Consider the following 56918-nt stretch of genomic DNA (forward strand, 5'->3'; position numbering starts at 1 on the left):
CGATGGTAGCTGAGGCAGTGATCGATTTGGTTCTGACGATTTCAACCCACTTGGAAAGCGAATCGATGCTGAGCAAAAAGTACTCTCCTTCAATGGGCCCAGCGTAATCGATGTGAACCCGTTGCCATGGATGCGTTGATTTGGGCCACGACAATGGTGCTGATTTGGGCGGACTCTTGGCTGCGGCTGCGCAACTACTGCAACCCTTGACGTGCGCAGTGATGTCCGAATCGATCGACGGCCAGTACACGTAACTGCGCGCAATCGCCTTCATGCGCTGGATTCCCGGATGACCCCGGTGAAGATGGTGCAAACAACGCGCTCGGAAACTGCTCGGAATCACAAGGCGTTCAGCAAACATCACGCACCCTTGAACCGTTGATAACGAGTCGCTACGGTCGAAGAACCGCTGAACATCACGGTCCGGAATGGCTGATTTTGATTGTGGCCAGCCTTGCTGAATGTAGCGATAGACCTTGCTGAGAACAGGGTCGGAACGGGTGGTATGCTGAATCGCCCTGAAATTGAGAGGAAGTGCGTCAACTGCATCTAATGCTACAGATCTTACATCGTTCTCGGTGATGATGCTGGCTACGACGAAGTCTTCTTCCGGCTTGACGTGCTGATTGATTAGCCGGGACAGAATGTCGGCGTTCCCGAACTTTTCGGTATTCACGTAGACGATGTCGAAATCGTAGAGCAGCAGTTGAAGAGCCCAACGCCCAACTTTCTTCGAACCGAAGATTCGAAGCAACGGTGCGTGGTCTGTTTGCAAGGTGAAATGGCGACCAAACACCATCTTGTGGAACTTGGTCACGGCGAAGATGATGGCGAGTCCCTCACGATCTGGCTGACTGTAGGCTTGCTCGGCGGACGTCAGTGCCCTGGATGCGTGCTGCACTACCTTGAGCGACCCATCCGGAAACTTGTGGCTGATGGTCGCTCCGACGCCTACCGATGAAGCATCCGCGGAAACCACTATTCCAAGCTGCGGATTGTAATGCGTCAAAAGCAAGTCTGACTGGAGGATCTGCTTGAAGATGGTGAAGGACTTCTCGTACTCCGCTGTCCAGGCGAACTTCTTATCTGCTTTGAGAAGCTCATCGAGTGGATAGCGAAGCTTGCGCATACTCGGAACGAACTTTCCGTAGTAATTTATCGCTCCCAGGAAAGAGCGGACTTCTGATACGTTGGTAGGAGCGGGCATGTTGCAGATGGCTTCAACTTTAGCTGGATCAGGACGCAGACCTTGCTCGTCGATGAGATGTCCGACGTACTTGATCTGCTGCTGGCCGAACGAGCACTTTTCGGCCTTGATGGTGAATCCGAATTCCTGAATACGACGAAGAACTGCTTCGAGATTGCGCTGATGATCTTCTTCGTTTACGCCACCGACTAGAACGTCATCGAGATACCCCGACGTACATTCAAGCCCAGCGAGCATCGTGTCTACGAGCTGCTGGAATGCTCCAGGTGCCGCCTTTACTCCTGGTGGGAGCCGATTGTATCGATAGAGACCTCTGTGCGTGTTGATGGTGAGCATCTCCCGGCAGCTTTCGTCTACTTCCACCTGCAAGAACGCATCTGACAGGTCGATCTGGCTGAACACCTTGCAGTTCGCTAGCTTAGCGAAAATGTCCTCCGGCAGCGGAAGCGGGTACTGATGTGGTTGAAGGGCGTCATTGAGGCCAGTGGAGTAGTCTCCACAGATGCGAACTGCGCCGCTTGCCTTGCGAACGACGACAATGGGAGCTGCCCACTCTGAGAAGTCGACTGGAGTGATGATGTTCGCCTTCTCAAGCCGATCCAATTCGGCGTCGACGATACTGCACATTGCATACGCTACCGGTCGCTTTGGCCGGAAAACTGGTGTTTTTCCTTCCTTCAGCGTGAACTTCACTTTCGCCTTCGTACACAGTCCCGGTGCGTCGTTGAAAACCTCCGGAAAAAGCTGCTTTGAGGGAGTTGATGGACGTGGAAGAACTGCGAACTGGTTGCAGAAATGGTCCATTGGCACCGACCCGAGATTGAACGCGTCGATGAGGTCTAGTCCAAGCAAGTTGAGCTGTTGCTTGACTACGAAGAATCGACCTATACGCTTCTCCCCATTGAGGCTTACTTCGCAGCTACACTGGAACTTCAGCTTCAGCGGTTTGCCAGACGCTGTTGCGGCTTGCACTGTTGCAGGACTTGATGCAGGTTGCCCGATTTTCTGCCATGTCTGCTCGGAAATGATGCTGATATCCGACGCAGTATCGAGCTGCAGACTGATTTGCCTGCCGTTGATGTCCGCTTTGACAAACCTTCGTCGCTTCCGGATGTTCTTCACCTGCACGCTTCTCGTCGTTGCTTGCTTCGCTGATCTGCTGTACCGCTTGCTTGGAGATTTTATCTTCCTCGCACTGGAGCAATACCCGTCCTTGTGACCCGTTTCACCACAGTCCCTGCACCGATTCTTCTGGAATGGACAATCCTTCGAATAGTGCATGGCACCGCAGTTCCAACACGGAGTTGCTGGACTGGCACCCTTCTGACTGCTGGATCTTGACTCTGGCGATCCTCTTCCGGAACGGAAACTTTTCTTGCTGTGCTGCTTCTTCACTGCTTGCACTGCTGCCGACGAAGACGCTGTCTCTATCATCGCCGTGTCGTGCTTGATGTTGAGAAGCCGCTGACATTCGTCCGAAATTTGCTCCAGCGTTACGTCGTCCCGCTCTTCAATACGACTGAGCAACCTCGTTCTGATCTCCGCATCGCTTTCCGCCTTCAGCCCACAGACGAACATGAGGCACTTGAACTGATCCTCCGACAGTTTCCCTAGCTCGAACTCGACACACAACTTGTTCACCCGACAGGCGAACGTCTTGTAGTCCTCGGTGGCCTGCTTCTTGACTTGCAAGCACCGATACCGTCTGCTGATCACAGACTCTGGCATGCCGAACAAGCTTTTGAGCTTACTCACCGTGTCATCGAACTTGATTTCGTTGGGACTCTTCGGAAGGATGTAACTGGTGTACCTCTCGTGTTCCGACGGGCCTAACTTCCGCAGCAGCAGTCTCACCTTGGCTTCATCGTCGAGTCGAACGGCGTCTTTGGCAAACAGATCCTCGTAACGGACGTACCATCCACCAAAGGTAACGTTTTGGTCCGGTTCGCACCGGAATTCTCGGATGTTACTCGCCAGTGAATCGAGAATTTGCTCCGGATTTGTCGGAACGTTGATGTTGATCGCCGACAATGCCGACCGGAACATGTCCACCTGCTGATTGAGGAGCGCTTGCTGCTGCTGAAATTGCAGATTTATTTGCTGTTGCATCTGCTGGAAGAAGTGCAGCATCATCGGATCGACCGACGAATAATTTTGCTGCGACTGCTGTTGCTGTGCCTGTGGTACGTGGGAGGCAGCTTGTGCACCACTGGGCTGAAGAAGTGGAGGATTCATGTTTGGGATCGACGGTGGCTGCTGCTGATGAAAATTCACTCCCGGTTGGTGATTCGGAGCTGCTGGATTCTGTTGCAGTCCATTTACCGGTGGCACTGATCCTGGCCGGTCACTCCCGGGTGGCGAAAACATTTCGTCTCCCGAAATTCTCCTCCTCTTCCGTAAACGAAACACTTTCACTCACTCGCGCGAAAATGTTCTCAAATTTCACTTTTCCTCGTCGCCACTGTTACGTACGCGCCGGCGGGGTGGTCGTGTGCATGTTAACACATAAATTAGACGCGAACGTACACGATAAACATACTAAAACTTTATTAAAAGAAACGAACTAAAAGTACATGTAATCGCGGGAAGCGCGCGGACTATACAATGGCTGAACAGTTGTTGTTTACTATTCGCGCATCTACGGGTAGCAGTCTGGCTGCTACCAGTGAGCATAGTAGTGATAGTGGTGGTAGCGATCGGTTGATCGCTATGTTGGTCCAGTGGTTCCCAACACAAATTATAGCATGTTTGAGGAGAGAACGCTTTGAATACAAGCAAAAAACAACAATTCTTAGAGTTTGAACCGTAAAGTTACGTATGCTGTTTTTTTCAAGAAATATTAAGAAATTTCTTGACCAAATGGATCAACAAATTTGCTACAGAATTTTATTTCAAATTACATTTTTTCTCAACCGCGAACTGCGATAAAAAAAAGATTTTCCTTATCATTATAGACAAGTAATTTTGCATATTATCAAGATAGGCGATTATTTCTTCTTTTCAGCGGAAAATTTTGCCTAGAAGACAATAATTGATCCTAAAATCTCGAAGCTTGTTATAAAATTGGTAATCATAAACAATAACTTAACCGTTTGGTTTTCTAATTAACAATAGGGCTACAAATGGATCAAGTGAAATCAGCCAATAGTAAAACGTGAATTTCATCATCGAGAACAAAGATGACAAAAAAAGATTTGGCAGTAGACATGAGACGTTTTAAAACTACGTCTTGCTATTTACATTCTAAGCAACGATTATCCAGAAATTTTGAAAATATATATTCAACATGCAGTTTAATTATCCCATCATCTTTTTTTTTCAATTTTTTTAAGGGGGGCCAAGACCACGTTTCGGAGGGGACGGGTTTGGCATGTAGAACCTATAATTTCCCAAGGAAGCTTGAAAAAGTTTCGTGAACTATGTAGAAAGTCTCTCTGGTAGGTATAGAACTAATTGACTCTAAGAATATCCAATATTGAAACATTGAAGCAAATGTCAAACAGTACTTGGTGGCAAAACGTAGTTAGCCAGGATTTTTTAATGGATTACAATCATCTATAGATATATTTTAGGGTATGATATTACAATTTTTCAAATCTTTGTTTTATTCATGTTTTTTAGATGTGTATTAAACCACCATCAATTTTAGACAAAAATCGTTGCTATTTTTTTGTCATGATAAATGCTCTGTACATTTAGATTGAGTTAAGTTTTTTCAATTGCTTTTTATTTAATAACCCCTCTACCGGCGACTGCGATAACTTTTTTGTTTTTCGATATTTTTGCAACATTTTTTTACATGGTCTCAAAAAACTCTTCTTGTTTTGGAATATGTGTCGATATTGATCATTGGTCACCTGGATCCGAAGATGTACCAAAATTCCTTGGGGGACCGACACGTTTTCATAACCCACGTGAATATCTCAGGCTACAGAATTTTTATCTTATTCGGATATTTACTCCTCGAAATGATACATTAATGTGAGTTTGTTGTGAAAAAATGAAACAATTTGGTGCAGCCGTTTTTGAGTAGAGAGCATTCATGTTTCTGGTACCACGCTGCACAAATAAAGATTTTGAAAATCCTAAAAAACCTCAAATCGTAACTTTCAGATTTCTCCAAGAATACTGAACCGATTTGTATGATTTGTTTAGAGTAAGCTCCTTGTTACATGGCACTGTATAGTACACATTTTATTTTGTTGATAAATTGACCAAAAACAAAATGGCCACCAAAGACATTTTACCGTTTCGATTCATATTACGGACAGCATCGTCTTCCGAACATTCTACTTTGTATGGGAAATATTTCACACGAAATGTTTCAATTTTTGTAGCTCAAAAGTTCTCATTTTCAAGGCTTGTTATTATAAGCTTTTTCCATGCCCAACTGCCTTAGACGTCTCTTTAATGAGTTAACGATTTCAATTAATGACTTGTCTTTTCTAGTAATAATTTTCATGAGCTGTCCAGAATTCGAATCAAAGTGTCCGGTATATGAGGCAAAAGTGAAGTCCCCCAAGGAACATCGAAATATCTTTAAAACTAGCTCACCAATGATTAATATCGACACGGATTCTCATACTAGAAGATTTTTTAAGATCTTGTTAAAAAATGGTGCAAAAATATTGAGAAACAAAAAAGTTATCACGATTTGAATATTTTTTTAGCGGTAAAAAATAAAGCAGAGGGCAGAGGGGATAAGCATGTAAACTCATTTCGCCTGTGAAACATTTGAACTGCTTCCGCAAATACAATTATTCAATATCATAATCTTCATAATAAATAAAATTGATTTTGACAAGTCAAGATAATAATGTTCCCTAAAACCTTGATATAAGCAATAAATATAATTTAAGGAATGATACATGTAAAGAAATTTAAACGAGCTTTTTAGTAAAACCTAATTAGGATCATTGTTACCTTCATACTTCTTCTTTTTCTTGGCACGTCCTCACTGGGACAGAGCCTGCTTCTCAGCTAAGTGTTCTTTTGAACACTTCCATAGTTATTAACTGAGAGTTTTCTTTGCCTAAGTTGCCATTATCGCATTCGTATATCGTGTGGCAGGTACGATGATACTCTATGCCCAGGGAAATCAAGAAAATTTCCATTACGAAAAGATCCTGGACCGACCGGGAATCGAACCCAGACGCCTTCAGCATGGCTTTGCTTTGTAGCCGCGGACTTATCTACCATAATTCGTATATCGCAGTTAAATACAGTAGGGTAGAAGCACCGGTTTTGGCCATACGCCAGTTGTAGCCACAGTGGATTATACACCGTTTTACATAGCCAATCACCATGAAACCTTTTGTGTTCAGTAGATCACATTCATATGATAGAGCTACATTCTTTACTCGTCCAAATTGATTCAAAACATAAGAAAAACAATTCATGTTCCTTATAATTTTAAGTTCCATACACCTAATTTGGCCAGGGCACTCCTAATTTGGCCACCCTCATGAGAAATCAATGCAATTGGCCAATTTAGGAACCGAAGTTAAATCACTAGCCGAAATTGGTTCCGTTGGCCTATAATAACCAACGGGATTTTGAAAGCGAAAAAATGGGTTTAGCTCAGTTTTGACATTTTACACACATAATATGGATTGAGGGTTTGTTGCGGCGTGCAACTGGGACTTTGCTCGGGTGAGCGGGGATGGAACGATCGGTTGATCTTCCGTCCACCTGTTGCCGGGAGCAACAGGGCACAAGACCGATAGCTCGACTGCAGGGGGATCTTGCAACTCTAGCCTTAAAAAAGGCTGATTGGCTTACACTGGTGGAGGGAAAGGCGGTTTGGAACTTTTACTTAACTACTGTATTGTCTCTAGTTCTTAATGGTATAAAGGTTGAATGAAAACTGAATGGAATCTTGCGCATGCAAGTTTCTTAAATAGGCTGTAGGTAAACAACAACTTTACATGCGCAGCGGTGTGGGGACGATGGTGGAAATTTCCACTGCATGCTATGTATTACTGAGCGAACGATGCTCGGGCGGGTGTCTTCACGCAATACATAGCTGGGATAGATGGTTGGTCGGCTTGACTGCGTACAGGTACATATTCGATCATGTCGCTCGGAAGGATGGTAAGGGGAAGCAAAACTAACGACGTACTGCGTGTGTGTGAGTTATTTGGGGTGGTTGTTAGTTTGGTATTGGAGGCCGATATACTCGCGGCGGCTCGAGATTAGTAGGGACAGGGGTGTGAGGGACACACATACAAACGGAAACTTCGCGTTGGCGGCGAACATACTCCCCGGTTAAAAGATGTAAAGGGATGGGTTCAATGGAGGACTTGGTATGACTACAAAATTCACGGTGATGGGGAACTCAGGGACTCGACTCATAAGAACTGTCAGGGTGGAAAGATAACATTTCAAAGGCTTCCATTTCTTAAAAACTTATAGACTCTGGCCGAAAAGGGAAAGGGATGGTGAATTCAAGACTGGCTTATTACGACAAACATGCTCGGAAAGGGGGAACTCAGCAAGTCAACTCTAGGATTGGTAGGATGGAAACATTAACTTACTACGGCTTAACAGATAATCTCAAAGGGATGGAAGGAACTACGGACTGATTTGCGGAGGGAACTGCTTGACTCACAGGATATCAGAAAACGGAATCACACGGCACCGCTAAAACGTCAAATAGTGAACCCGTGCATCGGTCCATTATGGATCAATGCACGAGTTCACTAATTTGACGTTTGAGCGTTGCCGAATTCACTCGTTTCCATGGTCACATAAATAACACGGTCCATGGATCAATGCACGAGTTCACTAATTTGACGTTTAAGCGGTGCCGAATTCACCGGTTGCTATGGTCCCATAAATAACACGGCACCGCTAAAACGTCAAATAGTGAACCCGTGCATCCATGGACCGATGCACGAGTTCATTAATTTGACGTTTGAGCGGTGCCGAATTCACTGGTTTCCATGGTCACATAAATAACACGGCTCCGCTCAAACGTCAAATAATGAACTCGTGCATCGGTCTATAAACACAGAATGAACGCACGTGTTATTTACGTGACCATGTGACCAAATTAGTGAACTCGAACATCGGTCCATGGATAACAATGGATTATGATCCACGATGCTATATGAAAAAGGCGAAGGAAAAAAACACGTATGTTTTCACGTAGCAATGTTGTGTGGATTATTATGAGTGCAATGTTAACGATCAGAGGTGGTAGCGACTGAATGCCTTCAAATTAAAAACTTTAGATACCTTATGCTTGAAAAAAAAAACCTAACAGGAACATAAAAGAGACCAAGCGGTAACAAAAAAGAGACCATACAACAATCAAGACAACAAAAATAAGCCAAATAAAAGGGTGTGTTCGTGTCCGTTGGATTGATTGTAAATTACAAGTATTACTGCTTGTTTTACTATACGCTATTTTATGATTTTTGTCAGGAATTCCATCAGCAACTAATTCTCGCGGAACATTACTAAAGGACCTATCTAACATTGAGAGGCTCTCTTTGTTTACTTTCTCTTTCATTAATAACTGAGTCACATTAACCTCTTCTGTTGCGTTTTTTGTATGAAACGCTAGTCAAGGAAATTGACTTTCGATCTATAGTGAAAAACTTCCCAAAATCATTAGTATTCCACTGTTATAATCGAAAGAGAACGAGAGAGGAGAGAATCTCTCATTTGTACATAGGTCCTTTAGTAATGTTCCGCGAGAATTCATGTTTCTTTTCGAAGAAATGCCTCCATAACATTAGTTTAAGATGTTTTCAAGAGTTCAACCTGGATTTTTAAAAGATACGACTAAAAATTACCCCAGGAGACTCCGTCATGAATTTCTCAAGGAAATCCTTCGAAGATTCTCTTACAATTTTCTCAAGAATATCCTGGAGTTCATCCAGTAATTGTACAATCTCATTTCGCTGGAATTTCGTCCACGATTTTTTAATGATTTACTCCAAAATTGTCAATCAGTTTTCCAAGATTTCGATCAAGAATTTCTCCGGAAGTGCCTTTAAAAAACACTCCATAGACTACTTTTATGATTTCTTTGGAAATTTCAGTGGATATATATATATTTTTTTAATTTCTTTAAGAAGTTTCCCAGCGATGTTGTCAAGGACATTTTAAGAAAGTATTTTAAGGATTCCTAGAGAAAATAATATTAATCTCTAGTAAAAAATGTGTTGTAATTCTTGATGAACTCTTGCAAGGATTTCTGAAAAACTCCCAAACTTCTAAGGAAGTTTTGGTGGTTTTTCTAGATAAACTCCTAAAATAATTATTGAATAAATAATCAACTGAATCCCTGGATAAAATCCTGTGGGAATTTTTGGAGGCATTCCTTGAAAAACATTGAACAGAATTACTGAAGAAAATTATATAGAAATGGTCAGAATAATTGCTGTTGTATTTAGTGGTATGAAACCTCAAAATGATGTTTTGAAAAATCCATGGAGATTATTCATTTCGTTAGAAATACTTTTTACAGATATGTATTAACATATAGACCGAGTATCTAAAAAAGGCTTGCTACCCTGCAACAATGAACATTATAAAAAAAGGTTCAAATTTTGGCTATGTTCCGAATATGACTAACTTTGTAGTCCTATGATTAAGGCAAAAAACTAACCATACATCATCAAATGTAACAACATAAGTCACATTTATTCAAATAACTTGACAAGGTTGATTCTGCACTTATTGTTTGACCCATAAGACGGGATTTTCTACAAATTGTATTACCCCAGTAATCAAATAGCAATTTAATTATCCGTATAATAGCCCTATAAGACCAGAACGGTCAATCAGCTTGATAAAAGGCTAATTCAAGCCAAACTTTTCAATCCGACGTATCTGCAAAAATAAACAAATCGAGATTTGCTTTGCATGGGCTTGACAAACGCATAATCTACCTATTGTGTCTATAAAAGTATTCCTACATCCATTTTTTGATTTTTAGAAATAAATTAAAATTATGCCCTATGTGCACTTTACTCAGTGTTTTTAATTTGGCTACATACACCCTTCGTTTGCAAAGCGACTCAACTGTCAACATTTTTCATGCTAGCACATACACCGTACATATGCTCATAGTAAAGCGACCTATATGTAGAATCAAAACATAAAATTTCGAACACCAGATACGTCATACTGCTTCCAAATCACTAAACATGTTGGAAATCGAGAGAATTGGATTTCCACAGTTGAGCGAGCTGACGGGTCGGCAAACTGATGTGGAACATCATCAGTATTCGGTTTAAGACAATATTTCTCACCAAATTTCGCACAAGAACTGTTCTCCTCCTGCTTTTGTTATTTACGGCTCCGTCCGGTGCTCCTCTTAGTCGAGTTGAAATTGGAAACATTCGGAAACTAATATTCGTTGTCGTTGAAAGTTGAAACTGACGAATTGACTAAGTTTAATAAGTTTTATGGGAATTTGCAAACCGGTGTATGTGCAACTTCAAAACAATACTGGTGTATATGACGTGACGGATGTGCAAAACGAACTGTCAAACCGACGCATCAAGCAAGGTGTATGTATCAATCAAGGTATGGTATCGACGAATCATCCATGGTGTATGTGAGCAGCACAAAGCAAAAGGGTTTATTCTCTAATTTTACCTGTTTTTCAACTAAATTCAAAACAAATCGGATTTGTTTAATAGTGGTTAGAAACAGTGTTCTTTTTTTCAACTTATAGTAGACATCGCAATAGAAAAAATGCAAAACATTTTAAACAGGATTTTAAATGCTTTACAATATTTTGCATCGCATTTTTCTCGAAACCATCCGAGTGTTAGATACGCCGATTTGAAAAATCATGCTTGAATTGACTTGATACAAAAAGAAAAGACTTGACCCAAAAGAATTAGAAACAAAAATTTGACAACACTTCTGGATGTCCTTCGTAATACCGCACCACTACAAACCTGCACACAAACACATCCATCTCCAAAAGCTTGCGCGCACTCTCACACATACACATGTGAACGCCCACTAGAAACCCCACACGCTGCGATGCGACACACAGCAGGCTGAGATCCCGCGCGAGAAAAATGCGACACAAAGAGGAAGAAAAGTGAGGTTATTTAAATTTTCGTTTCACGTCTGACGAAAGCCACTTCTAAATTTTCATTTTTCACATCACATTTCTGACCGAAAGCACGATATTTCATTTGCATGGGATAATTTTGCACCTAATCTAGGGGATTATTACCGATTCGAATAAATCACACGCGAAATTCACGTAAAAACTCGACTGCGAAATCCGCTGATCAAAATGATGCAAACCTGCGCTTGCCGAACAAACTCACGATTGATTGATAAAAACTTGCTTGCTTCTCTTCTTGCTCAGCAGCCGCTTAGTATTTTAGTTTCGGTTTGATGGTGTGCGTGATAACAAGGGCATGAAAATTGCTGGGCCTTTTCCAGAACGCCCAACGAAAAAAGTGAATAGGGTCCTGAAATTTGAATAAATTTGAATAAAAATTTGAATAAATTCTCGAAGACTTATTCATACACACTCAAGTCAAAAAAGTTAACAAACTTACTTTATCAATCCTACGTGTTTCGCAGACGAAATTCTACACGTTCCGCTCTAAACCAACTCGATTTTTCACTTTTAGAACGTTTAATTTCCGGATTTACAAAACGACGAAAGTAAGATTCTCCACTTTCGGAACCTAACCGCTACTTTCGCCGCTCCGTTGTATGGGAGACATAGTGATTTAACTACGAATCAAAACAAAACACTACTTGAATCGATTTTACACTGGTACAAAAACGTCGTAAGAGCATCTTTAACGGGAGCGACTATTCGGGTGAGTAAAATGATCACCCCCTGAGTTGTCATTTTAGTTTAGTCACTCATTCTCACACCGGTGGCTACCATATTTAGTAACTCGTTTCCGTACCGGTCATTGCCTTTTTGGGTTAACATATGAGTTCTTGCATACTCTGAGATAACGCCCTAAAAGCCATTGGTAACCACGTGCGTAGCTCGTTGTTTCTGAGCAAATGAAAGAAATAGCACTCAAACCAACATCACGGGCAGGTAGATATTAATCCTTTCTTCCCCATAGCGTTGTTGAATAACATGAAAAATCCATTCAAATGCTCAGAAACAAACGAGCTACACACTATGGTTTATCAATGGCTTTTAGGGCGAGATCAGAAGTTATGCGAGATGTTGTTGAAAATAATGGTGATCCATTTCATGGTTGGGAAATTTGGCAACTCTGCCTGGGAGATCAATGTATTAATACTCTGGTGCGAAAATTCATTTTAGAATTCCATCAGAAATTTTTTGAGATCTTTACTGAAATCCGACTGGAATGCTAATTGATTGGGAATCCTTGCCAATTCTAGTGGCATCACATGTAAATCGTGCAAAGAAATAATGCAAAATTTGGACAGTAATTATTTGTGAATCGCGACTGGAATCCTTGGGATACCGACTGGAATCCTTTAGGAATACCCGACTGGAATCCTTAGGATTCCCACTGGAATACCTTGGGATCTCACCTGGCAAATCCTTGGAGGATTCCCACTGGGAATCCTGGGATTCCCACTGGAATCCTTTGGGATTCCCATGGAAATCCTGGATTCCACTGGAATCCTTGGGATTCCCACTGGAATCCTTGGGATTCCCACTGGAATCCTTGGGATTCCCACTGGAATCCTTGGGATTCCCACTGGAATCCTTGGGATTCCCACTGGAATCCTTGGGATTCCCACTGGAATCCTTGGGATTCCCGACCTTGGATCCACTGGATCCTTGGGATTCCACTGGAATCCTTGGGATTCCCACTGGAATCCTTGGATTCCCACTGGAATCCTTGGGATTCCGACTGGAATCCTTGGGATTCCCGACTGGAATCCTTGGGATTCCGACTGGAATCCTTGGGATTCCGACTGGAATCCTTGGGATTCGACTGGAATCCTTGGGATTCCGACTGCAAATCCTTGGGATTCCGACTGAAATCCCTTGGGATTCCGACTGAAAAATCCTTGGGATTCCGACTGAAAATCCTTGGGATTCCGACTGAAAATCCTTGGGATTCCGACTGAAATCCTTGGGATTCCGACTGGAATCCTTGGGATTCCGACTGGAATCCTTGGGATTCCGACTGGAATCCTTGGGATTCCGACTGGAATCCTTGGGATTCCGACTGGAATCCTTGGGATTCCGACTGGAATCCTGGATCGGGATCCTGTCCGACTGAATCCTTGGGATTCCGACTGGAATCCTTGGATTCCGACTGGAATCCTTGGGATTCCGACTGGAATCCTTGGGATTCCGACTGGAATCCTTGGGATTCCGACTGGAATCCTTGGGATTCCGACTGGAATCCTTGGGATTCCGACTGGAATCCTTGGGATTCCGACTGGAATCCTTGGGATTCCGACTGGAATCCTTGGGATTCCGACTGGAATCCTTGGGATTCCGACTGGAATCCTTGGGATTCCGACTGGAATCCTTGGGATTCCGACTGGAATCCTTGGGATTCCGACTGGAATCCTTGGGATTCCGACTGGAATCCTTGGGATTCCGACTGGAATCCTTGGGATTCCGACTGGAATCCTTGGGATTCCGACTGGAATCCTTGGGATTCCGACTGGAATCCTTGGGATTCCGACTGGAATCCTTGGGATTCCGACTGGAATCCTTGGGATTCCGACTGGAATCCTTGGGATTCCGACTGGAATCCTTGGGATTCCGACTGGAATCCTTGGGATTCCGACTGGAATCCTTGGGATTCCGACTGGAATCCTTGGGATTCCGACTGGAATCCTTGGGATTCCGACTGGAATCCTTGGGATTCCGACTGGAATCCTTGGGATTCCGACTGGAATCCTTGGGATTCCGACTGGAATCCTTGGGATTCCGACTGGAATCCTTGGGATTCCGACTGGAATCCTTGGGATTCCGACTGGAATCCTTGGGATTCCGACTGGAATCCTTGGGATTCCGACTGGAATCCTTGGGATTCCGACTGGAATCCTTGGGATTCCGACTGGAATCCTTGGGATTCCGACTGGAATCCTTGGATTCCGACTGGAATCCTTGGGATTCCGACTGGAATCCTTGGGATTCCGACTGGAATCCTTGGGATTCCGACTGGAATCCTTGGGATTCCGACTGGAATCCTTGGGATTCCGACTGGAATCCTTGGATTCCGACTGGAATCCTTGGGACTGGAATCCATGGATCCCAATGATTCCAGTGGGAATCCCAAGGATTCCAGTGGGAATCCCAAGGATTCCAGTGGGAATCCCAATTATTCCAGTGGGAATCCCAAGGATTCCAGTGGGAATCCCAAGGATTCCAGTGGGAATCCCAAGGATTCCAGTGGGAATCCAGTGGGAATCCCGAGGATTCCAGTGGGAATCCCGAGGATTCCAGTGGGAATCCCGAGGATTCCAGTGGGAATCCCGAGGATTCCAGTGGGAATCCCGAGGATTCCAGTGGGAATCCCGAGGATTCCAGTGGGAATCCCGAGGATTCCAGTGGGAATCCCGAGGATTCCAGTGGGAATCCCGAGGATTCCAGTGGGAATCCCGAGGATTCCAGTGGGAATCCCGAGGATTCCAGTGGGAATCCCGAGGATTCCAGTGGGAATCCCGAGGATTCCAGTGGGAATCCCGAGGATTCCAGTGGGAATCCCGAGGATTCCAGTGGGAATCCCGAGGATTCCAGTGGGAATCCCGAGGATTCCAGTGGGAATCCCGAGGATTCCAGTGGGAATCCCGAGGATTCCAGTGGGAATCCCAAGGATTCCAGTCGGAATCCCAAAATCCTAGAATTCTCCGAAATCGATAAATTCTTACGAGAAATCGAATATTTCATGAACTTCTATCGGATTTCCAATAATTGCATCAGATTCCTAGTATTATATCAAAATCTTGATGTTTTACCTGAATTCCAAAAATTTTGTAATATCTACTTCATGCGCATCAGATTTCCAAAACTCCCACCAGAATTTCGTATCTCACACCGTATGCTTGAATTTAAATCGAATAGCAGCGCAACTATCGCGCTGCTAAATTTGCTCACCCGATGCTTTCCGAAAGCAGCGCTGTCTTTTTGCTACCCCGGTTAGCAGCGCCCGGTACGGATCAGCGTAATGATACTGCGCTATGTAATTTAGTTTAGTCGCGCACCGTTACGGTTGCTCTAAGTAACTGAAACGGCTTATCATTTTGTCATACATTTTTTGTGGGAAATGATAGGAGCTACCTACACTGTAAGGTCAAAGTACCCTTTAAAGGGTAAAAAAGTACCCTCTTTGAGAGAAACTAGTTTAACTCATAAAAAGAGTAAAGGGCCTTTACTCTTTAAAGAGTAAACGGCTTGTGCGTCAGATTAACGAGTGAATTTTACCCACTATCCGGAACATATATTTTGAGAAACAGAGTAATATTTACTCTTTATGCATATATGAAAATTTAATTTGATTCTAATGTTTATTTTCGGTAAATTATCAACTATAACAACTCCTTAATAAAACCACAACTTTTTATTCAATGAAGTATTTACATTTTACAATAGTTACTATGTGATTTATTAGTTAATACTGAATTATTTTGCGGCTGGCATGGCAAACGGGGATGCTGCTTCCTAATATGCGGGACATTGTAGAGAATAAGTAAGGACTTCAGATCACTAAATTAACGGAACGAATTACAGTTCAGATTGTTAATACGTTTTATTCTTCACTCATCCAGAATCACTCCGATAACAACCTCCTACTACATTTCTCTCCAACTCACTGACTGTCCATTTTCTAGCCTACCACGATGCAAGGTTTTATCTTTCATCTCCTCCTGATACTCTACAGACATGCAACGGGATGGATTTGGTCGCAAAAGCATCCTGTCAAATATATTTATTTTGCTTGATAAGATCACGACAGGAATAAAAACTGTACATACCTTGGAACTATCTGAATTTTGATTTGCTAGCTTCGTCATTCTTGAGTCTTCATAAATCTTAAAGTTTAACAGTCACTGCTCTGATAAAGAAATAGTGTATTGCAAGTTGCAAGATATTTTTCACCCAGTATGGAGTAAACTACCGGAATATATAAAAGGATACAAAATACCCTTTATTTGGGAAAAAATAAGTACCCACTATTTGACGTTTCCATATATCAGCAAATAATGGGTATTTTTTCCCCATTAAAGAGTAATTCCGAGTTTACAGTGAGTGTTTTAACGCGAGCTGATTACATGCAAAATTTAGGTGATATACACAGTAACAAAATGTTAAAAAGTTGATTCATTTTAAACTAGTTTTAGAAGAAACCCAAGTTACACCAAGCATTATAACATTACACTTATTCTACTGCATATCAACAATACTGATGCGACATTGCTTTTATTCGACAAACTGTCAAGCAAAAGAGCATTAATGCTACATTACAAATGTATCAATGCACTAATACTACTTTATGAATTGCTTGGTTGCTTTATAAACATTCTGGCATTAGTTCGACTATATCAGGGCCTTTTTCCACTTTTAAACTACTTTAATAATAGGCTTACGGCAATGCGGCTGCTGTATTTAAGCAATGATATAATGCTCCATGGTTCTTGGGAAGGTTGTGATTCTTCTTAATTAACTTCCTCAAAACCGTATGAAAGTTACTTACGTTGATTTGAAAAAGTAATCGAGAAATACTCAAATTTTAGGACCATCATGCTTTTAGGACTATATTATAGCGTGCGCTGGAATAAGGGCGTAAATCGCATGATCGATTTCTCTTCATCTATAGGAGGGTGGGTGTACCGCTGTCAACTAATGGCTTTTAGGGTGTTAAGCTAAGTATGCTGTTTCGGTAAAGATAAATAAAGAAATTACTTGACTGAATGAACAGAGAGCCACGTTTGAAGTGACATTTCTTCTCAACAGCGTACTGCGATCAGAAAAATGTGATTTTCTGGACCATTTCTTGGAAGAAATTTTCCACGCATCCACGCATTCTACACAATATCGCATATACCTTCCATTATCCTTGTGAATGACTCTTTCACTATCGCATCCCTTAATTTTGAGTCCGACGGTACAAGTCGGGTAGGCATTTTGGTGCAGCAAAGTTCGCTCACTCTTTTGGCCCCCATGGGGTACCTTTCTCGGACTTCCCCACGCTTGCTTGGTATCCGTACAGGACAAGTATTCCACTTGGTCAGATCTATGAATAGTATTCAAACACAAGTTATTTATTATAGAATGTTTATTATGCTAACAGACTTACCGATTGAGATGAAGCAAACAGGCCACGATATGTTTGCAACGACCTGTTCCTGCTTTACATGAACAGCACAGGATCCATCCGGAAGCAGTATTTGTAATTTTCAAATTGATTTCGTGTGGTGTGTGGCCTGGGTGCGATAATAGGGTCCTAAAATGTTTAATGAAATCTTGTTTTTATCTAAGAACACGAAAGAGCATGTTACTTCAACTACTTTAGTATTTTTTTCCGCTCAAATAACGGTTATATCACATTTAAACTTCAATTGGGTCCTAAAATGTTTAATGAAATCTTGTTTTTATTTAATGACACAAAAGATCATGTTACTGCAACTATTTTAGCAATTTTTCCCGTTCAAATAACGGCTACATCATATTTAAACATTAATTTAAAAATTTGGTCCATAAATGAACCTTGACACTTATGATCATGTTTGACGTTCGTCTAATCGACAAAAACACCACAGGGCTTTTAGTTTTAACACTGGGATTGCTCCTATCTGACATTTTAGAAGGGACACGGAAAGCAAAATACACCCAAAATTTGAGTTTAAGCCAAAGAGTGTGACAAAATCTAAAAAAATGTTTTTTGGACTTAAACAAAAGAAAAACATTAAAAAATTGAGTAAACATGTGTTATTAGCCTAAACTTAAGCGTTTGGCATTAAAATTGGGGCAGGCCTTTAGGACCCTATTAAAAAATTGGGTCCATAAATGAACCTTGACACTTTTGATTATGTTTGACGTTCGCTTAGTCGACAAAAACACCACAGGGCTTTTAGTTTTAACGCTGGGGTGTTGAACGGGACAATGACTACCTCATCTATCAATAACCTTTGATTCCCTCTCTCAATTACCCTACCTTTCATGCTCAATATCCTTTGATCCTTTGTTGACGTTTATCAGTTAGTTACCAAACAGTGAGCGATACAGAACGTTTGTACTTTTCAATACCGGTCAATAAAACGTAAATATAGTTTGTATCCGCGTGTTTGTTTTCTCCGTCGGTGTTCCGAATTCCCGTTGGCCATTCCGCTGTATGTTCACCTCGACTCTGCCGTCATGGGGTTGTTCCTATCTGACATTTCGGAAGGGACACGGAAAACAAAATATACCCAAAATTTGAGTTTAAGCCAAGGGGTGTGACAAAATCTAAAATAGACATAAACAAAATGTTTTTTGGACTAAAACGAAAAACATTAAAAAAATGAGTAAACATGTGCTTTTGGCCTAAACTTAAGCGTATGGCACTAAAATTGTGACAGGGCTTTAGGACCCTATTGGGTTACGTAGCCTTTAATACAAACTTCTTGGTCAGTTCTGTTGGTGTACCCGCATAATTATAATTATGAACCATACTTGTACTGTTTCTCATATTGTCCACAACAATTTGAACCCATATCTGAACAATATCGTGAACCATGAGTAATAACAATAAAGCAACAATCACAGAAACGGTTTTGACAGTTTGGCGAACGGTAAATGAGAAAATAACAATGTGGGAAATAGGCGGTTAAGTTATGTAACCATTTAAAAACGACGATTTTCTCGAACAAAATTTGTCGTTCACAGTTCGCCAAATGGTAGATATATTATCCATTTTTTGACAAATTAATTGTTAGGCAAACAGTTTAGAAACAGTAAAACCATAAAATCGTAATTAAAATAAATAATGTTTGAGTAATTATTGATTTACGGTACAATATAGTGAATTAACAGTATGATGTACTGTTCTGTTATATTTCTAACATAATGTGATATTTGGTGGATAATTTCAATCAAAAACAATGAATCGAGAAAATGCGTGCAAGAAAAACTCAATCCGTCTCATTGTCTAATTTAGTTAAACAGATAGCAATGATTCTTGAAAGTAAATTATTGAGGCGGTAATCATTTCAATCAGAATGAATCTGTATTACACGTATTTCATGTTTCACTGTTTATGATGAAAAAAACAAACACAATCATTATTAGTATCACTATAATCATATTGATTAACATTATTATGCAAAATTCTTTTTATTTTTTTAAGATAGTCTTTAGGCTACCACACAATTGCTCAAAGTTTAATAATAAATTTTCGCGTTTATCCATGAAATTAATAGGTTTCACTTCGGTATTTTTTGTTCTGAGTAAGCAACATATAATCACTTCACTGAGACCAATTCCGCAGCTGCAATTCTAGAAGACGTGTTCCTTCGACTCCAACGGTGCATCAAGATCCATTACGTGGGCTGAATCGGATTCTAAACATCCTTATTCCGGACTTGTAGAATGGTGTGTAACATCCCTTTTGCCGGTAAATCCGTTGCCTTTTTCGCTCGATTTGATCGCCGCAGCTTCACGATTCTTATGGGAAAAGGCAATTAGTAACATGTTTGTTTTTTAAAAAGTCTGATTACATACCTGCTGTTTTTAATACCCAGTTTTTTCACCCAGTTATTCCGCAAATAAATATATTTTCACAAAACTGGAACAAAAAGCAACTCGCAGCGATGATTTTTCATTTTTTCTTTTCGCTGGTAAACAGTGCAAAGACAAGCATGCTGTCTGCGGTACACCCACAAAAATTTCCACAATAGTTGAATAAATTTCTTTCAGAAATTAATATTTATTCTCTTCTTTTCACAAATCTCAACAGAAAGTGGGGGCAACTCAAATTTTGAGTTACGGATCATTTTATTGGACGAGTTGTGTGCAAGGATTAAGATTTTTGAACATTTGTGTGAAATTTAAATAGTGGCATTTTCGTGTTAATTTTTGAGCGTGTAATAAAATCGCTCATCAACAATGACAATTTGTCAAACTGTTGAATAAAGGTTGTGTACAGTAATTTGCACATGTGCAAGTGTGTTGCGCGTATATTATAACAAACAATTTGGCGAAAGGGTGTTTTATATTACTACTATATCCGCTAGTTTGACACCTATATTGTTGAACTGTATCGATACACTGTAATAAATTGTCATTATTTGGTATGGATTAACCAAAATGTTATTTATGGTCTATAGGTTTAGGGGTTTTATTGTTCAACATAAACACAACTGTTTCGGATGCATTTACCATTTCAGTTAAAAGATTCTTATTGTTTGGAGAATTAGGCAAACTGTATATTTCTATGCGGGTATCCAATGCAAACTACATGTTTAGCATCATACACAGCAGATCCATCTCTGATAGGCCAGTAGAAGCATTAACCTGAGAATGCTAATGTCGCTGCTGTTCGTGTTACCAACATCTAGTTTGCCACGCGCTGACAGCTTGAGTACCGGTCCTCAAAGTGTCAAATAAATTTTAAAACCGTCCACTATCACATCATCATCAGGATAATTGCATAGGCGGCGGTGATCGAAAAGGGGCAGCGAAATCGAAGGCGAAATCTGAGAAAGACGAAATTCAGATCATCAAAGTCTAAGTGGTAAAAAAAAATCGCAATACACCATCATTCATAAATTTAAATTTCTCACCTGTTTTATCCATGTTTTACCACTAGTAAGTGTTTTTTTTGTCCGAAAAAAAGAGTTTTAGTAGAGCGCAACAAACCAACCGTGAGTTGAGTAAACAAATGGCATCACATTGATAGTTCACCCGTAGAAACACAGATGTCGCATGACCAAATTAAGTTTCGTGGCGATTCCTTTTCAGTAGCAAATCAGCCTTTATCCTAGATTAAGGGAACAAGATCTGTCATCGTAATCATTGTCATAATTGGCTTGTTTAGGGGTATCCTGTTTTTTTACATATTCTGATTCTACGTTACAAACTGAGCCAGTATCCAAAATTTCATAATTTTCCGTGCCCTGGAACTATTTTTAAAACACGTTTAAATTTAGTATGGAAATCGCGTTTGAATCACCCCTCGGCAAATTTTACTTCGGGACGAGCTGTCATTATGTAAATTGAAATGTCATTGAGTCGACGTAATGAAATCTTCTTTAATCATTTACTTTATTAAAATTAAGATAATAAAGCGCAATAAAATCGTTTTACACTTGGAAAAATGTGCTTTTTTGATCAAGCTACAAAGAACTGTGAATTTTTCATCATTCAACAACCCAATTGAAACAGTTTTTCGGTTCAAAACTTTAAATTAATGGATGAACATCAGTTGTCTGTGCTTCGGGTGGAGAATAGAATACAGTGAACACATTTTCATGTACATTTTGAAGGAAAATTCTGAAACCAATAACGGATTATGCCCCCCTTAAGCGAGTTTTGAACGTTCACTCAAATTTGAGTGAACCGAAATGAGCGTGCGAAATTACTGGGCCGTTTCCCGAACGCAGTACACTGAAAATAAGTGAGTTAGAAAAATGTAAACATTCCTCCACTTCCATCGTTTTTGCACGGGACCCTCGCAGTTGTCACATTTTTCCAGCGATTTCGTTCGTTTCGCAAAACATGCCAGCTGATGTAACATTTTTTAGTTGAAAACTTTAATGAAGTGCGTGTGATTTCAGTTCGAATTATCGTGCAATTAGAACTTTAAATAATCCTCGAAAAGTGCAGAACAAAATGAACCAACTAGTGTGTAGAATAAGTCGACCAACGGCGAATGTTTTAGCTCGCCATGTGAAGCAGCATTCCAGTTTCAGTGCGCTGCGATTCGGATCCAATGCCGGTGTTGTCGGTGGCCGGAGTGAGCGAGCATTGGTGGACCGTGCCCGAGGGATGTTGGCGGGGAACTACTGGAGCAATGTGCCCATGCGGAATGCGTTGTGCTCCGTGCAGGTTTTAGCTTCTCGTTCCTATTGCGCCAAGCGAGATCCGGACGATGATGAAACGGTTCCAGAACCGGAGCCGGTGCAATTCTCAAGTCAGCTTCCAGCCACTGTGGCCATCCCGGAGGTGTGGCCGCATTTGCCTGTGATCGCCACCAAGCGGAATCCTGTGTTTCCAAGATTTATGAAAATTCTGGAGGTAAGAGAAGTAATCTTGTTTACATTTTATCAGAAGTTCCCAAACGTCTTCAAGATGCGAATCATCTTATCAGGGCTGGTAGCACATCATATTTTTTAAAATCGTCACTATTTTAATGCAAGTCTTTAAAAAGTTTATATTTTTAATTGAATATCTCTAAAGTCTCTAATTAAACCAAAATGGTCACTAGTCACTTTTTTCCTCATTATTTTTGCAATGAATTCTGGCGTAAAATTCTAGAGGTTTCAGAGTAACTTTCAAAATTTGTTACGCGACTATTACACGTTTGTTTTGGATTTCCTACACCGATTCCTCGAAGAAAAACTTCAGGTTTTCTTAGAGTTTTTTTTTTGTGAAATACTTTCAGGGACTCGTTCAGGGATCCCTCCATAAATTGTCCTAGAGATTTCCCCACTAATTCTCCCAGAAATTCTTCAAATAGTTTTAAAGATAAGCGGTATTATGCTACTAGAGCAGAGAGAGAGCAGCAGAGATTACTCTGAAAATATTCCCAGTGTTTTCCATTAATTCTTCCACCTCCAATTTCTTCAGTTGTTACCCTAGGATCTAAGAGACCTTCCAAAGATTCTTCCAAAAAAATTTATAAAGTTTCGATAAAGTTTTCTAAGAAATTCGTGTAGGGATTTTCCAAGAAAGCATGCATTAAATTCCTACGTCAATTTTTCTAGTTATTCTTCTAGACATTTTCATATGGATTCCTTTAACAGTCCTATCACAATTTATCCTAGGAATGACACAATATATTCATCTATTGATATTGAGTTTCATACTTATTCGAGACAATCTTTCAAGAACTCGTCCAGAAATTTCTCAATAAATTAAACCTGGAATCCCTGTTGAAATTCTTCCAAACATTACTCTAGTAATTTCAGGTAAAATCTTCATCAATAATTAAATAGTTTATTCAAGGTTTCACATTAGCGATTGTTCCAGCAATTCCTCCGATCCTTGCGACACAAATACCTTGAGGGATTCCGCTCGATGTTTTTCAAAGATATCCTGCATGATCTTATTCAATGATTCGCTTGATTTTTTCTCAATTATCTTAGTAATTTATTGAAGAAAACCACCAATATTATTTGAATAATCCAGGAGCTCTTCTTTGTTGCAGAATTCCTTTTAAGGGCAATACTTTTTAGCGACAGAAAAAATGCAATTTGGACATGACCTCGGAAAATCCGAATCATTACCGGTGTCCGGTCGCCAATATGCATGGTCAAGCACAGGCATTGCAGTATTCGCTCTCAATTGAGTATGAAGCACGATCAAAGCAAGCAAAGAAAAACATCCCATCTGTTGCGGTCCACGATCGTCATTGTATCACAAGGTGTAACAAGTCTGATAAATGGAAGCAGCGAGCGAGAGCCCCAAAGAGAGAGCGATGATAAAATCAATTTTTCTCTCTTGTTTACCGTTGGGGATAGGTGTTTTTCTTTACTGGCACGATAAACAATCCACGAATTTCCAATAGCAATAGTGTCCCCCAGGCTTGGAGCTTATTTAGAGGGGTTTTATCATGCACTACTATCCCCCCCATCTGATCAAAGTTGTAGCAGTATACGATAAACAGTCTCTCATAATGTGCAGCATGTATGATAGTTACAGAGAGCGATACGCGAGAGATTCTCTCAATTTTCTCAGGATTCAATCCCTGGTCAAGCATGTTACTGAAACTATACCAAATTTGTCGTCGACTGCTTCCGGATCCGATTTCATCAATTTTTTATAAAATTTAAAATTAGGAAAAATGTTGCCTGTCTCAATTATTTTGCCTATGCCCTGTATCTTTCACTCTTAATCTATTCGTTCATAGCATTCGCTAGAACCAGAGACGGTAAAAAAAAAAACGTTTCCCTACGCTTCCATTCTTCCGTCATTATAGAATGCCTTTCCTTACGCAGGGTTCATAGGCGGGTCTGCTAACCAAAAAGCAAGCTTCTGTACCATAAACTTAGCACTTCTACACCTTTCCGCATGAAACAGCGTAGTTGCAGGGGTATATCCGGTCTATTGTGAGCTAGTTTTAAATGCATCATCAATTTCGTTGAAGACTTCCTTGAGAAATTTCTTTAAATATTCTTTAAGTATTCCTAGAAGTACTCTTAGAAAATTTCTGGGTGAAATCTCTGAATAACAATTTTGTAAGAAATTTATGAAATCTCAATGGAGGCATCTCTGGAGAAATTACTGATTGAATTCCGAAAGATGCTCTAAACAGGAGTCTTAGAGGAAGTCCTAAGAACACATATGTATGTATAAATTCCTGGATGATTTTTTCATACAATTTATGGAAGAATGTTTGGAGGAATTTTGTAGGGAAACCAGCGATTTTAAAGCTGGAGGCATTTCAGCAGAAAAAACTGATTGAACTCTGGAAGATTTTCTAAACGGGAATTTTAGGGGAAGTCATAAGAAAATCTCGATGGATTAATCTCTGTATAAATTCTTGGAGGAATTTCACGAACAAATTCTGAAAGAATATTTGGAGGAATACCTGGAAACGAAATGATAAGTGTTGAGATGGTTCAACCACAATGAATGCACCGTTCTTCAAAGCAGATCTAAACGCATATAATTTGATGATCAGCTTGAACTGAGAATATCTTTATTAATGATTTTCAATAATGTAACAGTATTTCACACTTACAATTATCAGTGCTCCTTTACGCCTTCTAATCTGGTTTCAAACCTTTCTACTTTGATATATTTTTCGGAATATAAATTTAGCAACATTGACTCGACTCTATCTTTCTTCAATACAATCTTTTCATTCGCTCCTTTCAAAACAACATTTCGCTCATCTAGGGTAACCAGATTTCCCATCGCGCCAACACTCCCCCCCGTAACACTTCATGTTCCATTAAGTTTTACTATCTATCAATCCAAGCGCGTAAATCTGGGATCCCTATCATACCCTAGCTTGATGTAGTAATGGATGGTGGATTAGCTTACATCTATCTACGCCACACTCATCCGCATTCCGACAGACTCTAGTAGTGTGTCGATCTAGACAACATCTGCATAGGTTTAGTTCTCCTACCAGCCTCCAACGACGGCTCACATCATGAGATCTAAATTGGGCACAATCTTCTATGTAATGATCCTGTCTCTTGCAAATTGAGCAACTTTTAATGCGATCGATCACAAGCGAACGTTGTACCATTTGACGCTCAGGGCTCAGATCTCTTAAAGGTGGAATTTGTTTCGCTGTCCCGTTAAAGGTAAGCTCACAAGCTGCTTCAACACGCTCATTCATAAACTCATGAAGCGTTTCCAGTGACGACGGAGCATGTTCTCTTTTGTAACGTGCCCATTCCAGTTTCATTTCCCCTGGGAGCTTCGATTCCAATTCTCCCAACAAGGTTGGATTTCGCAAGTGCAATGTCTGATCCATTGCTACCAGATGATCAAATAGATTTTGGATCGCCATCCCATAATCTATGATAGTCTCCAAACGTTCTACTTCCGGTGGAGGAATCATCCGAGCTTTATTAATCAAATGATTAATCAATATAGATGGTCGACCATATAACATTTCTAATGTATCCATAACCTTTGGTACATGCTCGGGTACCAGTAAGCGACTCCGCACGTACTCTAAAGCCTGACCTTTTATACACCTTTGCAGTCGCACCAGGTTTTCTGAATTACTAAACCCACAAGCTGCTGTAGTATGCTTGTACTGACTGTAAAATACTGGCCAATCTTGAGGCTCTCGTGTAAACACAGGCAAATCTGCTGACATAACCTGCGGTATTTGACTTTCGAGTGATTGAATCACAAATTGATGAATTGTATTCAAACGCGTTTGGTACGTTTCTATCGTCCACACTACTCACACTATCGGTATCGGGACAATCATCTTCAACTTTATCTGCATCATCAGAACCGATAGTCAGCTGCGATTTCAGTAGGTAGTACCGCTTTCGTACGAGAGACAATTCCACAGCTTCACGTTCGGATATTGCCTTTAGCTTGATTGAATGCTCTTGTTGTAAATAATCCAACTGAAGCTTTATCATTGCTGCCGAATGATGATCCGGAGTAGGTACAGAACTACTTTCTGAGGCATCTATGTCAGGGGCTCGTTGATTACAACCTGTTTTTGATTTCGGCACCGCTGATTTCTTAAAGGTGCTATTCTTCATGTTTACTCGGTTTGGCGGTTGAAAAATGATAATTTTCAAGTTTGTTGAGATGGTTCAACCACAATGAATGCACCGTTCTTCAAAGCAGATCTAAACGCATATAATTTGATGATCAGCTTGAACTGAGAATATCTTTATTAATGATTTTCAATAATGTAACAGTATTTCACACTTACAATTATCAGTGCTCCTTTACGCCTTCTAATCTGGTTTCAAACCTTTCTACTTTGATATATTTTTCGGAATATAAATTTAGCAACATTGACTCGACTCTATCTTTCTTCAATACAATCTTTTCATTCGCTCCTTTCAAAACATCATTTCGCTCATCTAGGGTAACCAGATTTCCCATCGCGCCAACAATAAGATAACATCGAAATTGTTGTTACCGACGGGATTAGAATCCATGTCCATGGACAAAAATATTCTCAGAGCGCGCGTACCATAGCCACACGACCACGCTAGCTGAACGCAAGAGGAGAGAAGTTTGGTATATAAAATCAACATGTAGAAGCGAAGGACACTCAGAACGACGACACAAAAAAGTAGAAAAGGAGGAAGCCAACTTCTCGTTGCTAGTGATAATATATGAATTCGCAGATATCGTGAGAACACACTCTCGCAATGCTGGACGGGTTTGATATTAGGTCGTACTGATAGCAAGTCACTTTTTAGTGACTTGTCACTTTTTTCGACCTGGTCACTAAAAAGTCACTATTTCCAACAAAAAGTTACTAAAGCCACTATTTAAAAAAAAAATTGTCACTAAAGTCACTATTTCCGTGATCTAACGGTATTGAAATTTAAGGCTGGGTTATTTTTTCAAACACAAACAGTAAGAAATAGATATTTATTATTATAACGACAAATGAGTGTGATTTGGAAATTTAAGAGTCAAAAAAATATAGGGATTCCTGAACATTTCGTAGATTTGCAACGGAAAATATTTCAAAAAAAATCTGGGAATGGTTATGGAGAATATGCTGGTAAAACATTTGGACTGAATTTTGTAGTCGTAATATTTTAATAAATTTTGGCGAATACCAGGGCCGATATCTGACAGATTTGCTGAATAAATTACTAGTGAACTTTCTGCAGTAATATGTGCTTATAGAAGGAATCTTTAACCTATTATTTGAAAGATCCTCATCAAAATTCCTCCCGGAGATAAGCCAGAGGCGGGTCTTAATAACAAACAAAAAATCAAAGAGTTTGTTAGAAACTCGTCCAGAGCATAAAGATAATTATATGCCATCTTTAAAATGCTACCTGTTCTTTTATGAAACTACTTTATGCGAAACGTACATTATGCCAAACGTCCTTATGCGAAACGTCATTACGCGAAATGGGTCACCCCCATACAAAACAAGTCGAAAAACAGATAAAACGTGAGATTACGAGTCGTCACTAAGTGATCTTCTTCTTCTTTCTGGCGTTACGTCCCCACTGGGACACAGCCTGCTTCTCAGCTTAGTGTTCTTATGAGCACTTCCACAGTTATTAACTGAGAGATTACTATGCCAATGACCATTTTTTTTTGCATGTGTATATCGTGTGGCAGGTACGATTATACTCTATGCCCTGGGAAGTCGAGAAAATTTCCAACCCGAAAAGATCCTCGACCTATGGGATTCGAACCCACGACCCTCAGCTTGGTCTTGCTGAATAGCTGCGCGTTTACCGCTACGGCTATCTGGGCCCACTAAGTGATATGATTGTTTTCAATAATTCCAGGGTGGCCACTGGACCGGGAAAAAAGACGGGAAAACCGGAGGTTTGAGATGGTCACCGGCGAAATAATTTTGAACGAACATCTTCAAGCATTAAACCTACAAACCATCAAAATAAGTTGTAGGAAGTTGTTATGGTTGATGATATTGTCATTTACGAAAACCTGAGCCAAATGAATATTTGACAAATTTCTTGGGAGATCCACTGAAATCTTGGACAGATTAATTCAGAAGTACGATTGGCGGATTACTGAGATGATACTAATTTTTGATGAAGCCTTGTATGGAAAACCTATTAGTTCTTAAGAAATCACTGACGAGATTTTGCATAGATTTCTGCAGATTTACAGTGTATTTTTCCAATCATTCCCAGCAAATTTCATGTAAAATTGCTCATGAATTCATGAAAAAATCTTTTAAAGTAAATAAAAAGCGAGGTCCGTATCTTAGTTAGATTTTTGTTAAGTTTTTTCCGCAATTCTCAGCCAATTTTTTGATAGATTGCTTGTAAGATGCAATTTTAGATTTATGTCAAAAATTTAGCCAGCTTTAAAGGAGAAAAATAAAATCTTTTCGAAGATACCGTTTCTGTTAAAAAGATCCAACATAAGTTTCACCAGATCAAGAATTTGTCCAGGAATCAGTCATGCTCTATGGCTAACGCATAATTTCGGAGGCAGTCTTAAAAGGTTTGTTATTAAACTTTGCAGTTTTTAGGAAAATCAGTATAAATTACACAGAGAAATTTTTTTTCATATAATTACAAAATCTCTTTGAAATTCCAATGACTTCAATGGGGTGGACGCGCTTTTAGATATTTCAACAAATAAGTTCATATAATTTATAAGTTCCAAAACTCTTTTGAAGTTCAAATCATATTCAGCTCACAGTATTAATCAAAAATAATTTAATTGTAATCTCAAGTCTTCCGATTTGGACTAAAAAAAACTAAAATATCAAGTTTTTTTAATCCGGGAATTGAAAAACTGATTTTGAATGAACGAGTGTGTTATTAGGCAAAGAATGCGTAGCAACGAAAATATGAATTTACTAATTTATTTAAATTACCTGGTGGAAATTCTCGACTTTCAGAATATAAAGTATGTTTGTACTTCCCAAACGACATGCATGCAAGAACGGTCAATTGGCTCTCATTTAGGGTGGAAGCACCAATTTTGGCCAAATCACTAGTTGTAGCCAGAGTGGACCTTCCTTAGCCGAGTGGTTAGAGTTCGCGGCTACAAAGCAAACCCATGCTGAAGGTGTCTGGGTTCGATTCCCGGTCGGTCCAGGATCTTTTCGTAATGGAAATTTCCTTGACTTCCCTGGGTATAGAGTATCATCGTACCTGCCACACGATATACGAATGCGAAAATGGCAACTTTGGCAAAGAAAGCTCTCAGTTAATAACTGTGGAAGTGCTCATAAGAACAATAAACTGAGAAGCAGGCTCTGTCCCAGTGAGGACGTTAATGCCAAGAAGAAGAAGAAGCCAGAGTGGATTAAATACAGTTTTACAACGTAAATCAGAATAAATCATTTTGTGTTTAGTAGAAAAGCTACATCAGTTCAATTTTCAGAGTTTTTAATTTAAAATTGATTTGGCCAGGGTATTCCTAATTTAGTCACTCTAAAAAAATAATGTGATTGACCAATTTAGGAACCGATGATTAAATGGGCTTAAATTGATTGTGATGGCCCATATTGACCAACGTGATTTTCAATGCGAAAATAGGTTTTTTGTTAGGCTTAACAAAAGTTTAAGTTTAGGTTCTTAGGCTGACCATAACCAGCACTTCTACCCTAGTAATTGAGGAAGTGCTTTTTTATATAAGCATTAAGCTTAAAAGTAGGCTCTATTTCAGTTGAAACGTAACTCCAGAGAGAAGTCTATCCTTAGAACAACGTAGGATATTCATGACGCAGTTTTGCTAAATCTGCGGCGGATTTTTGGCGAAACCAATGGATTGTTCCTGTTGAGACTATTGGTATACCACCCATAGACACTGATATTTTAAGTGAACTTTAAAAATGATCTAAGATGTGTCTTTAAATACAATTAGGTTCAAGGCTAGCTTGAACTATTGGACACTTGGACACTGATTCCGTACGTCACTAGTTTGGTAACTTATGGTTCACCGATGAGGGCTGTTTGGGAGGGACCAGAATAATTAAATCACGAAATAGTAAAGGCGTAACCTGTAGTGGTGGTATCACATTTTGGCATTTTTTGCTTAAAGCCGCGTCATAATTCATGGCATAGACGCAATAATATCTCGGATGTGATCCAACGGACATTCTAGGTCCTTGATAGAATTGATGCCTATTTCAAATAATGAATCTATTCGAAGTGGACATTAATACTATTGGTGACGATCAGTTTGCCTTTTGCTAATTAGAATGATCCGTAGCCACTCTTACTATTAGCTAGCTAGACACATCGTTATCATGTACGATGTAGGGAATATAACTCTGAGGAAAATGACTAGTAGATTCACTAAGTAGAAATAAGTGGGGACAATCTTATGTTGATATGATTTTTACATTGCCATAATAAGAAATACCTCTTTTGTAATAACGGTATAAATAATCTAATTCCAGCTACATTTTCGCAAAATTTACAAGCAGAAAGTAGGCGTTGTGAAGCATTGCATTTGCCACCGAAAAGTGAATCTTGTAGGAGACTGTCTGTAATATTAGCCTACGATAACTTTACTCTTAAATATTCACTATAATAATGACTATTGAAAGTAAGACGCTGAGATCGATCATTAGGGTTCCTGGACAAATCATTTAATAAATGCTAGAGTAATACTTGACATAATGTTACAAGGAATCCCTTAAAAAAATCTTATAAACGCGCCCAAAGGAAAGTTTGTTCGGATTCTCTTTAAAATTCTTTTAAAAATTACTTCTAAAAATTCTCAAGTTGTTTTCTTTTTTTTCATATCTTTTATTTTCAATATTTGTCCCAATTATTGGTTTCGTTTTTAATCCTCTTTGCTTTCTTTTTGGTTCCTTTCTTATATTCTTAGTCGCTTCCTTAACAATATCCTTTTTAAACTATTTTAGGTCACCAACCCCATGCTGATAGATTTGATTAGACGGAAGGTCAAGTTGAATCAGCCCTACGCTGGCATTTTCCTCAAGAAAGACGACGAGAACCCAAACGAAGTGGTGGACAACTTGACGGAAATTTACAACGTTGGAACGTTCGCACAGATTCAGGAAATGCAAGATCTGGGTGACAAACTGCGGCTCGTTGTGACCGCTCATCGGCGTATCAAAATCGTTGGCCAACTGTACGAAGATCTGGACGCCACCCAAGAGGGAAAGCGTAAGTATACAACCTGTTCCTCATTCGTTGAAGTAATCCGAGCATTCTAATCGAGCAATCTCCCAGAAATGACAATAAAATATCCGTTCTTTAAAACGCAAATCAATGTCTCAGTGGACGAAAGTGATGCCGAGAAGCGACGACGGAAGCACAAAAATCGTAACAAGAAAGTGATTCGGAACGCAAACAACGACAGCACCGTGGATGGAGAACCGGTCGAGGAACCTCCGAAGCGAAGACTGCTCAAGGACGGAGAACAACAGCCGGTGCTGATGGTGGAAGTGGAAAACGTTAAGCACGAATCGTTCAAACACACCGAAGAAGTGAAAGCCCTGACGCAGGAAGTCATCAAGACCATTCGGGACATCATTACAATGAATCCGCTTTATCGGTAGGATGTTTGCGAAGTTAGATTTACGTATGACTAAATAGTTTACTTTGTGTATTGCAGAGAAAGCTTGCAGCAAATGTTAAACCAAAATCAACGGGTCGTTGATAATCCGGTTTATCTGTGCGATTTGGGAGCTTCGTTATCGGCTGCGGATCCACCAGAACTTCAAGATATTCTCGAAGAAATGGATGTAAGTAGTTTCATAACATCAGGGCAGTATCATTACACAGGGAATAATCATCATTTCAAATTGAAGTATATACGAGCTTAATATTTGGAAACATTTTTAAACATGTAACAAAATCATAATCGAATATACCAAATCGTAAATAATGGGGATGACCCTGCCTACGGCAGAAAATCCCTCCACTAAAAATGAATTTAATTCAATTCGTCAATAACACAGCGGAACAAGTAATGTTATCCCAATTGAAACTTTAAGAGCAAGTTGGCGATGTTACGGTGGTCAGCTTTGCGAAAATCGTATGACACTGCGGCGGGTGATATATTAAAGTCATGGAGGATGATGAAGAGCTGTTTTTACTAGAGGAGCTTCACATAAAACGGGGCTGTGACCTGAGCACTGACAAAGCAGAGGACTAAACTGCGATGATTTTGATTGATGACATGGTTGATTTGAGAGAGATTAGCTGAACTGTAATTATACAGGAGAAACGAGGCGTTGGCATGTAAAACCGAGTGATCCACATCCGGAAAGAGAAAGCCGCTATGTGACGTTTTCCATGATATGTCAGGTAGATTGAAGTCACCATTTCCATAACAGAAAAACTGACTGACAATGAGTTTCGACAAGGGCTGGATCGCGTACACGATCAGGCGGAAACGCACAAAAATAACGTACGATCACCTAGCTATATCGACGTCCATACCTGCTCTAAGGTCCTCCAAGCTTCATTCTCAAGCTCTCTAGCTTGGAATGTAGATCTTACCGCAACTAACTAGCCTCCGCCTTTTGCTTTGCGGCTGTTATTGATATCGCGATCGCAACGAAATACCTCATAATCATTACCAAATACCTGACGAGATAGAGTGCGGGAGTCCAACCACGTCTCCGTGATTACAATGATGTTGTAAACGTTATCCGAAACAGCAACGCAAAACTCGTCCACATCGCTGTTAATACCACCAGTGTTCTGATAGTGTACGATGATGTCTTGTTGGCTGTTAACCTGGGATGTAAGAGGTGACATGTTGGTGGATCCGGCCATGCTGCTGAAATTTGAAACGGAATCAGGCGATATATGGGCCAAATCGTGAATGTACTTGCCTGCCAAAGCAGTTTGGAAGACCCCCGGACTACAATTGCCATCAGGACCGAGGTGACTGTGATGAACGAGGGCTGGAGTAGGCACGACTGAGGCAGAAGGGGCTTCCAAAATGCTTTCCACGATGCGCCACGGTTGTGATGTAGAATTTTGGGCATAATTTTCGTCATTGGAGTAGCCTGAGGTTATAGACTGGACTACCCCTTCCATAGGGGCCCAGATAGTCGTAGCGGTAAACAGGCAGCTATTCAGCATGACCATGCTGAGGGTCGTGGGTTCGAATCCCACTGGTCGAGGATCTTTTCGTAAAGGAAATTTTCTCGATTCCCAGGGCATAGAGTATCTTCCACACGATATACGTATGCAAAAATGGTCAATCTTCTCAGTTAATAACTGTGGAAGTGCTCATAAGCACACTAATCTGAGAAGCAGGCTTTGTTCCAGTTGGGACGTAACGCCAGAAAGAAGAAGAAGAACCCCTTCCATATCCTCAAACACAGGGCCGGGATGATTCTGCGTTTCGATATTATTCGAATGCAAGGAATCGTTGCTGAGAGCAGAAGTGATGTGAAGCTAACACTACAATACTTGCCAGAAGGAGCGCGGTGGAAGCCCCTTTCAACAGTCTTAACAAAAGAACCAGGACGGCTGAGTTAATGCTGGCGGCGAGGCTCGACTAAGTTGGACGGGTTAGGGGCTTCCATTGAGCATCGGTTCGTGCGTCCTGGTGAAGCGCATTCTAGAGGATATGCAGCGATGTAGTTTGGATCGACTGTGTGATGGCCGCAAACATCATTTGCTATTGAAGCCTTAGTACCACCGACAAGAGGTTTGGATTCCTTTACATTTTCTTCCCGACGTCGTTTCTGTGCGGGCTGACCTTCAGCAGTTCTCGAGCTTAGGGGTGTGGATGCTGTAACTTTCCTAGAGAGCAATTCCATCTTCTTCCCGTTGTCCGAAATTTTATTTCCGTCATCTTCTCGCCATGACTCTCCGTGATAGTGGAAAGGGCACTGCCAATTGAAGACATGACTGTCTTAAAACGCGCTAGATTCATCAAATGCGCGCACTGCTTGCACGTTCAAAACACATTGCTTCGTTCTTGGATATACTTACCAAAATGATCGTTCAGTTTGGCACATTTTATATGGGTGACCTGGTCACAAAATCCCATGTAAGCAATGTGATCGCCTTCCGATATTACCGGCATGCCGCAGTGTTCCTGATTTCGAGCAATAGCCATATCATTTGCCATTTCGTAAGAAAAACTCAAACGTTAAAGATTGAAATTGGGCGCGGTGTTGTTTCCCTGGCCACGATCACAGGGTTTGACGGTGCCAAAGTAGAAGGTGCACCATAATAATACCCGTCTGTGAAACATATCACCTTCCCAATACTTTGGCACACCTCTAACGGTTCATGATTTATCATGAAACGGCTGCATTCAGGCGGAGGATCTGTTAATATGTTTCGGCATATTATCAGGTCCTCTTCGAACGGAGGGACCGCCAGGGCTCATTAGTTACTTATAAACCAGTGCTGATTGTTGATGGTTCAGTTCGTTTACCACGAGCTGTAGCATCCTTTGTACTAATCAGTAATGGTTGTTAAGTTTCGAAGCTAACGTGTGATCAATCGTTTTATAATGCAACATAAGAATGGGTGTTTGGTGGAACTGCGCGTAACACTTGTTGTTATTAAATTTAGTGATTGTGTTGGTGCTAATGGTGTGTTTATAATACAATTTATGGTGATGAAAATTTGAAAATGAAATTGGAAGTGATTCTGATAGTTTTGTTAGAAATATAATAATGATGATGTAAAATGATGTGAACTCTACTAATTTAATAAAGGCCATAATACATTTTGCAATCATTTCTCTGAATATAAACATTATTGCCTAGTTCTTCAAACATGCATGATAAAAGTGTTAATAATGACGACGATTGCAGAAAAATGGATCGAAGTGATTTTGTTTGTTGATAGTGCTAAATTGTAGTTTGAATAGTAATGACTCTACAGCAACAAAAATAATGATACATTTAAATTGAATATCTTTTAATTACTTAGTAATGCTAACAGATGGTAAATGCTAATAACAATGAATTTATATGAAAATGGTGTGATGTGAAAAGTGATATGGAAAGTATATCTGAAGTGTATTACGAAAGTTGATGAGTGATAATCGGTGAAATACGTGATAGTGTCGAAAATAAAAGTGACGATAGTGAGTGATGAAATGAAATGGGGAATGAGGACCTTTTAATAAAACTATTTCGTTCTTCACTTTAACCACTCTAGTAGCATTTCAGGCCTTATCATAGTTTGATAGTAGTCTAAAGTACTAGACTGCAAAACTACGGTAAGGGCTGATTGCTGCTAGGGTACACAGTGACCATTTGAGCAACATTGCTTAGGAACGTCTGTGTGATGAACGCAATAGAGGCTTATAAAAGCAAATGCTGGGAAGGAGCTTAGGGCCGATTAAGAGTGCCAGTACTACCCCTATCGCTACCGACAAAAAAAAAAAAAAAGGGCGCGGTGTTGTTTCCCGTGTAGCACAAAACTACGGTAGCCAGAAAAGTGATCCAAGGAGACAGTCAGCGAACGGAGTTGAAAACAGTGCACTGCAGATGCGATGTTGAATATTGGTGATTTTTCAGTTTTATTACTATTCACAATCAATAATCCAATGCGTTGACGTACATAAGCCAGTTAACAGCGAACAGATTAGTGACACCAGATGATTAGACCGTATTAACACAGGTAAAAATGCAAAACAACGTGGATGTGAAATGTAAACAAAGTAACATAGAAAATAATACCAGGGCAGCCGTCGGTACCGTACGTTGTTAACGACTGTTAACGGTCAGAGTCGATGTTAGCGCCACGATAGGTCCTGATGTCGATAATGTCGGAGAAGTGCCATCCATCAATCAGAACGTGGTAGAGTTGTGTTTCTGTATGTTGTGGTGATCTTTAGGTTTAACGGTATGAAAGTCTGTGCTGGAAGTAAGTGCCATGAATGGCCATATTTTTGCAGTAAATAACAAATTGTATGCCAAATGTCCTTTATGCCATATGGCGTTATGTCAAATGACCTTGTGCCAAATGGCTTCAAGCCGAATGACCCAGATACCTACCAAACATATATTTTTTCTTTCTAGATACCAAAACGATTAATGTTGTCACTGTCGCTCCTGAAAAAGGAACTGGAACTGTCCAAACTGCAGGCAAAAATCGGCCGCGAAGTGGAAGAAAAGGTCAAACAACAGCACCGTAAATACATCCTGCAGGAGCAACTCAAAGTCATCAAAAAGGAACTGGGAATCGAGAAGGAAGATAAAGATGCCATTGGGGAAAAGTACCGTGAACGCATCAAGGACAAGGTTGTTCCGAAAGCCGTCGCCGACGTAATCGAGGAAGAGCTGAACAAGCTCAATTTTTTGGAAAGTCACAGCTCGGAGTTCAAGTAAGTATATTCTATCTAGATCTACACTGGTAAGGGTGAGAATCATATCTATTTTTTAGCGTTACCCGGAACTACCTAGACTGGCTGACGACTCTGCCGTGGGGTGTAATGAGTGAAGAGAATCTGGACATTGATCGTGCCACGGAAATCCTCGACTCCGACCATTACGGAATGGAGGACATTAAAAAGCGCATTTTGGAGTTCATAGCCGTGAGTCAACTTAAAGGTACAACTCAGGGAAAGATTTTGTGCTTTTATGGCCCACCCGGTGTTGGTAAAACGAGTATTGCGCGATCGATTGCCCGGGCATTGAATAGGGAGTACTTCCGGTTCAGCGTTGGAGGAATGACCGATGTCGCTGAAATCAAGGGACACCGAAGGACGTACGTCGGAGCTATGCCAGGAAAATTGATCCAGTGCCTGAAAAAGACCAAAACGGAGAATCCGCTAGTTCTGATCGACGAGGTCGACAAAATTGGAAAGTAAGTTACCTGTGGATTTGGAATAAGTATAGAATATTTAATGTTCTTTTATCCTATAGGGGTTATCAGGGTGATCCTAGTTCGGCGCTTTTGGAACTTCTGGATCCGGAGCAGAACGTAAACTTCCTCGACCATTACCTCGATGTTCCCGTGGACCTGTCCAAGGTGTTGTTCATTTGTACTGCCAACGTCATTGAAACCATCCCCGAGCCTTTGCGAGATCGTATGGAAATGATTGATATGTCAGGTATGTATCCCTAAGATCATTGCTATTTCAATGCCCCGAATTGATAATTTAGCCTTTTTCTCTATTCTCGTTGATTTTAGACGTATGAGAAAGCACTTAATGATTCACATTTTTGTTGAATATTGCAAGTTTAAGAATACTTGTCATTTAAAAGTTATAAGCAAATTAAAGTGAGAAACTATGAAATCTTAAGATGCAAATCTCTCATTGAGTTGGTTCGTTAAAAATGTCTTAACGGCATTTCAAAGGTTATACATAAGGCAACTTTTCCTGTCAAATATAGAAGAAAATGCTACTTTTTAAAGTTGAGAAAACTCGCTTCAAGAAATTTTAATAGGGCAAACGCTCCCTTAGTGGAGGCAGCTCCAATAGTAGAGGTAGTGTGTTTTGACATGTTTCGTATAAATAAATGATTATGTGATATTTTTCTATGATGTGCGATGCGAAAATGATACGAGCAATCGAATAGTATTTATGAAATTTAGTTTCAAAACTATTTAAAACAATAATTTTGTTTAAAATGTTTGTTCCTTTGCATCTATAGTAGTGCATCAGTACCCATAGTGGAGGGTCCCATAAGAAATCAATGGTGTGCGCCACTAAAGGAACCATTATTAAAACATACCTCCACCAAAGGATCTTTTTCGTATTATTGGTGCAAGGGTTTTGGCAGGTAAATTATAATTACAGTGACTCAATCTCATTTTCGTACGGGGCACTGTTTTCATATCAAGTTGGTATAAATCTATTAAATGGTGCATGGACTTCTATATACTTTATCAATAATAAAGGTTATATGTGTCATCTATTGTTTGGCAATGACAAACTGTATTCATTTGCTTAAATCTTTGGAATAATGGAAAAGTATTGAGATTGTGTCTATAATTGACCCAATTCCATATTCGTACACCTAACAAAAACGAAATATACAGCATTCAAAACTAATTTTTAATGGACTAGAAGATTACTTAAGCTCTTCGTTGTGTTGTTCAGATGCAGTAGTAGCATTTGGAAAATTTAAAAGCGGACATATTTGAAACTTAAGTAAATTTAAGAAAAATACCAGTTTTCCCATGTTTTTTGCTAAAATATTCGGTAAGTCGAACAATAAATTGCATTTTTTTCAACATCACTTCCTTAAGAATGATAACTGCGAATATTGCACAAATTTCAAAAAATTATAATCAGTTTTAGAGTAGCTAGGAGTGGATATCGACAACTTATACTTTTGAATCTTAGGTACCAAAATCAAAAATTTTAGTCAATTTCTTTATGTTTGGCTCCTAAATGTATATGCATAATCCATAGTTAATGTTCCTATCAAAACATTGCGTAATTATCATTTTTAATTTACATTTTACTACCAAACATGATTATAGAGATTTAAAGAATAAATATTACAGGGTGGCCACCGAACCGGGAAAAACGGGAAAAGCGGGAAAAAGACGGGAATTTGAATCCACCGGGAAAAAGACGGGAAAAACCGGGAATTTGAGAAGATCACCGGGAAATTTGAACGAACATCTTCAAGCTCCAATCTTCAAACAACCAACCTCCAAAATAAGTTATAGAAAGTAGTTATGTTTAATGATATTGCCATGAGGCATCCGCAATTTTAACAAATATCCTTCAAACATTAATGATTTAATGTTATTATCATATTTCTTAAAAATGTTTCATTCAGTTCATAGCAATGTTTCGATTTTTTTTGAATTTTTGTTCTTCCACTGTCAGGGCTAATATGTTTTGCACTTTTCTCTAATTTGCTCGACGTTTTGAATCAAAATATAATTACTTATTGCAGATTGGTTTAGCACTCTTCTGTAATTGCTGAATACCACAACTAATCTTGAAAACAAACCTTTATTTATAGAAACTTTTAATATGTCTATAGTTATCTAAGCGACAAAGTTTTGAATAAGGGCTCATTTAAGCTTTTAGCTTAGAGCTCATATAAAATGTGTAGAATATCTATACAGAAAGCATTACGAGAGGGTGAGTGGATGTCAAAAATGATATTTTTTGTTGTTATTAAAATTGTGAGTGAGCCCTTAGTAAGTGCTTCTAAATGTGTGGCCTTATTTCATCCATATCTTAAACTCATTTGCTTTCGAAAACTTTTTATTTTTACGAAAAAAAATCAAAACATAAAGAATTGAAATAAATTTAATTACGGTAAAGAACTACTTGGGCATCTTAATGATTTCCTTAGGCACCTGGGGCTTTTGTCGGCCAAATTATCTGAAATTCAGCATTAAGATTCACTTAAGATAATTATAAATAAAAGCCAAATCTCTACATTTCAAGAGCAGAGAATCAAACAGAGCTCCGAGCTGAAATTTCGATCGTTTTATCATCACCAGTATGCAACCAATCCATTAAATTTTCAACGTGAACGGTTGTCAGGTTCTCTAGATCTTAAAATCTGAACTTGAAAATTTGAAGTTTTTGAAGCCAAACTTGGTTGGTAAATTATTGGTAAATATGGTTCAAATAGCATTCAAATTAAATCCCTGCCATGTCAAGAGTAGGAGCTGTTTTATTAGTACAAATAACCATCTCTTTCCCATAATAGATAGCTCCAGTTCCATTGATTTTCGACTATGCCATAGTTTTCAGAATAAGATTCTAAATAGATTAGAACAATCTAATAGTCAACTCATTGCACCAATAGTGAAGATAAACAATCAAATTACTATGGAAAAACAACTAAAAAATTGAACCGATTTAAAAAAAAATGTTACAATGCTTTTCAAAGAAACGGTTTTTGATATAGAAAAAATCTACTAAAGTCGTTGGAAAGAATGGATTAAAAACCGGGAAAATTATGTAAAATATACCGGGAAAACCGGGAAAAAAGCGGGAATTTCAATATCGAAATTTGGTGGCCACCCTGATATTATTGTCATAACCGCACAACAAACGTTTTTTAAAATGATGAAAACAACAGGATATATTCTATTAAATAGTATATCAATGCTCTCTGCTCATTTAAGTTATTTTGTATTTTTCTTATAAAATAAATAAATTGCAAAATAGGCTGCTTTTTTGAATATAATTTGAATATTATTTCAAAGATAATTGAATATTACGATGATATCAATTATGTGGAGGTATGTACAGCGTAGTTTAGGGTACTTTATTGTAAAACGAAGTTCGTAGTTCAAATTATTTTTACAGACACATTCAGAATTAACATTTACCTGTTGTTTAGAATGAAAATTTGGTTTACATTGATTGAAAATATCATTTTAGAAGAGTTTTGAACTTATGGCACAACAATTTTCTGAACTCAAAAGGGATAAAAACTGTTTATGATTTCTGTAAACTATATATATTTCAACTAAATTTCTATCAGAGCTTACGAGTATAATCTATAGATTGGATCCAATGACAAAAATAAACGTTATTGTTCGAATTATAGGATTTAATAGCAAAAATCATTGGAAAACTGGCATTTCTCATAACTTTACCTAAATTTCATATATGTCCACAAATAAATTGTCCAAATGTAATTCACTACATCTGAACATCATAATATAGCATTTCAGTAATCAAATAGAGCTTCTGGTAGGTGTACGAATATGGAATTGGGTGAATTTTAGACATCAATTCTATACTTTTCTATTAATCCAAAGATGAATGTAAATGGAAACATTTTGTGATTGGCAAACAATAGATGACACCTGTTACCTTCAATGTGGATAAAGTATTTATAGCTCAATACTTCATTTAATAGTTTTTTACTAACTTTATGTGGAAACAGTATCCTGTACGAATATGAAATTGGGCCACTGTATTTGTCCTATCCTTAAAAAACTTGGAACTACTCTTAGCTGACTTCATCAATCATTACTTTTGCTTGTTCCCTTAAACTGTAACTCAACACTGCGAAAACTAGCAACCTAAGAGAGAAGAATAAGAGTCTGCATCAATAATCTGGATGCACCTAGCAAGTCTCAAAAACGTATATTTTTAATAGGAGGTCTCTTAAGTCTCTTTTTATTTAGAATATCCTTCGAGGTGTACCAGCCGAGGACTGAAAGCCTCGTTAGTAAAGGTATAATAAAGAAATTCATATGAAAATGGGTGGAACTGAAAAAAAGTCGTTGTAACAACTCCTTGGCGAATTCTCATTGGGTTTCCTAGAGAAACTTTAACGGATTTCTTCAATAACCATATGGGATTTTTTTGGAAGAACTCCTACAAGAATCTTTGGAGGATCAGCTAGAGGAAGCTACTGGAAAAAATCGGTGCAAAAATCTCTGGAAAATGTAGAATAACATCTTGGAAAATTTTCTGCAATGGAATTGTTAGGTACCTATTTTGAAACCTAACAACGAATTTCAATTTTTCAAAATTTTCCAAAATGTTATTTCAGATTTTCCTTCAGTGATTTTCCCATTAGCTATTTTATCAGGCGAACTCACCAAGAGCGAAAAGCCACCTAAATAAAGATAAATAATAATAATAATAACTCCAAAGATTCCTGGAGGACTTCTTCCAACAAAATCCAAAATGGTTTTTGAAGAAATCCGTTGAGGTTTTTCTAGGAACTTCAATACAAATTCCTCAAGAAGTTCTTACGCCGTTTTTTTTTAAGTTCCATCAAATTTCTTATTAATTCATCACCGGTTTATTTTAAAAATTGCTTCAAAATAATTCTAGAGATTATTCCTGGAAATCTTTTGAAAACTCTTCTAGGAATTCCTCACTAAATTCGACCAATGATTCATCATAAGGTTCCTTCAGAAATAAATAAATTTTCAGGTAGAATCTCCAATGTTTTCAAGAAATACCCGCTGAAAATGCAACATGATTTTATCCAGGGATACAATTGATTTTTTTTTCAATAATCATCTTAGCAATTCAACTATAAAAACCTTCAGAAAATATGGAATTTTTTTCAGATATCCTCGCAAGAGTTGGTCAGTAATTTATGCAGAAGTTTCATCAAAAAATACCAAATGATTTGTTTTAGTGATACTCTTTGCATTTCTTGAGGGATTTCTCCAATAATGCGTAAAAACATGTCCTTGGCGATTTCCTGAAAAAAAACCTTGGGAAATATATAAAAAAAATCTGCTGGACTTTCTGAAGAAATCATATGAGGAACCCCTGTAGTAATTTCTAAATGTATCCTTAGAGAAATTCTTGATTGAAGTCTTAGAACCTGAGAAATCAGTGAAGGCATCTCTGGAGAAATTATTGCGTGAGTTTTTAGAAATACCCTGAACGTTTTAGACGAAATCTTAGCGAAATCGATTCAATTCTAGGATTTTTTCGAGAAATTTGTGAAAAATTCTTTGGAGGAATCCATGACGAAGTTTATGTAGAAGTCATTGGAGTCATTTCTAGGGTTACCCTTAAAAACATCAGGTGAAATTCTTGAAGGTATCGTATACTAATTTCATGAAAAAAAAATCCTTGAGAATAACGTTAAAGAAACAATGAAGGAATTCTTCGGGAAAATACCTGACTTGGCTGCTGATTGAATTCCTGAAAAAAGATCTTGAAAAAAAATGTATACAGTAATACGAGCAGTAATACTTGTTATTCTTAGAAGATTAAAAAAGATTTATAGGAAAATGTCTGGCCGGATTTCCAAAAAAAAAAAAAAAATCCCAAATTTTTTTATGAAAACTCTTATTTTTTATTCCTGCTCGGATCATTAATGTTTTCTTAGTTCCTATATGATCTCTTTTTCATGTCCCTGTTCGGCCTCTCTCTAGTTTCTTTTTTCAAGATTTTTGTCTCTGAAAAACCTATTTTGGAGACACTCAGTTGTTATCAGACCTGCTCGTAGAATTCATCAACACTTCATCCCAAAAATTGAGAGATTGTTCCAAGAAACTATTAAAAACTCACAGGAAATCCTGAACCAAACTTCTTTAAGGATTTCTTCAGCATTTCATCTAGATATTACTCCTGCAGTTGTTCCAAACTTTTCACGAGAAATTCAAATAAAATAATCATTTTTCCGAATGTTCATTTATGGTTTCATATCTGCAAATACTACAGCAATTGTTCCAGTAATTCCTCCGCCCACAATTTTTTTCAGGGTTTCGTTCCGATGTTTTTAAGAATTCCTTCAGTAAAGCTTGGAGGATTTTCCAGAGATTCGATTTCAGGGTATCGTCGGGCTCGATTATCCGGTGACTCGATTATCCGGGATTCGATTATCCTGAATATATTTTTTATATTTTTTTTTTTTTTCAGTTTTTATGCATAATTTTGAGATAATTTAGTATTATAATAATAATAATGATTGTAATACAGTCAACTTTCGTTCGTTGCACTAAACCCGTGGCCCACTTAGTGAAAAACTTTCACTAATCGGGCTAAGTTTTTAGCTCTCAAATGATCGATTACAATAGAAATTCAGGGCTACCAACATTGACAAACTGCGGTTTATGTCAAAAAGTGACGTTTGCCTTCATTTTAGGCTCTAGCCCACCTAACGGGAGCCCAATTAAACGTAGTGCAACGAACGAGATTCGACTGTATACAATATTAATGGTTTAGCAGTTTTGGACGTAGCTGATAAAAAGGGGGGTTACAAAAAGGGGTTTTTTGTGTATGCCGGTCAAAAATTTGTTTTTCTTCTCAAGACCCCTAATGTTCCTAGAAATAATTTCTGGCTACGCTACCGCATCATATAAATGAAACAACGAAAAAAGATAATATTTAAGTTCTTTTATCACAGATTTTAATTTTTCTCTTAGTGATTCGATTATCCGGAGGATTTGATTATCCGGAGTGAAATAAAAAACGATACTCCAGATAATCGAGTCCGACCTGTACTACAAGGATTGATGATTTTTTCAATAATTATCTACGCAATTTATTTATAAAATCCTCACAAGACTTCCTCAAGAACCCAGGAGTGTTTTCAATAGTTCATCAGAAGTTTCATCAAAAGATTTTTCAGCAATTTTTCTGGAGACATCCCTGACTATTTTTTTAATGTCCCCGTGACATTTCTGGAGGAATTCCTAAAGAATATTTGGAGTACACAATATCACAGCTATCAGCCCTGTAATTTAATAATTGTGCGATTCACAGGCGATTCTTTTTTTTTCAATTTCAAAAATTACGTTCTTGCAGTTTTTGCAGAAAAAGTTGCCTCTATAAGATTTTTTTTCGAACCAATTCCACGAGATATTTGCATTTTAAGATTTAATAGTTTTTTTTTTTACTTAATTTTACTTTCATTCAAGTAGAAACCTTTTTTTTATAAAAAGTGCTTAACCTTCTGTCTGTGCGAAAAAAAGTTACGTAGTCTGGGGCCAAATTGTGTGAAAGCTTGTGGTTTGTTCATACTTCAAACAAGCTACTCCAATTTTGAAGAGAATGTTTTTTATTGACTGTCTAACCTACTGGCAGACTCATGGGGGCTGGTCACAAAGTGTGAATGACTGAAAAAAGATTTTGAAACTCTAGTTTCGATAATCATAGAAATTAATGGCTCCATGAAATCGCACACGAAAGCCCTAACAGTTGGTACGATTAGGGGGAATATCGACGAAGATGAAGCTATGAAATGCGGTCGGCGTGAAGTTCTCCCGCTTTTCAAATTAAGGTACCGCGGGGCAAGTGGGTAAATGGGGTAAGTGAAAATAATGTATATATTATATTGAATATATGAATTAACGTTTCAAAATCTTGCGTAAACCGTTGAGGCCATTCAGAACATTACGGTAGGTAAGAGATTCCTGAGATTTTTCAACCATTATTGCATAATAGAGCGAAAAATTGTTAACCTGTTAACTGGTACTCCGTAACAAGTTGGCGGCGTGCAATCTTATTTTAATATTTTCAGTGGAAAAAAGTTACGGAAAAAAATATTCTGTATCACTTCAGAGTTGTCCCCTCTGACAATTTTAAACTGCAATAAAAAAAGTTTTAGAATTAGTTCGACATAGACCTAAAACTAACTAAATTGAAACACCATCAATTTTCCAATCACGTGGGGTAAGTGAAAAGTTTCTCATTAGAGATTGAATTTGTATTTTCTCTCTAGGTAGCTATAAGTATACAAGGTTCAAAATTATCATAGAACAATAGAACGTGCTTATAATTCAATAAACACTATACTCAAAGCGTTAAATACTATTATCATGGCCAAATTATGGAACATATCTAAAAATAAGGTTGCCAAATATTACGATATTAATATGTTTACTTCGGACAGCCGATTAAAAGGAAAATGTTGATTGAAAAGTTCCAATATAAGAGTACGCACGGAAATCTCGTGGAATGTCTATGTAAAGCTAGTTCAAAACATAAAAATGGGGTACAGGCGTATCCACATAAAAAAGTTTCTGAATACTTTATTGAAGGATTCCGTTTGATTTATTTAGAAGAGTTATCCGACGTCTTAAAAACAAATAACAAGTACAGAGCAGAAATGCAATTGCTGTCCCATGATGTAAGAACTAACATTGGAAATGTTGCAGTTATAATGTTGTCGAATCATTTCAACAAACATACCTGAACAAAAGAAAATTCAAGTAACAAGAATATTCTTTTGTATACATGTTACTTCTGTTATTGTTCATTGGGACGCCTTAACAAATGTTAAAGGTAATAGAAATCGTGAATGTAACTGTTAGTTTTTGGATTTATTGTCCAAAACAATAAACAGGTGGGGCAAGTGAAAAGTAAGGAGACTTTTTTCAAAAACTTTTTCTGTATTTTTTCTTCAATTTTACATAAAAATCAATTTCAGTATACTGCTTATATTTGATGGAAGTCAAGCTAAAAAATATACACGACCTCATTTGTTTTAATTTAAGGTCTCTAGAATTTGATGAATCCTAACTATGCAAAATTCATTACCCACTTGCCCCACGGTACCTTATTAAAATAAGAGACAGAACGGAATCCCACTGGTGTTTTAGTATTGGAACTGTTAGTTGACTGTTGGATTGGCCTAATGAGTACTCTTTAAAATAAAGTTACAAACAATCGGACTCTTCTCGACCAACACACACACAAATTATTATTCGGATTCCTGTAAAATCTCAACAGCTGAACAGTTCGGTGAAATAAATTAACGAAGTACCGTCGGACGGGGCTACTTTTGATTCCGGGGGCTACTTTGGACACTCACCTTTTGTATTTATTTGCACCGTAAATATTAATCTGAGCAATTTTGTGTCTTCAGTACTTTTATTTATCAATGTATGCTCTACCACTAGGCATGACTTGTTTTTGGAACAACATCAACAATAACAGGATAAACAAGAAAACATTTCAAAAAAGTCCGAATAAATATTCACAAGGTATAAAACATTAGCTACACAAACATTGTATGAATTTTTTCCATGTCGTGGAAAGTTATTGAGAGCATCACAAAACTATCAAATCGTCATGTTTCATAAAAATCTTGTGATGTGTTTTGCTTAAAATTGTTGTTTTATTAAAATAATTGATCAAAGGTCTTATTTTTGCAACTTTTATTTTATTAAAATGTTTTGGTTTGTATATTTTACAACATTAAAAAAAAATAAAATAAATATTTGGAAACGTGAATAGACATAGAATACACATATTTCAATACGTACCAATGACAAGATCATAACATTATCTCTAAAAAAAAATATTTTCCATCGTATTTCGAATGAATTTGCAGTACAAAACAGTTGCATTCTTCGATAGCTAAAATAAACTACTTTTAAGCCAGCTCTGAACTGCTAAGAAACTAAAAGCCTATTACAAAAGCAAACTTTTACTTCTTTACAATATTTTTCATTTCTTTTTCATAGATTAATTGCGTTTGTAATGAAAATTACTTTTAAGTTACAGATATTAATGTGATCCTTCTGTATATCGTTCATATAACAGTAAGAATAAAAAAAGACACAATTTTTGTACATAACTCATCAAATATCGCAGTACCTGGTAGTTACATCGTTTACTTAAAAATCAAGCATTCGTAACTGATAGTTCCATTTAAGAGTTAGTTGAAAGTTCAAGTCTCATATAACAAACAGAAAATAGTGAATAGCTGGTTTCGCTGAAATTTGTTATATATGTGTAATTGTTTCGAGCTTTGCTTGCAATTATTTTAAATTATGTTTATCATTGAAAAAACGTTCAATAACATCACAATGGACGATAATCTTTGAAACCAGTTTGAAATTTATAAAGAAAAAACATTTCATTATCAAATTGGGAAAATGTCCAAAGTAGCCCCTTTTTTGTCTTGAAGGACTCGTTTTTTTCGTTATTCAAGCATTTTTGTTATTCCTTGATGGATTTGCCTCATATTTGGCACATTTGTTGCTTACATATACAACTTAAATATATGCAAGAATCATCAAAATCTATCCATAATTCTAAGAGTTACAAATCCTCAAAGTTGAAGAATGTGGAAATAATGTCAAAAGAAGCCCCGTTTGACGGTACGGAAAATTTTTACAGTATTCCGTGAAAAATCACCGGAATCCATAAAATTTCGACGGAATTACGGTGTTTTATTTCACCGAACTGTTCAGCTGTTGAGATTACGGTGAAATTCACCGTAAAAGCTTAGTGTGCACATCCTGAAAAATCAATTTTATCCTAATTTCTGCTCAATTTTCTTAAAGTTCATGACGCACAGAATTACTTAGTATTGTTGAGCTTTTTTTGTGCCACATGCTTTGCAAAAAAAAATCCCATGAGCAGATTTTTCAGGATGTATTAAAATTGCACACCAGATGTGTTGGTCCACACTGATGATACGTCGGCTAAGATTTTCATACGACATTTTAAGGAAATACTTCAAAAGACAACGTTTTTGGAAATCATACGATCTTATTATGAACCATTGTAGCCAAGAATGAAAATCTTTTTTGAACTTAGAATAGGTGAATATTCAAAGCGTCGATGGATGTATGAGTGAATCACGCGATCTATGATCTCGACGTTCGTGGTTCGATACCGGTTTGCAACTTTTATTTGTATTATCAATAAACTTTTCACACGATGCCTTATGAAAATCAAAAAAATATCGTATAAAAACCAAAACTTTTTCTTTGGTGAAATTTCATAGTAGATTCAAATGTTTTTCAAAGTTTCAGTATCCTCAGCCTTGATTTTGAGTGCGAATCGTACTCCATTTATATAACTTCGTTTAAGCGTGTATGGAATCATATTCCAGTAACTGTTGTAGTGGATATTCCATAATCTCAAAACTAACAGTCCAACGGATAGAAATAATTTAATTTAGGTGATACATTTTTATTTTTTAAGTATAGAATTGCTAGAAATGACGATTGCAATTTTTTTTGTACACCCAACGCTTTAAATATTCAAAACTAACAGTTTTAGGGTTGTTGAAAGAATATAAAGTGAGGTTACTAGTCGCCACTGAACGATTGCATAGCGTTTATCTTCAATTTGTCTTAAGTTGGTCGTAAAATCGATGGAGCTCTGGAGCTGCCTTTAGAAAAAATAGGAAACTTTTAGAATCGATTTAAAAAGCTTAAATTGAGAGTTAAATTAATAGCGTCATTGGAAAAGTTTTTTATAATAATAACGTTTTCTAAAAGTTTGATGAAAACAATTTCAAATTATAACAAATAGAACATTTGCTTATCCCTCTCTCTCCCATGATAGCTCCAGAGCTCCCATGAGAGCTCCAGCTGAAAGTCGTGGGAAAGAATGGATTAAGAATTGAAACAATATGACAATACTCAATTACGAACAGCTTTTCCGAAGACATCATACGTCTTAAACCAACGCGAACAGAAAAAAAGTTTTTCTTGAAAAATTGTCAATTCAGATCATTTGGCTATGCTAGTGTTCAGCCAACTAATCATATCACATTTCTGTTACAGGATACGTAGCCGAAGAGAAGGTAGCCATAGCAAAGCAATATCTCATTCCACAAGCGAAGAATAATTGCGGTCTTGAGGACAAGCACATCAACATCACCGACGAAGCACTAAACGTACTAATTCGCTCCTACTGCCGGGAATCTGGAGTGCGAAATCTCCAGAAACAGATCGAAAAAGTCGTACGCAAAGTGACTTTCAAAATCGTGCGCAAAGAAGTTGAATCTGCCGAAGTCACCGGAGACAATCTCAACGAGCTGCTAGGTAAACCAATTTTCACCCACGATCGAATGTACGATTCAACGCCACCGGGAGTGGTCATGGGTCTGGCCTGGACTGCCATGGGGGGTTCTGCGTTATATATTGAAACGGCCAAGAGACGGTTGATCGAGGCAAAGGAGAAAATCGGCGATGGCTCTCTTGAACTAACCGGTCATTTGGGTGACGTAATGAAGGAATCGGCGCGAATTGCACTTACAGTAGCGCGAAACTACATTAAGCAGCATGATCAGAGCAATGATTTCCTCGAATCTAGTCATATTCACTTGCACGTTCCGGAGGGAGCAACGCCCAAAGACGGCCCCAGTGCCGGAGTTACGATAGTTACAGCATTGCTGTCCCTTGCGAAGGGTAAACCCATTCGCCAAAACGTGGCCATGACCGGTGAAGTGTCTCTCATGGGTAAGGTTTTGCCAGTTGGAGGTATCAAAGAGAAAACCATTGCTGCCAAACGAAGTGGGGTTGACTGTATAATCCTACCCGAAGAGAATAAAAAGGATTACACGGACCTGCCGAAATACATTACCGATGGCTTGGAAGTGCATTTTGTTGATCATTACTCAGACGTGTATAAAATTGTGTTCGCCGAAGACGGCAAATAGGGAAACAGTTTAGGGCAGTCTACAGCTTCAGTGAAGTTAGTTATCTACAGATGATAAGGCTCTCGTTAATGTTGTTGTTAAGGAATCAAATAAAGGCGGTAACATATTTGATCATAACTTCTGAATTGTAGTCTCCCGTGAAAATAATCACTTCATGCTTCGAACATGTCAATCATCAACATGGTATGCGTTCGAACAAAGGGCAGTTTTGCCAATTATTCGTGTATAAACCTTCAGTTAATAATTGTGGATGTGCTTATAAGGTAAGGTGCAGACTTAATTTGGACTTTCCGCCAGTAAGAAGGAGAAGAAGCAATATGTTGCCTTTTGGGTTTTTTTTATAAGTAATTCTTTGTTTTCTTAATGTGGTCATAAACGTTGTGATTATGAGACGATGTAGGTTACAGGGAACGAAAGACAATGATGGCAATAGACTGTGAAGCAAATTGTTCAACGATTTGATCAATACTAAAATATCGCGGGCAGCCTATCTGTGGAGTGGTGCGGCTTTTCTCTATTCTTATTTCCTTTTCAGATTTCTCTACGAAGGCCGATTTTGAAGACTAAGCGTTGGATATCGAAGGTCATCGCTAGTTCAGCTAAGTATACCTGAGCAATTCTTGCTGAAAACAGACTTCCATAGGCACACATCGTTTGAATTGAATTCAACAAGGGGCCCAGCTAGCCGCAGCGGTAAACGCGCAGCTATTCAGCAAGACCATATAACGAAGCCACACCTCAAATTTTCAAGAGCACAATACTTGAGAACGAAACAGCGCTCCGCGTAGAAAATCTATCCCAATGGTCACCACCAGCAAGCAAGCAATTTGATTGGTTTTCAAGGCGAACTGTTGTCAGATTCTCTCGTCTTGTGCACTTGAAAATTCAAAGTTTGGCTTCGTTTTATAATCACCTTACTTAAAAAAAATACCCTTATTCTTCACTAGACAAGTATACAATCGTTGATGTTATCTTCACACCAACGATTGAAAACTTATTTCTTTTTTTGTACAGAAAATAATGTTTGCATTGATTGCACTCGTCATATACATCAAAATCGTAGAACATGATCTGAAAAATCGTTCATTTGACAGGGTACCATTGCTCACCTAGTTTTTGTAGCCTATCTTACTCATTTTTTTTCTCAACTTTCTGATGGTGATCTCAGAATTCAAAACGAGCGGTGCGCTAATGACGAGAAAACGGTTTTTCTGACAAAATTCAAAATGGCTACCAAATTCAAAATGGTCGTCAAAATTTGCCGATGCCACTAAACTTGCTATGTGTTCCAAGGGAAATATGATAAATATCACGCGAAGAAATATCTAAGCTAGGCTTTTTCGCAAACTGTTTACCTAGCTGGCGTACGAGGGGTCCACCAAATAGAGTAAACCGAAAGGACCACCCTTTAGTTTTAGCATAAACTAGCAATCAGTGACATAAAATGGGAATTCTAACGATGTTTGCCGATGGCCCGGTATCAGCGAGCATTGCTCACCTACATCAATATAAGGAGAATATATTAAGCATACATATGTAACTCTTTCTGCTTAATGGATGGATAGCCCAGGATACGCTGATGTGTAAAGGGGTTGTCCCATTAGTTACGTAAGACAATTTTCTGCATTTTTCTATCCCGTCACAAACCATTTTCTAGTTTTTTTTCGCTGCACTTTACGCTTGAAAACACCGAAAGTCAGCCTCTTTCAACGTCCACGCTTCGTGTCTGCAGAATCAATGTTTTATACAGGTCGAAATTTGTTCCTGTTTGCAAGCCGCGGGACCTAAGCAGGTTACACAATCCGTAGAAAGTCGTATCTTCTGTCGCAATACGTCTTTGCGCTTCACGGAAAACGTCAATGTGTTCCAAGATAAATAAATTCTCAGCACCAACACCACTAGGCCTACCGCTTTCTTTACCTGCAGCCATGTACTTCGTTTTGATAGAATTTATGGTCAGACTCTTTTTAGAAGCACGAAGGCCTCCTCCACTGACCTGCGGTCGATTTCAATAAGGTCTTTCGCAAAGCCAAGAAGTATATGCAATGATAGTGCCGTTCCTCTGCATGCCAGATCTCCTAACATCACCGTCGAGTGCAATGTTGAACTGTAAATTCGAAAGTGCTTCAATCCGTCTAACGTTGCAACCGAGTTTTTTACCAGGGAGAAATCTGCAAACAGACGCCTAAGAAGGTAACTCAGGGAGTAAGGGGATGCCGCATTAACGACGACCCACTAAAAGCAGTCCATGCACTTTACATGAACTATTCTCGCTGAATTACTCAAATAATGTTCATACACGGGAAAAAATTCTGTAGTAAAAACTACTATTTTAGCTGACTACGCCCATTCTTAAAACTACCATGGAATTTCATGACATTTTACCATGTTTACGGTACAGCCCACCACATTACTGGTACATTCGACAGAAATAATTTCCTCCAATCTGATTTCGACTACAGACATGGTAAAATCAAGCGCATTTCTGGTCTGCTGAAAATTGCCGGTGCGAGCGCTTAAGTTAACCCCCTAAAATGGTAGTTTTTACCGCACAATTTTTTTGCGTGTAGTATGCTCATAAATTACTCAGAGGCCTATGACCCTTATCTCCCGGAACCACCTTACGGTATTTATTCTGGGAGGGGCCAGTGCATATAGCACATGTAGCAGAAGTAGCCTAGGCAAACTGCTTCTTCTAGCCGACTCAACAATATTACAGGTGACCAGCCTCGGCAGAGCTAATCCACTGCAGCCAGAGGGTGCCATAGGCGCTGCAATTCTACATAATGTGAGTGACAGCCGTAGTTACTGCATCCGCACACATTCTCTCTATTATATTGTCGGGGGATGTCCCCACCGCATGTAGCGAGCATGCGACCTCTCACAACAATAAAACGTTTGCAATCGAACACGACATGCTCCACTATTTCCTCCACACCATCACAATTAGGGCACGCAGGAGATTCTGAATGCCCGAACCTATGCAGGTACTATCTATAGCAACCATGTCCTGATAGAAAATGCTTCAGGTTTAAGGTCACTTCCCCATGGTTTCTTCCATACCAATCTGACACATTTGGTATTAGCCGATGGGTCCATCTACTCTTAGTGGAGTTATCCCATTCCTGCTGCTAACTAGCATCTTTACACGTGTTGCGGACTCCCCTGGTACCTCTTTGGTTGAAGCATTAAACATCTTCCTCGATGATGAGCCCGATGGGCGTCATCCCGGCTATGATGCACACGGCCTCTTTAGATGCCGTCCGGTATGCACTTGCTACTCTTAAGGACATTATCCAGTACGTGCTTTCCAGCCGCTTTAGGTTTCTGCTCGTTCAAAGCACTTTTGACCAGATTGTTTCTCTATACCTTAGTATGGATAGCGCCACGCCAGGAGCTTGCGTTTGTTGGCAATTACTGCAGAGCTGTTAGACATTGTTCCGTATGGAACGAGCCATAAACATGTGCGACTTAAAATGTATCCGAATGAAGCCCCTTCGCAACCCACCCTGACTACGCCACTAAGTGCGCCACAATGAGCGTGATACCATGCGAGTTACCAACAGGAACTCAAGTACCGTGAGTTCCCTATGTGTTTAGTGTATCCCCCTACGATAATTCCTGTAAGTTCCGTCAGTGAGTACCAGCTGTTCCAGAATCGAGAATGAGAACCTTCGACATTCTTATAGAACACGTGTTGAGCGAATATAAATACCACACCGCTACGCACTGAGAGTCAGTATTGATTCAACCACCGCAAAATATACATCGAGTGAAGTGTCTCAAAAGTAAAAGTACAAGTGAACAGTATAGTGTGATAATTTAATAAATTCATAAAGTGTTAATGAAGTGCTAATAAAGTTAATAATAAAGTTAATAAAGTGTAGTAGTGACTAACAGAATCAGTGGTGTTGATTCCCTTCATCCGAAAAATACAGTCCACCCCGACCCGATCGGAGTTGGTCACGGTTATCGCGCCAACATAGTGTGTAGCCGTAAAAGAGTGAGTCTGAAATCATCCACGCAGTTTCCAATTCATCGCAAAACACTTGCTGCTTTTGATTCCCGGCACTCACCCGAGTGCAGCCCCTTACACGACCCACCCTGCCGACACCTCTGTGGTCGAGAGTTCCAACAGCGAGCGAATGAACTCCGTGAGTTACCGAATGATCTCGTGAGTTCCAGCACAACGTGTGAGTGGGGCAGTTTCAGTACGTCATCGTAAATCGCATTCCGATTGAACCTTGAGGTACTCCCGTGGTAGTTCGAACCCACCTCTGTGTCATACAGTAGAATCAAAGACAAATTCAAGACCCCCATGTGCCTTGTAGTTACCGTAAAACGGGGTAACTTTGATAATGCGGGTAACTTTGATAGTGCGTAACCCATCGCATACTAAATGAAATATCATAATTTCTGTTAATCAGTTAAGCAAAACTTATGCAAAACTAAAGAATATTGGTATGACACTTCATGTAAGAGCAGTTTTCATCTTAATCAAGATTATTTTAGGCTTTTTATACGAATTTAAAAAAATTACACAATTTTAGCATTTTCAAAACGCTTACAAACAATCTGTTCTACGATCACTATTTGATGTAGTTTTGAATAGTTGGCCACTTATCTTTGATAGCCTAGTTATCATAGAACTTGAATACGGTCTCACATATCTTAGCGAAAAGCATATTCACAAACTGGGACCATTTTTGTAATCTAAGTCAGAAATTTCCATATAACGTTAAACGCCTAGAGGTATGCAATGCCCTACAAATGTTCGTTATTCATTCAATTTTGTTCGAATCATACTCCATTATCAAAGTTACCCCAAAACAGAAAACCAACTTTCGATTATATGAAAAATTATACATCCATTCAAAATGAATATTTTGCCAATTTATCGACTGAAATCGATAGCTAGGATGCCAGTACTTGTTTTAAAAATATAAATTGCAAATCTTTGAAACAGCATGCAAAAATATTCAAGTTTTCTTCGAAAAAACTATCAAAGTTACCCCGTTTTACGGTACTCAAAATTTTATGGCACATGGCAAAATCTAGAATGCCGTGAAAAGTGTACTGCGATCTGTCAAACTTGGGTACCGTTTGCAGTACCGAGGGACCGAGTGCAGTACTAGAAGTGGTACCCAATCTGAAGCCGAGTGTGACGGACCTGGTAGAATCCTACCATCAATATAGCTTTCTAGAAGATTATACAACTGCACCGGTACCTTGAGGCGGTGAAGTGCGTGGGCTATCGCTTCCCAGCTTGCGCTGTTGAACGCATTCCTCACATCCAGAGTGACAAACGCGCAGTAATGGATACCGCTCCTTTTATGCTCGATTGGCACCTTAGCTGCCTGAACGACCGTATGGATAGCGTCCAGAGTAGATTTACTTTTCCTGAATCTAAACTGGTTGTTGGACAGGCCGTCCGCACTCTCCGTATACGGTACTAGCCTGTTGAGAATCAACCTCTCCAATAACATGCTCGTCGTATCTAGTAGAAAGATAGGTCTATACGCCGACGGGTAACCTAGTGGTTTCCCCGTCTTTGGTAGTAGCGCCAATTTCTGTCGCTTCCATACATACGGGAAGATTCCTTGATCTATGCAGCTTTGCATCGTGGTTCTGAACATGTTAGGATCCGCATTCACTGCCGCTTTTAAGGCAACATTCAGGATACCGTCGGGCCCTGGTGCCTTGTTTAATGCGAATGATTTCACGACTTCTGCCAGCTCTTCGTTCGTCACTCTCGCCACTTCTTCTCCTTCATCTGCCGCATTCGGCGCTGGGGGCATGGGCATGTGGTCTTAGCCATTACAACTCTGTAGGCGTCACCCCACGAACTCGAATTGACACTCTCGCATAGACTATCAAAGCATGCCCGTTTTCGACTTTTGATTTCCTTTTTGAAAGCCAACTTTGCCTCTGATTACTGCACCGCGTTCTTCTCTTTGTGATTCTGTACGTGCGCGTCGCATTCTTCGCCTAGCCCGAAGGCAGATTGCTCAAAGATTTGCAATTGATTCGCACCACCAGTGCACCAGCGACCTGTTCTCTCTAGGAGGGGCTTTCTCGGCATGGGAGCATCACAAGCTGCGGAGCTCGTGATATCACAGCAATTATCTCTTCACCGTTTAGGTCCAGAGTGTTCCGTTCATTGAGTACTTCGCCGTCGAAGCGCGCTGTTTTCCAACCTCGAGCTTGGGTCGAGTTACATCGCGCTGCCTTCCGCCCGCCTGGTATTATACTATAGCGAATCGATTGATGATCACTATGAGTATAACCGTCATCAACGCACCAGTTCATGGTACCTAAAAGGTTAGGACTACAAAACGTCACGTCGATAATCGATTCTGCACCATTTCTGCGGAAGGTACTTACTGTACCCACATTTGCCAGCTCTACATTTAATGCAGCCAGGGATTCCAACAATAGCTGGCCTCTTTGGTTGGTGCAGCGGCTACCCTGTTCCACTGCTCATGCATTAAAGTCGCCAGCTATCACTACTGACTGCCGATTAGCTAGTTCGGCTATCGACAGGATGACCATGTGGGAAAATTCTTTAATCAACCACCTAGAGAACACGTTATAGCTGCAGTGTGGGCTTCGTAGCCGTGCGGTTACCGGCGTCAGTCGTTTAGACGTATTGCGCTACGGAGTGTGGGTTCGATTCCCGCCCCAGTCGGAGAAAACTTTTCGTCAAACGAAAAATTCTTCACTGG

At 39.1% G+C, this 56918-nt stretch overlaps 2 protein-coding genes and 1 long non-coding RNA gene across 5 annotated transcripts in view; 1 reads left to right on the forward strand and 2 right to left on the reverse strand.

Annotated features, from left to right (window-relative positions):
- LOC110678143 (nuclear transcription factor Y subunit beta-like) overlaps window positions 1–3574 on the reverse strand; it is a 13664-nt gene extending 10090 nt beyond the window's left edge. The window contains exon 1 of the mRNA XM_021850754.1: window positions 3218–3574. Coding sequence (XP_021706446.1) covers window positions 3218–3574 — 357 coding nt within the window. The remainder of the gene's footprint in view (window positions 1–3217) is intronic.
- Window positions 3575–16525: 12951 nt separating this feature from the next.
- Window positions 16526–18521, reverse strand: LOC110678664. Of its 2 annotated transcripts, XR_002501818.1 has the most exons (4): window positions 18316–18521; window positions 17458–17604; window positions 17206–17394; window positions 16526–17032 (listed from the first exon to the last, which is right to left on the reverse strand). It is a non-coding gene; the product is annotated as an uncharacterized LOC110678664 (long non-coding RNA). The 2 variants fall into 2 exon arrangements; XR_002501817.1 differs by having other exon boundaries at window positions 16526–17394.
- A 3286-nt stretch (window positions 18522–21807) lies between these two features.
- On the forward strand, window positions 21808–50318 carry LOC5568011 (lon protease homolog, mitochondrial). Of its 2 annotated transcripts, none has more exons than XM_021848993.1 (8): window positions 21808–22373; window positions 31345–31609; window positions 31676–32000; window positions 32061–32190; window positions 36454–36758; window positions 36818–37240; window positions 37300–37487; window positions 49316–50318. In XM_021848993.1, exons 1-8 carry the CDS (start codon window positions 21969–21971, stop codon window positions 50191–50193), a joined length of 2919 nt encoding a protein of 972 aa, XP_021704685.1. In that variant the 5' UTR covers window positions 21808–21968; the 3' UTR covers window positions 50194–50318. The 2 variants fall into 2 exon arrangements, with proteins under 2 accessions (XP_021704685.1, XP_001657828.1); XM_001657778.2 differs by having other exon boundaries at window positions 21809–22373; window positions 31724–32000.
- Window positions 50319–56918: the final 6600 nt, after the last annotated feature.

Source organism: Aedes aegypti, chromosome 3 (assembly GCF_002204515.2).
Source record: "Aedes aegypti strain LVP_AGWG chromosome 3, AaegL5.0 Primary Assembly, whole genome shotgun sequence".
Taxonomy (NCBI): Eukaryota; Metazoa; Arthropoda; class Insecta; order Diptera; family Culicidae; genus Aedes; species Aedes aegypti.

Bases quoted from the DNA above. Each gene is read 5' to 3' on its own strand.
- LOC5568011 (XM_021848993.1), top strand. From the start codon at position 21,969: ATGAACCAACTAGTGTGTAGAATAAGTCGACCAACGGCGAATGTTTTA. The intron at 22,374-31,344 runs GTAAGAGAAGTA...AAACTATTTTAG, and splicing joins GATTTATGAAAATTCTGGAG to GTCACCAACCCCATGCTGAT. The intron at 37,488-49,315 runs GTATGTATCCCT...TTTCTGTTACAG, and splicing joins GGAAATGATTGATATGTCAG to GATACGTAGCCGAAGAGAAG.